Source organism: Mobula birostris, chromosome 2, assembly GCF_030028105.1.
Source record: "Mobula birostris isolate sMobBir1 chromosome 2, sMobBir1.hap1, whole genome shotgun sequence".
Lineage (NCBI taxonomy): Eukaryota > Metazoa > Chordata > Chondrichthyes > Myliobatiformes > Myliobatidae > Mobula > Mobula birostris.
This window is the reverse complement of record NC_092371.1, coordinates 33,446,541-33,500,087: the sequence shown is the minus strand read 5'-3', so window position 1 is coordinate 33,500,087 and position 53,547 is coordinate 33,446,541. Positions and strand designations below refer to the sequence as shown.

General features: G+C 40.7%; 1 protein-coding gene across 1 annotated transcript; it reads left to right on the top strand.

Annotated features, from left to right (window-relative positions):
- Nucleotides 1-3,476: 3,476 nt before the first annotated feature.
- Nucleotides 3,477-52,909, top strand: ccndbp1 (cyclin D-type binding-protein 1). Its single transcript, XM_072239732.1, has 11 exons — nt 3,477-3,631; nt 13,644-13,700; nt 14,567-14,646; nt 14,733-14,814; nt 16,144-16,240; nt 33,491-33,564; nt 34,432-34,508; nt 39,356-39,612; nt 48,775-48,835; nt 51,666-51,712; nt 52,700-52,909. Exons 1-11 carry the CDS (start codon nt 3,520-3,522, stop codon nt 52,806-52,808), a joined length of 1,053 nt encoding a protein of 350 aa, XP_072095833.1. The 5' UTR covers nt 3,477-3,519; the 3' UTR covers nt 52,809-52,909.
- The last annotated feature ends 638 nt before the right edge of the window (nt 52,910-53,547 follow it).

The window sequence follows — 53,547 nt, the reverse complement described above, 5'->3', positions numbered from 1 at the left end:
TGTTGTGTTTCTATAAGATCTCCTCTCATTCTTCTGAATTCCAGTGAGTACAGTCCCAGGCGACTCAATCTCTCCTCATAGTCTAACCCCCTCATCTCTGGAATCAACCTGGTGAACCTCCTCTGCACTGCCTCTAATGCCAGTATATCCTTCCTCAGGTAAGGAGACCAGAACTGCACACAGTACTCCAGGTGTGGCCTCACCAGTAGCCTGTATAGTTGCAGCATAACCTCCCTGCTCTTAAATGCTATCACTCTAGCAATGAAGGCCAACATCCCATTTGCCTTCTTGACCTTTTGTGATTCATGCACAAGCAGTTCCAAGTCCTTCTGCACAGCAGCACGCTGCAATTTTTTTACCATTTAAATAATAATCTGCTCTTCCATATTTCCTTCCAAAGTGGATGACATTGCTTTTACCAGCATTGTATTCCAAATACCAGACCCTTGCCCATTCACTTAACCTATCTATATCTCTGCAGACTCTCTGTATCTTCTGCATAATTTGCTTTTCCACTCAATTTAGTGTCATCAGCAAACTTAGATGCACTACACTCGATACCCTCTTCTAGACAGTTAATATATATGGTGAACAGTTGCGGGCCCAGCTCTGACCCCTGCAGCACACCGCTCACTACTGATTGCCAACCAGAGTAACAACTTGTATCCCAACTCTCTGCTTTCTATTAGTTAACCAATCCTCTATCGATGCTAATACAACACCCCCAACTCTATACAGCCTTATCTTATGGATAAGTCTTTTATGCGGCACGTTGTTGAATGCCTTCAGGAAATCCAAATGAATAACATCCATCTGTTCCCCTCTATCCACTGAGCTGGTTATATCATCGTAGAGCTCCAGTAAGTTTGTCAAACAGGACCTGCCTTTGCTGAATCCATGCTGCGTCTGCCTGATGGATCCATTTCCTTCCAGATGCCTCGCTAATTCTTCTTTAATGATAGCTTCAAGCATTTTCCCAACTACAGTTACCTCCTTTTGCCTACATCCTTTTTTTGAACAGTGGCGTGACATTTGCCATCTTTCAGTCTGCTGGGATCTGCCCGGAATCCGGGAAATTTTGGTAAATTATCACCAAAACCTCCACTATAACCTCTGCCATTTTCTTTTCAGTACCCTGGGATGCAGTCCATCAGGACCAAGACAGTTATCTATCTTCAGGCCCACAAGTTCATTCAGCACTACCTCTTTAGTGATAGCTATTGTATTGAGCTCCTCACCTCTCATTGCATCCATAACATCTCTCTGTGGCATGTTAGACGTGTCATCCACTGTGAAGACCGACACAAAATAGTCATGCAAAGCCTTGGCCATTTCCTCATTACCCAATTCAATTCCCCCTTCTCATCCTCCAAGGAACCTACACTCACTTTAGCCATTATTTTCTGCTTAATTATAAAAACTTTTACTATCTGTTTTTATATTTTGTGCTAATTTATTTTCATAATCTATCTTCCCTTTCTTGATTGCTAGCCTAGTGGTTCTTTGTTACTTTTTAAAGTTTTTCCAATCTTCCATTTTCCCACTATTCTTGGTGACTTAGTATGCACAAACTTTTAGTTTGATGCCTTCTTTTAGTTCCTTAGTAATCCAAGGCTGGCTCTCCCCACTCTTACTGTCCTTGCTTTTAACTGGAATATACTTCTGTTGAGCACTGTGAAAAATCTCTTTGAAAGTCTTCCATTGTTCCTCAACGGTCCCACCAGATAGCCTGTGTTTCCAGTCTACACTAGACAAATCCTTCCTCATCCCATTGTAGTCTCTATTGTTTAGGTATAATAAACTGGTTTTCAATCAAACTACTGCACCCTCTATTTGTATGAGAAACTTGATCATATTGTGATCACTCTTTCCAATAGTATCCCTAACTGCAAGATCACTAATTTTACCTGTCTCATTGCACAGGACCAGATCTAACACAGCACGTTCCCATGTGGGTTCAATAGCTGCTGTTCAAGACAGCTATCATGGATGCATCCCACAGGATAATCACTAGTGGAGTAAAAACAGAAAATGCTGGAAACCCTCTGCAGGTCGTGCAGTATTTTTGGAAGGAGAAATGATTAACATTTCAAATTTTTACTGTTTTTAAGCTTTTCAAGATCCGCAGATTTTGGTTCTTAATTTTCATTTACTCTCCAGTAAAAATGCTAATTGAAAGGAAACTCAAGATATGTTTTAATCTTGTTTTACCCTGTCTGGAAGCAAAAGTGAAAAAAAAACAAAAGAGAATGTGCCACAAAAGCAAAGGATGAAAGTTTAATACGTTTCTATTACATAATTCATGTATTATGATTCCCAATGGGTTGGACATTGAGGAAATAGAAGAAGTCAATGGCTTCAGTCACAACCTTCTAAAAATTGCAGAGAAATTCAAAAAGTATATTTAGGCCTCTTGTTTCTAGAGTATAATATCTGGGACAATAGCAAAGAAGTTAAATCAAGTTTATTGTCACGTGCATAAGTAGAGTAAGGTACAAGTACGATGAAAAATTTGCTTACAGCAGCGTCTCAGGCACATGGATTCAGATAACGTATCAACTATAAATTATATCACAGCTAAAATATGCAAAAGCAAGAGAGCACAAAACAAAAAGACACAATCGAAGTCAAGACCATACTAGTGCAAGAGGTTGTCTGTAGCGTCCCACGGCTGAGGTAGGGTTAGGGTTTAACCCAACTGGTGTTTGCACCTGAACTTGGTGGTGTGGTACTTCAGTTTGCTGTACCTCTTGCAGGGAGAAGATGGCATGACTGTGAGAAGACCATCAGTTTGAATGTTTCTGGAATGAATCTGACAACTGCTTAGGCTGGACTAACATATAAGGCTTCTGACAAGAGACAAATAGGATAACATCACCCAGTCCTGATGCTTCCTTTCTATCATCAGCAAAGTGATGGAAAGTGTCATTGACAATACTGTAAAACAACATTTATGGGCCATGAACCTACTCACAATGCTGGGGCTGAATTGCACCAGATCACTTAGATCTCATCAAGGATCAGAGCTGAATTTCAGGAATGAGACAAAAGTAACCACCCTTGATGTCAAGGCAGCATTTGAACCAGTGTGGGAAATTGAAGTTAATAGGCACCAAAATGAAAACAGTTACACAGAAGAAAGCAGTTGTTATTGTCACAGGTAGAGAACATTCAAGTACAGCAGACCATGTTGGAAGAGAGAGGTGATGGGCAGGTAAGGAGATAAGGAGATGTAGTCCTGACGAAGGGTCTCGGCCTGAAACGTCGACTGTACCTCTTCCTAGAGATGCTGCCTGGCCTGCTGCATTCACCAGCAACTTTGATATGTGTCGCTTGAATTTCCAGCATCTGCAGAATTCCAGTTGTTTAGGAGATAAGGTTGCTCCGCCTTCATTATTCCGTTTCCCTTGTTACTCCGCCCCATTCGTAGCCCCGCCCATCGCCGCCTCACCGTCATTGGCCCTTCCGTAACCCCGCCTCCTCAGGAAACAGTGCTCAGCGGCCGTTTGTAAATTGGAGATGGAGGAAGGAATAGAGCCCGAGGCCGAGGCCTTGCGGTGTGGTGGTGATCTGCGGCTGCCGCTGCGGAATCTGGTGCAGGGCCTGCGGGAAGTAGTGTCGCAGCTTCGAGGTTAGTGTGGGCATTTACTGCTGGGCGAGTCGGGTGGCAGCTCTCGGTCATCAGTCAGCTAGTCGGCCAGCAGCCCGGAGCCGCTGCTTGGACTCTTGCTGGGCTCGGTTGGTTGAGGGTTGGTAGGGGGCATTTGTTTGCATTGTGTCTGATGCCAGGCATCGTGTGAGGGTGAAGGACTCAGTGGGTACCGATAGTGCTGGGTGAAGGCACGTTACTTCCCTTGTTGGTCCATTGTCTCCCGGAGCCTGAATGAATTAAAGCACAATAGCCGGGATTATCCCCGTGATGGGTTTCTAGATTGAGATGTGAAGGCTGTCAGTTGATTGTGTAAAACACCTCACTTCATTTGTTGCAGCCAGTCTATGTAATACCTAAGATTTTCTGGATAGCCTGACACCTTTCATCCCAACATCACATGGTACAGACCCTTCAGCCTGTAATGGTGTGCTGAATTAACCAATGGCTCAGCTAAACTAATACCCTCTGTATACAATATTTCCACTTCCTGTACATTCATGTGCCTATTTAAGAACTACTTAAACACATTTATCATCTTTGCCTTTACCACCTGGCAATATTTTCCAGGCACCTATCACTGTTTTAAAAAAAAGCTTGGTCCACGTGCCTCCTTTGAACTTGCTTCCTCTCACCTTAAATACATGTCCTCTTATATTAGATATTTCAGTCCTGGGCAAGTGATACTGGTTTATGTCTCTCATAAACCTCAATCGGATCTCCTCTCCTCAGCCTCAACACTCTGGAGAAAACAACCTAAGTTTGTCCACCCACTTATAGCACACGTCCTCTAATTCAAGGACCGTCCTGGTAAACCACTAGAAATGGCCCAAGTGCAACATAACGGGGAGTCTTGAACTCCATTCTTTGACTAATATAGGCAAGCATGCCAGATTAAACTCCCATCTGCCATTTCCTCATACACACCTGCAACAGATCTACATTCTGCTGTATCTTATGCCAGTCTTCTATGCTGCCCACACCACTACTAATCTTTGTATCATAAGAACATGAGCAGAATTATGTAATTTGATACTCTTAATCCCATTCCCCTGCCTTCTCCTCATAAACTTTGACACCCTTACTAATCGAGAACCTATCAACCTCTGGTTTAAATGTACCTAATAACTCAGCCACCACAGCTGTCTGTAGCATTGAATTCCACCGATTCACCACTCTGTGGATAAAGAAATTCATCCTGGTCTTTGTTGTAAAGGAACTTACTTGTATTCTGAGGCTGTGCCTTCTGTATTCTGAAACTGGGTCCTAGACACTCCTGCTATTGGAAACAATGATTTCTCCAAGATCATTCTATCTAGGCCTTTCAATATTCAATAGGTTTCAGTGAGACCACCCCCTCCCCCCTTCTAAGCTCCAACTAATATAGGCCCGGAGCCATCAAATGCTCCTCACACATTTACCCTTTAATTCTTGGGATCATTCTCATGAAACTCCTTCAGACATTTGCCAATGCCACCTCGTCCTTAGATAATGGGCCAAAAATGGCTTGCAATACTCCCAAGTGCAGTCTGAGCGATACCTTATAAAAGCCTCAGCATCACATCCTTATATATTGTAGTCCTCTCGATATGAATGCCAACATTGCATTTATCTTCCTCAGCACAGATTCCACCTGCAAGTTAACCTTTAGGGAATCCCACACGAGGACTCCCAAATCCCTTTGCACCTCTGAGTTTTGAATATTCTCCACATTTAGAAAATAGTCCACACCTTTATTCCTTCTACCAAAGTGAAAGATCATATACTTCCCTACACTGTGTTCCATCTGCCACTTCTTTGTCCATTCTCCTAAGCTGTTTAGATCATTTTGAATGGCAAGTCAGCCATGAAGGTTGGGTGCCAACACTTTATGTTAATTTGTGATCTGTAGTACCTTACCAGTAATTATCAATGGGAGAAGATCTTGTCGTTCAGTTTTCTATATTTCAAATAATTTCCTATTCAGGTTGATGTACTTACTGCTGCTTTTTAACGAAGCACTCAAAATGATGGAGGAACTCAGCAGGTCCAGCAGCATCTATAGAAATGAATGAACAGTCGAAATGTTGGGCTGAGACCCTTCTTCAGGACTAAGAAGGAAGGGGGAAGATGCCAGAATAAAACAGTTGGGGGAGGGGAAAGAGGCTAGTTGGAAGGTGATAGGTGAAGCTGGGTGGGTGGAAAGGTCAAGGGTTGGAGAACAAAGAATCTGATAGAAGAGCGTGGACCATAGAAGAAAGAGAAGGAGGAGGGGACCCAGGAGGAAATAGAAACATAGAAACATAGAAAATAGGTGCAGGAGTAGGCCATTCAGCCCTTCGAGCCTGCACCGCCATTTATTATGATCATGGCTGATCATCCAACTCAGAACCCCGCCCCAGCCTTCCCTCCATACCCCCTGACCCCCGTAACCACAAGGGCCATATCTAACTCCCTCTTAAATATAGCCAATGAACTGGCCTCAACTGCTTCCTGTGGCAGAGAATTCCACAGATTCACCACTCTCTGTGTGAAGAAGTTTTTCCTAATCTCGGTCCTAAAAGGCTTCCCCTCTATCCTCAAACTGTGGCCCCTCATTCTGGACTTCCCCCAAAATTGAGAACAATCTTCCTGCATCTAGCCTGTCCAATCCCTTTAGGATCTTATACGTTTCAATCAGATCCCCCCTCAATCTTCTAAATTCCAACGAGTACAAGCCCAGTTCATCCAGTCTTTCTTCATATGAAAGTCCTGCCATCCCAGGAATCAATCTGGTGAACCTTCTTTGTACTCCCTCTATGGCAAGGATGTCTTTCCTCAGATTAGGGGACCAAAACTGCACACAATACTCCAGGTGTGGTCTCACCAAGGCCTTGTACAACTGCAGTAGTACCTCCCTGCTCCTGTACTCAAATCCTCTCGCCATAAATGCCAGCATACCATTCGCCTTTTTCACCACCTGCTGTACCTGCATGCCCACTTTCAATGACTGGTGTATAATGACACCCAGGTCTCGTTGCACCTCCCCTTTTCCTAATCGGCCACCATTCAGATAATCTGTTTTCCTATTTTTGCCACCAAAGTGGATAACTTCACATTTATCCACATTAAATTGCATCTGCCATGAATTTGCCCACTCACCCAACCTATCCAAGTCACCCTGCATCCTCTTAGCATCCTCCTCACAGCTAACACTGCCCCCCAGCTTCGTGTCATCTGCAAACTTGGAGATGCTGCATTTAATTCCCTCATCCAAGTCATTAATATATATTGTAAACAACTGGGGTCCCAGCACTGAGCCTTGCGGTACCCCACTAGTCACCGCCTGCCACTCTGAAAAGGTCCCGTTTATTCCCACTCTTTGCTTCCTGTCTGCTAACCAACTCTCCACCCACACCAATACCTTACCCCCAATACCATGTGCTTTAAGTTTGCACACTAATCTCCTGTGTGGGACCTTGTCAAAAGCCTTCTGAAAATCCAAATATACCACATCCACAGGTTCTCCCCTATCCACTCTACTAGTTACATACTCAAAAAATTCTATGAGATTCGTCAGACATGATTTTCCTTTCACAAATCCATGCTGCCTTTGTCCGATCATTTCACCGCTTTCCAAATGTGCTGTTATCACATCCTTGATAACTGACTCCAGCAGTTTCCCCACCACCGACGTTAGGCTAACCAGTCTATAATTCCCCGGTTTCTCTCTCCCTCCTTTTTTAAAAAGTGGAGTTACATTAGCCACCCTCCAATCCTCAGGAACTAGTCCAGAATCTAACGAGTTTTGAAAAATTATCACTAATGCATCCACTATTTCTTGGGCTACTTCCTTAAGCACCCTGGGATGCAGACCATCTGGCCCTGGGGATTTATCTGCCTTCAATCCCTTCAATTTACCTAACACCACTTCCCTACTAACATGTATTTCGCTCAGTTCCTCCATCTCACTGGACCCTCTGTCCCCTACTATTTCTGGAAGATTATTCATGTCCTCCTTAGTGAAGACAGAACCAAAGTAATTATTCAATTGGTCTGCCATGTCCTTGCTCCCCATAATCAATTCACCTGTTTCTGTCTGCAGGGGACCTACATTTGTCTTTACCAGTCTTTTCCTTTTTACATATCTATAAAAGCTTTTACAGTCCATTTTTATGTTCCCTGCCAGTTTTCTCTCATAATCTTTTTTCCCCTTCCTAATTAAGCCCTTTGTCCTCCTCTGCTGAACTCTGAATTTCTCCCAGTCCTCAGGTGATCCACTTTCTCTGGCTAATTTGTATGCTGCTTCTTTGGAATTGATACTATCCCTAATTTCTCTTGTCAGCCACGGGTGCACTACCTTCCTTGATTTATTCTTTTGCCAAACTGGGATGAACAATTGTTGTAGTTCATCCATGCAACCTTTAAATGCTTGCCATTGCATATCCACCGTCAATCCTTTAAGTGTCATTTGCCAGTCTATCTTAGCTAATTCACGTCTCATACCTTCAAAGTTACCCCTCTTTAAGTTCAGAACCTTTGTTTCTGAATTAACTCTGTCACTCTCCATCTTAATGAAGAATTCCACCATATTATGGTCACTCTTACCCAAGGGGCCTCTCACGACAAGATTGCTAATTAACCCTTCCTCATTGCTCAAAACCCAGTCCAGAATAGCCTGCTCTCTAGTTGGTTCCTCGACATGTTGGTTCAAAAAACCATCCCGCATACATTCCAAGAAATCCTCTTCCTCAGCACCTTTACCAATTTGGTTCACCCAATCTACATGTAGATTGAAGTCACCCATTATAACTGCTGTTCCTTTATTGCACACATTTCTAATTTCCTGTTTAATACCATCTCCGACCTCACTACTACTGTTAGGTGGCCTGTACACAACCTCCACCAGCTGATGGGTAGGTGAGAAGATCAGAGTGGTGAATAGAGGGGGGGAGGAGTGGAATTTATTTACTGGAAAGAGAAATCGATATTCTTGCCATCAGGTTGCAGGATACCCTGATGGAATATAAGGTGTTGCTCCTCCACCTGGAGGGTGGCCTCATCTCAGCACAAAAGGAGGCCATGGACCGACACATTGTAACAGGAATGGGAATCAGAATTAAAATGTTTGGCCACTGGGAAGTCCTGCTTGTGGTGGATGGTGTGGAGGTGCTCGACAAAGTGGCAGACCAATTTACGACAGGTCTCACCAGTGTAAAGGAGGCTGCATTGGGAATATCGGGCACAATAGACAACTCCAGCAGATTTACAGGTGAAATGTTGCCGTACCTGAAAGGACTGTTTGGGGTCCTGAACGGAGGTGAATTTGGCAGGTGTAGCACTTAGGCCATTTGTAGAGATAAGTGCTGGGGAGGGATGAATGGTCAAGGGAATCACTGAGGGAGTGATCGCTACGGAAAGTGGAGTGGGGGGGAGAGATAACGATATGTTTAGTAGTAGGATTCCTTTGGAGATAGTGGAAGATGTGGACGATAATGAGTTAAAGTGCAGCCTGATGGGGTCACGGGTAAGAACTAGAGGGACTGTATCACTATTAAGCTGGAAGGAAGATAGGGTGTGCGCAGATGTATGGGAAATGAAGGAGATGTGGATGTGGGCAACATCAATAGCAGAGTGAGGGAAACCCCATGCTTTAAAGGAGGAGGGCACTTCTGATATCCTGGAATGGAAGGCCATGTCCTGGGAACAGATGCTGCGGAGGTGGAGACACTGTTGAAAAAGGAATGGCATTTTTACAGGAGATAGAGTGGGTAGAGTTGAGATAACTCTGGGAATTAGTAGGTTTATGAAAGATGTCGGCTGATAGTTTGTCTTCAGAGGTGGAGACAGATCGAGAAAGGGAGGGAGGTGTCAGAGATTGACCAAGTGAATTTAAGGGCAGGGTGGAAGTTAGAGGTGAAATTGATGAGCTCAGCATGGGTGCATGAAGCAGCGCTAATGCAGTTGTCAATGTGGCCAAGGAAGAATTGAGTATGATCGGGAAAGGTTTCGAGCATAGACTATTCTACATTGCAAATGTTTTTAATGAGGCACTTTATCAAACTTACAATACTTAATCATAATTTATAGTTTCTATTATGTATTGCACTACTGCTGCCACAAAACAAAAATATTCATGCTGTATGCCGGTGATATTAAGCCTGATTCTGATTCATCCTAAATGTGTTTTAAGGATTTTGCTGACCACTAGTGTCGCATTAACAGATTTATAGTTCCTTGCTTTACTCATGATACTCCTGTTGACCATTCGTCAGTGGAGCTAGGTTAGGAAACTCACTATGCAACTCGTAATTAATCGAAGCTTGCACTTTCTTGTCTCTGCACAGACAATGTAACTATGTTGACCCTGGGCCAACAACTTAGAACATGAATTCTACTGTTCACTTTGTACTGATACTCACTCAAGATAATTTATAACACTGAAATAGGGGATATTTGTTTGCCAGACAATCAAGCTTTTCTTCTCTGGTGTGAGGATTTTTCCTCACGATGGTGATTCTCCAGAGTTATCACTGATAGCACAATCGAAGTGTCTACTTTTATATTCATCCCTTATTGCAAAGTTCCAATATCATTAGATACACATCACCTGGTTGATCCTTAACACTTTTTTATTGCCTCTGGTTCAGGGCTACAACCCACATTATTCTATGGTTTTGCCTCCCAACCTTGTGTATACAGTATGTTCCTTTAAACTCTGATCCTAACCAGTCAAACCAGGCACTGAGTCTAACGAGATTACAGATTGTTTCTTTGGTAGGTCTGACACTTTATGTAATAAATCGCTACTCGCCTGAGAGTGGTCTCAGGTTTAACAAGTCATTACCTGAAGCTCCTGTGTCCACGATCAACACACACAAAATGCTGGAGGAACTCTGCAGGCCAGGCAGCATCTATGGAAAGGAGTATAGTCGACGTTTCAGGCTGAGACCCTTCCTCAGGCTCTACATTCAGTTGCTCTTAGTAGAGTATCCCAGAACTACAATCAGCTCAGAGTTCACAAAATGGGGAGGGGGGGTGGGAGGAGAACAAGTTCAGCTGTTTTTTCCTAATTCTTCTGAAATTGATTCATCTGAATCCACTAATTCTGGCCAACACTCCTACTCACGTTTTTTTTAAATACTAGTATCACATTTGCTACATTCTGATCAGTTGGCGCTATCAGAGGGGAATTGGTGAATTTTGTTTCTTTGGGCTCGGTATTAGTTTTTGCCCAAAGTCACAGCTATAGAGTTAGGGATGTTGCGGTTAGAGGGTTGGGATATTTTATATATTCATAATAATGAATAAATGCAAATATCCAAATGTTGAAGTTCTACTTTGTATGAAAATGAATTAAAATTGTACATTTGATTTTGAATTTCTGGCTGAACTGGTTCCCATGAACTGGATTTGCCTCAGCGTCTTCTTTGGGAATGGCATGGAATCAAGCATAGAATATGTCAATCAGTTGCATCTAGTGAGATGAGGATTGGACTCGGTTTGTGTGCTAAAGTTAACCCTGTGATTAATATTTGTGGCAGAAGTTCTGGGTTGGACCCAGAAGATGGTCAGTGTAAGCCACATTAATGTAAAACATCAACTTCAGGCGAAAAAGATGGTGCTAAATTATTCACTTTGAACTCGTGTTTTTGCTTAGTTTATATATGTGTAAAAGAAGGGAATGGCATTCTGAGAATTAGCAAAGAGGGTAATTTATTCCTAGCCTTCTCAATCAGAATCGGGTTTAATATCAATGGTATATGTAGTGAAACTCATTGTTTCATGGCAGCAGTAGGTTGCAATATATAATAAAAACTGTAAGTTGCAATATGTATATATTAAAAAAATTAAATGAAAAAGATGGAAAATACTGAGATATTCATGGGTTCATCATCCATTAAGAAACTCGATGGTGGAGGGGAAGAAGCTGTTCCTGATGTGTTGAGTATGTGTCTTCTGGCTCCTGTACCACCTTGATGGTAGCAATAAAAAGAGGGCATGAACTGAGTGATGGGGATCCTTAATAATGGGTGCTGGTCTTCTGAGGCATCGCCTCTTGAAAACTCCTCGGTGATGCGGAGGCTAGTGCCCATGATGGAGGTGGCAGAATTTACAGATTTCTGCAGTTTTTTCTGCAGTGGCCCCTCCAGTCCAGATGGTGATGCAACCAGTTAGAATGTCCTCCACGGTACATCTGTAGAAATTTGCTAGTGTCTTTGGTCACATACCAATTTTCCTTAGACTAATAAAGTATAGCCTCTGTTGTGCTTTCTGTGTAATCAACTTAATATGTTGGGCCCAAGAAAGATCCTCAGAGTTGTTGACACCTAGGAACTTGAAACTCTTCAGCCTTTCCACTGCTGATCCCTCAGTGTGGACTGGTGTGTCTTCCTTCGTCTTCCCCTTCCTGAAGTCCACAATCAATTTCTTGGTCGAGTTAATTTTAAATATTTCGCACCTTTGCCCCAGAGGAACACTGTCTTGTTCAGCTATACCTGTGCATGGCTTGAATGATAATCAAACTTGATTTGATTTTGATTGATCTCACTGATGTTGAGTGCAAGATTGTTGTTGTGACACCACTCAACCCCAGCTGATCTATCTCACTTCTGCATGCCTCCTCATGACTCTCTGAAATTCTTCCAACAACAGTTGTGTCATCAGCAAATTTATAGATGGTGTTTGTGCTGTGCCTAGCCACACAGTCATGGGTGTAGAGAGAGTAAAGCAGTGGATTAAGCACCGATCCTTGAGGTGCCTCAGCATTGATTGTCAGTGAGGAGGAGATGTGTTTTCCTGACCTGCCCTGACTCTGGTCTCCTGATGAGGAAGTCAAGGATCCAGTTGCAGAGGAAGGTACAGAAGCCCAGGTTTTGGAGCTTGATGATTAGCACTGAGGGTATGATTCTGTTGAATGCTGAGCTGCGATTAATTAACAGCAGCCTGACATTGGTATTGCTATTTTCCAGGTGATTGGAGGGCCAGTGAGATTGCAGTGAGTCATGATGAATTGCTGTAAGCATTCTATCACTGTAGATGCGAGTGCAATTGGGCAATACTTGATGAGGTAGCAAACCCTGCTCTACTTGGGTATTAGCATCTTTTGAAAGAGGTGGTAACCCCCAAATACAGCAGTGAGGGATTGAAGATGTTCTTGAACACTCCCATCCATCAGTTGGTTGGCAAAAGGTATACCATCAGGCCTGATGCTTGGTGAGGGCTCATGCTCTTGAAAGATGTTCTGACTCTGGCCTCTGAGACAGAGATCACAGGATCACCAGATGCTGCAGGGATTCACACAAGTGTAGTTTTACTCTTCCTTTCACAGCATAAATAAAAGGTGTTGAACTCATCTGGGAGTGAAGCTTCATAGCCATTCATGATGTTTGGTTTTGTTTTGCAGGAAGTAATGGCCTCAAACCCTGCCAGAGTTGATGTGCATCCAATTCCATCTGTAGCCTCAATCGGAATTGTTTTGTTGCCCATACGTCATAACTGGAGTTCTTGCATGTTTCTGGATCACTGGTCTTGAATGCCACTGATCCTGCCGTCCTTGGACTATAAACCTCTTGGTTCATACACAGTTTTTGATTTGATCCTAGATCAGTTAGTGGCAATGTTCTGATAGTAGTATCCCAGAACTTTACTGTTGTCATCCTTCATACTACTCTGCTGTTTTCTAAGCATTAACCAGTTGAATCTAATAGTCAGTTCTTGCAACCAGCATTTTGCTGAACCTCAGTCAAACTTTTCATCAACTTCTCATCATTTTGTGCTCTAAATATGGAAACAGATTGTTCATGTATCACAAAATGCTAATGTGGAATATAAGAGTAAGATGAGGAAGAGTTCATGAAGCTCTTGTAAGATGATATAGATTCACATGTGTGCTGTTCTAGCAGGGGCTGGTAGAGAGAACTTCCTTGCAATGAATTTGTTAACCTTTTTTATAAATGGCTTTTAATGTGTTACGTTATTGTTTCTACTGTGTGAATCCAAAGTGGCATGTTAATATGAACTTTTCTCTTTACAGAAGGAGAATCGTGGAAATTGGAGAATTTTGACATGGAATTTTTCTGGAAAACTCTAGGTTTGGTATTTAATGTCAATGTTACAAAAGGAGATTGTGAATGATGTACAGAGTTATCCATTAGTATGACATCTTCAATATAGTGGAGAATAAGTGTTCAAGTTACCAATTACACCAAAAGGGAGTTTGAGTATCTCTGACTTTTACATATTTTATATACACACACACACACACACACACACACACACACACACACACACACACACACACACACACACACACACACACACTGCCAGTACAGTAACTTGTGTTATTTTCATAACTTTAGTTATTTGTCCCTAATATAAATGACTAGATTTTCAACATTTTAGATATACATGCTTCGGCTATCACTATTGTTATTTTATAATTTTGTTGCACTAGAATATTTAGATAGCTTTCTATTCTCAGCATTTGTGGTAAGGTCAATTGACTGTGATTAAATTGTGTAGTAAATCCATTGGTACACTTACCATACCTGTTTAGAACCTGAACATTTCATAACATTGTAATGGTGTTATGAGTTTAATTTTAACTTCAAGTGGTATAAATTTTGAGAAAAAATAATAGCTTTCAATGGATAGAAAGTGAATTGTTATTGAATTCGAGTGCTGATTCACAAAATCTTTTGGTGATGTTTTAGCATTGTCTCCCACTGTTTAACTTTACAACTTTGTTAACACTACTATAACTTAGGAGTGGAGATGTGTGGTTGTTGATGCTGGTGTGTACAAGGAGATACAGTGGGAATTAATCACAGTTCTACTTCATTAATATATCAAAGTGTAAATATTTGGACAATTACGTACCTTTTCATTAGCCTGTACTTGTACAACTATGTAATTTAATGGAAAATTGTATAACCCTTAGTTTTATTTTTCTTCTAGGTGAGTGTGTCAAAGCAGTATCTCAAGAAGCAACAAAACTCAGTCTGGCCTTTTCAAAGCCTCCTTTGCCATCTGAGCAAGTAAGTGTAAAGGTTGAACTTCAGATTATGAATTTTGCAATTGATGAGGTGTAATCAAATTCTACTGACTGATGTTTTCTGTATAGGACTGTCAGAAGCTCACTAGTGAAATTCAGAAGAGCATCCTTAATTTATCCAGTGTGTATTACTGGTTGCCAAAGAATCAAGGCAAGTGGTACTGAAAAGCTGACAAATTTATCCATTTGGACGTTTCCAGAACTGTAGTGAGTACATCCACGAGCAGAAGCGTGACTGTTTTTAATAGTTATAATTTTTATTTGGTGTGCAAAAAATAATTAAAGATTATGAAATGTGGCATGTGCATCAACTACCAACACAGTCCCAAGATGTGCTGGGGGCAGCCCGCAGGTACGCCAGCATAGCAGGCCTACAGCTTACTAATCAACCTGTACACCTTTCGAATGTGGAATAAAACTGGAACATTGAGGAAACCCCTAGTCGGGGAGAATGTTCAAACTCCTTACAGACAACGGCAGGAATTGAAACGCAACTTTCTGATCTCTGGTGCTCTGGTACTCTACTGTACTGTGTCTGTTCCTTGCTGAAGCTGTCAATGCTCAATTAAAATAGGGAGGTACTTTGATAAATGAAAAATGTATACAGGCTGTATAGTGTCCTTGAATATAGTATATCGATTAGGTGTTTCTCTACATCTGTCCTATACAAAACTACATTTTGCATTCTAATTTTGTTCCAAGTACAATTTCCTTTCAAGAATGAATGAATGTGACAAATTAGTGCTCTTTTGTCATTGTCTCTGAAATACACAATAAGTAATTTGCTTGGGTTTCGAAACCTCCATTTCAGATAACAAATGCTTCAGAAGTCCAGAGTTCCTGCTTGTTGGACGATAATGATAAGGATGGTTCAAGTGTTATCAAAGCACTGCAGTTATACATTCAATTGGATCCTCGCAGCTCACGAGTACTAAACAGCGTAAATTTGCTAAATAAGTTAGTTCAAATCTGCAATTGCCTATTCAGCTTCAGATCTTTACTGCTTGAATGCCTTAGTTAATGCTCGCCTCTTTATTACTCTCCGAATATCTTATCATGGTGTCCATTTGTTGGAACCTTGAGTATGTTGTTTCATTTGAGCACAGTTTAGTTCCGATATTTGTAGAAGCGAAATAAGATCAAGAAGTCTGGTGTAGTAGAGAGAAACTTTATTGCACTGTCTATTCCATATTTTCACACTTTTAGCCTTTGAAGAGCCACATGCAGGATCTGAGCAATTATGTGTTTAAATACGTAATAGAAGATTTGATTAATTAAAATGCATTAGTGTTTTCTAAATAAGCCCATGTCCTTTTAAAAGTTGCTTTGGATGAATTACCTTAAAAGTATTTGATCATCTAGTTGAAATCCTTAGTGTGACCTTTACTGTTTGGCTAAAAGTACAAAAATATGTAGAAAATAAGTGATCATGAGCAGGTGTGGCTGTTAGGTGTTTAATAAGAGGTTTCTTTTGCCTCAGGCTTGACTTTACGACGATTAGTTCGAGATGCCACAATGGACATAGTGGAGGGAGTTATTCAACTATTGAACGTGATACTGAACACACCACTTCAAAGGTGCCAATCTTTAAATTTATACAATTGTGTTGAAAATTTAAGGTGTGATTAACAAACTTTAATATTTAAAATTATAGAGGCATTTTTTTCTGAATCTCCACTGTTTTGTAGTGTAAACAGAAAATGTTGGAAACACTTCAGTCAGGAGCATTCATGTTTCTCTTTGAAGGCCCTTTGAATTGAGAATAAGAGTTTTAAATTGCAGCAAGAACGGGACAAAAGATAGATGGGCAAAAGTAATAACTGATGGTCAATACACTAATGGTGACAGTTATTCTCCACTAATGGTGGAGAATGATAACATGACAATGTTTTGTGAAATGCTGTGAAGTGCTGGGTTGTGGAAAATGTCGGTGAAAGGAAGCTGTGCTAATCAAGAGAGAAAAGCTTGAACTAGTATCAGACAAATGACTTGCTAAGGAAATGGTGAGATGTGACATACAGAAGGTGAGTTACTATAAATGATATAATTAAATGTTGAGTCCAGAAGACTGCATCATTCCTAAATAGATGATGGCATGCTGTTGCTCGAGTTTTCATTGGACCTCATAACTGTGCAAGCGACTAAATGTGAGAGTGGGATGGAGAAATAAAGTGAGAGACAACATGAAGCTCCGAATTTCCTTTCCAGCTTTTTAATTGTCTCCCATATCTTGTGCTCGCATGGTGTTACAGAGTATTCTGGAGTTATGTTAATATAGCAGATATTAATTCAAACAAGAACAAGTCTTCAGTTCTTAATGTAAGTTGTAATTTGCAAGCAGTAAACCAAAGTTAAAAGCACATCTTTGCAAATAATACTGACTGTGGAGCACAGGCTGGCTGCTCAAGAGATGCAATGTTAAGACCATAAAACATAGAAGCAGAGTTAGGCCATTTTACCCATTGAGTCTGCTCCACTGTTCAATCATGGCTGATCCCCTTTTTCTCCCCCCCTCCTCAGCCCCACTCCCTGGCCCTCTCCGTAATTTGATGCCATAGCCAAACAAGAACCTATCAATCTCCGCCTTAAATACATCCAACGACCTGACCTCCACAGCTGCCTGTGGTAACATTCCACAAATTCACCACCCTCCGGCTAAAGCAATTTCTCGGCATCTTTGTGTTTTAAATGGATGCCCCTCTACCCTGAGGCTATGCCCTCTTGTCCTAGACTCCTCCACCATGGGAAGCATCCTTCCCACATCTACCCTGTCCAAGCTTTTCAACATTCAAAAGGTTTCAATGAGATTCCACCACCGCCCCCCCATCCCATCCTAAATTCCAGTGAGTACAGACCCAGAGCCATCAAAAGTTCCTCGTATGATAACACTCATTTCCGGAATCATCCTTGTGAACCTCCTCTGAATCCTGTCCAATGCCAGCACATCTTTCCTTGGATAAGGAGCCCAAAACTGTTCACAGTACTCAAGGTGAGGTTTTATAAAACCTCAACAATACATCCCTGCTCTTATATTCTAGACCTCTTGAAATGAATGCTAACATTGCATTTGCTTTCCTCAATACTGACTCAACCAGCAAGTTAACCTTTAGGGTGTTCTGCACAAGGACCCCCACAGCCCTGAGCACCTAAGATTTTTGGATTTTCTTCCCATTTAGCAAATAGTCTGCACATTTAGTTCTTCTACCAAAGTGCATGCCCATGCATTTTCCAACATTATATTTCATTAACAAGAGAAAATCTGCAGATGCTGGAAATCCAAGCAACACACGCAAAATGTTGGAGGAACTCAGCAGGCTAGGCAGCATCTGTAGAAAATGTACAGTTGATTGACGTTTCAGCCTGAGAGCCTTCGGCAGGACTGGGGAAAAAAAGATACGGAGTAGATTTAAAAGGTGGGAGGGGGAGGGATGAAGTAAAGAGCTGGGAAGTTGATTGGTGAAAGTGATACAGGACTGGAGAAGGGGGAATCCGATAGGAGAGAACAGAAGGCCATGGAAGAAAGAAAAGAGGAAGGAGCACCAGAGGGAAGCGATGATCAGGCAAGGAGATAAGGTGAGAGAAATCAATGTTCATGCCATCAGGTTGGAGGCTACCCAGATGGAATATAACTTGTTGTTCCTCCAACCTGAGTGTGGTCTCATAGCGACAGTAGAAGAGGCCATGGATTGACATATCGGAATGCAAATGGAAAATGGAATGAAATTGTGCTTCTTCCAGCAGATGGAGAGTAGGTGCTTGGTGAAATAGTCTTCCAACCTATGCTGGGTCTCACTGGTATACAGGGGGCTGCTCCGGGCACAGTATGTGACCCCAACAGACTCACAGGTGAAGTGTCACCTCACCTGGAAGGACTGTTTGTGGCACTGAATGGTAGTGAGGGAGGAGATGCAGGGGCATGTGTAACACTTGTTCCGCTTCCAAGGGTAAGTGCCAGGAAGGAGATCAGTGAGGAGGGACGAATGGACCAGGGGGTTGCATAAGGAGCGACCCTCCAGAAAGCAGAAAGTGGGGGGGCCGGGCAAAAATGGTGGTAGGATCCCGTTGAAGATGGCGGAAGTTCCAGGGGATTACGTGCTGGACATGGAGACTGATGGGGTGGTAGGTGAGGACAAGAAGAACCCTATCCCTGGCAGGGTGGCGTGAGGATGGGTAAGAGCAGATGTGTGTGAAATGGAAGAGGTGCAGCGTTGATAGTGAAGGAAGGAAAACCCCTTCCTTTGAAGAAGGTGGACATCTCTGTTCTAAACTGAAAAGCCTCATCCTGACAGCAGATGCAGCAGAGATGGTGGAATTGAGAGAAGGGGATGTTGTTTTATTTCATTTCATTTGCCACTTTTTTGCCCATTCTGCTCATCTATCTCAATCCTTCTGCAGCCTTCCTGTTTCCTCAACACTACCTGCTCCTCCACCAGTCTTCGTATCATCTGCAAACTTGGCAACAAAGCCATCTATGCCATCATCTAAATCATTGATATACAGTATAAAAAGGATTGGTCCCAACACCAACCCCAACCCCTGCGGAACACCAGTAGTCACTGGCAGCCAACCAGAAAAGGATCCTTTTATTCCCACACACAGCCTCCTACCAATCAGCCAATGCTCTAAGCATGCCAGTAAGTTTCCTGTAATACCTTGGGCTCTTAACTTGGTTAGCAGCCTCCTGTGTGGCACCATGTCAAAGTCCTTATGAAAATCAAAATAGGCAACATCCACTTCATCGCCTTTATCTATCCTACTTGTAATATCCTCAAAGAATTCCAACAGGTACATCAGGCAAGATTTTCCCTTACGGAAACCATGCTGACTATGTCCAGTTTTGTCCTGTGTCACCAAATACTCCATAACCTCATCCTTAACAATTGAATCCAACATCTTCCCAACCACCAAGGCCAGGCTAACTGGTCTCTAATTTCCTTTCTGCTGCCTCCCTCCTTTCTGAAAGGGTGGAGTGACATTTGCAATTTTCCAGTCCTCCAGAACCATCACAGAATCCAATGATTCTTTAAGGATCATTACTAATGCCTCTACAGTCTCTACTGCTACCTCTTGCAGAACTCTTGGGTGCAATTCATCTGATCTGGGTGACTTATGTACCTTTGGGTCTTTCAGCTTTTTGAGCACCTTCTCCCTTGTAATAATAACTGTGCTCACTTATTTTCCCTCACGTCCTTCAACACCTGGCACACTGTTAGTGTCTTACACAGTGAAAACTGATGCAAAATACTCATTTAATTCATCTGCCATCTCCTTGTCTGCCATTACTATTTCTCTGGCTGCCTTTTCTCAGGGTCCTATATCCACTCTCATCGTTCTTTTGTTTTTTTATATACATGTAAAAACTTTTTCTATCCACCTTGATGTTGTTTGCTAGCTTGTGTTTATATTTCATCTTTTCCCTCCTAATGATTCTTTTAGTTGCTTTTTGTAGATTCTTAAAAGCATTCCAATACTCTATCGGCCTGTTAACTTTTGCTTTGTTGTATACCCTCTCTTTTGCTTTTACATTAACTTTGACTTCCCTTGTCAGCCATGGTTGTACTATTTTGCCATTTGAGTATTTCTTTGTTTTTGGAATACATCTATCCTGCATCTTCTTCTTTTTTTCCCAGAAGCTCAAGCCACTGCTGCCCTGCTGGTACCTCTGCCAGTATCTCCTTCCAATTTACTTTGGCCAACTTCTCTCTCATGCAACTAAGTTTGTGTACTCCACTGAAATACTGCTGTATCAGACTTTACTTTCCCCCTCTCAAAATTCAAGTTGAACTCAGTCATATTGTGATCACTGGCTTCTAAGGGTTCCTTTACCTTAAGATCCCCAATCACCTCCAGTTCATTACAGTAAGACCCAATTCAGTATAGCTGATCCCATAGTAGGCTCAATGACAAACTGCTTGTTTATGTTAAAATTGGATTATGTTAATGGTAACTGCATGAAACTAGGCAACATGACTAAGTTATTTGCACCATTGTAAGCAAGTTCAAGCTGGCAGACCAGGCTGATGTTGTCACCTAGCATATCAAACATGGTCAGAAGTATAGTTACAATCAATATTCAGCATACTTGTGTATTCAGAGTCAGCCCTGACAGCATTAATTGTGGGTGCCTGGAATCTCTGTTCTCACAAGCTGCTAGACCAGCAAAAGTGATTGAGCATTCAGAGGTGTTCCCCAGAATATTGTCAATGCAAAATATTGAAGGCAGTGATGATGTTGTAACTATGGAAATTGTACGAATCACCTACTGTTACCTGTGATTTTAAGGGTGTAAAAATATGAAGTACTTTTAATTTTGCAGTAGTCTACTGTGAGGGTCTCCAGAAGAATACTTGCTTGTCGTGATGAAAAAGACTTTTATCACCAGCTTCGGTTTCTCTCTGGTGACTGATCGTAATCATAGTACATAGTATCAACATTCCTTGTTGGAGACTGGTCTACTGTAAAGTCTAATTGCATTGTTACTTTGCTGTGTAATACGAATTGTGTATTTAAATCCTTAGTTCTTAGCAGGCTGTAGATGTGAAAAAAGTTTCAAGTAATCAGGATGAAATTCTTTTCTTTCTTTTTTAAATCTTTTTATTGAATAAGTATACAAAGGGTAAACCATAAAGGCACTAATACACTGTTAGAAATTACAGGAGATATTAATACAGAAGAAAAAATTGATACAAACAGTGCAATTTAAACATAAAATAATATGGTAAAATAATAGTATACTAATTTTTATATATATATATTTTTTATTTATATATATCAATAAAGAAAAGGAAAAAAAAACCCAAAAAAAGAACCCACCGTGCAACTAAACTAAAAGCAAAGCAAAGCAATGGGCTAACTTGGAAACAGGTAGAGTTAAAGAACTTAAAATCACGTCCTCAAACCCGACCTCCATTAAAAACAGTTTTTAAAAAAAGGCAAGAAGGGAATATAAATATGGAACAAAAGAGAAAAAAAATTACATTAAATGAAAATATTGAATAAAAGATCTCCAGGTCTGTTCAAATTTAAGTGAGGAATCATAAAGATTACTTCTAATTTTCTCCAAATTTAAGCATAATATCGTCTGGGAAACCTAAAAAAAGGTAGTTGGAGCATTAGGCTCTTTCCAATGTTGTAAGATACATCTTTTCGCCATTAAAGTAAGAAATGCAATCATTCTACGGGCTGAAGGAGAAAGATTACTGGAAATTTTAGGTAATCCAAAGATAGCAGTAATAGGATGAGGAGAGATATCTATATTCAATACCTTTGAGATAATATTAAAAATGTCTCTCCAAAAAGTTTCCAGAGTAGGACAAGACCAAAACATATGAGTTAAAGAGGCTATCTGCCCCGGACATCTATCACAAAAAGGATTAATATGAGAATAGAAACGAGCTAATTTATCTTTGGACATATGTGCTCTATGAACAACTTTAAATTGAGTTAGGGAATGTTTTGCACAGATAGAGGAAGTATTGACTAATTGTAAAATCTGCCCCCAGTCATCCACGGAAATAATAGAACCCAATTCTTGTTCCCAATCTGACCTAATCTTATCAAATGGAGCTTTCCTAAGTTTCATAATAATATTATAAATAATAGCCATTACACCTTTTTGACATGGATTAAGGTTAATTATAGTATCTAAAATATATGCAGGAGGTAGCGTCGGAAAGGAAGAGAGTATAGTACTTAGGAAATTTCTAACTTGGAGATATCTAAAAAAATGTATTCTTGGTAAATTATATTTATTAGATAATTGTTCAAAAGACATAAGGGAACCATCTAAAAATAAATCCAAAAACCGCGAAATACCCTTAGTCTTCCAAATTTGAAACGCACGATCCGTGAAAGAGGGAGGAAAAAATACGTTACCTAAAATAGGGATCGCTAGCCCAAATTGGTTGAGATCAAAAAATTTTCTGAATTGAAACCAAATACGCAAGGTATATTTAACTATCGGGTTAGAGACCAGTTTGAGGCGTTTCAAATCAAAAGGAAGAGAGGAACCAAAAATAGAGCCAAGTGCATAGCCCTGAGCAGATTGTAATTCCAATACTACCCATTTAGGAATGGATAGTGTATCTTGGTCAAGTAACCAAAATTTCATATGTCGAATGTTAATTGCCCAATAATAGAATCTAAAGTTAGGTAATGCTAGACCTCCATCTCTCTTGGCTTTCTGTAAGTGTATTTTACCCAATCTCGGGTTTTTATTTTGCCAAATAAATGAAGAAATTTTAGAGTCAACTTTATCAAAAAAAGATTTTGGAACAAAAATCGGTAATGCCTGAAATATATATAAAAATTTTGGCAGAATAAACATCTTAACTGCATTAATACGACCAATCAAAGTTAAATATAATGGAAGCCATTTAGATGAAAGTTGAGTAATATGATCAATTAAGGGTAAAAAAAAATTAGTCTTAAATAAATCTTTGTATTTACAAGTAATTTTAATCCCAAGATATGAGAAATAATTATTAATCAATTTAAACTGAAAGTTATGATACAAGGGAAGTTGTTTCTTAATCGGAAAAAGTTCACTCTTACTAAGGTTTAATTTATAACCTGAAAAAAGACTAAATTGTGCTAATAAATCTAAAGCAGCAGGGATAGATTTTTGAGGATTAGAAATATATAAAAGTAAGTCATCAGCATAGAGTCATATTTTATGGGACTTTAAGCCCCGAGTTATCCCAGTAATATTTGGAGATTCTGGAATGGCAATTGCAAGAGGTTCTAATGCAATATCAAATAATAAAGGACTAAGAGGACAACCTTGTCGAGTACCTCGAAAAAGAGGGAAAAAAGGTGAGCTTAAAGAGTTAGTATGGACTGAGGCCATAGGAGAATGATATAACAGTTTAATCCAGGATATAAATTTCGAGCTAAAATTAAACATTTCAAGCACCTTAAATAAGTAAGGCTATTCTACTCTATCAAAAGCTTTTTCAGCATCTAAAGAGATGACACACTCAGGAACATTTTGTGAGGGGGTATAAACAATATTTAACAGTGTGCGAATGTTATAGAAAGAGTAATGACCTTTAATAAAACCCGTTTGGTCTTCCGAAATAATAAAAGGGAGTACTTTTTCTAATCTGTTTGCTAATAATTTAGAAAAAATTTTAGAATCAACATTTAATAAAGATATTGGTCTATAAGATGCACATTGAGCTGGATCTTTATCCTTCTTTAATATTAGAGAGATTGACACTCTATAAAAGGGTTCGGGAAGTTTACCAAGTTTTAATGAAGCCTCCAAAACCCTACAGAACCAAGGGATTAATGAAGGTGCAAAAAACTTATAAAATTCCACGGTAAACCCATCAGGGCCAGGAGCTTTCCCCAGGTTCATAGAGGAAATAACATTCTTAATCTCATCAGTAGTAATGGGAGTATCAAGCATAGAAGACATATCCTGTGAAATCTCATGGAAATCTAGGTTATCTAAAAAGTCATTCATATATTTAGAGTCTCGTAAAGACTCAGATTGATATAAGGAAGAATAAAAATCAAAGAAGGTTTGATTGATCTCCGCATGATCAAATATCAGTCGATCATTTTGATTATAAATCTGATTAATTTGAGATTTAGTATAATTAGACTTCAGTTGGTTAGCCAACAGTTTACCAACTTTTTCACTGTGTACATAAAATTCACTTCTTGTTTTCTTTGGTTTACAATCGAGGACGAAAGTAATAAGCTGTGCTCCATTTGAAGTTCAGTTCTTTGTTTATACAGCTCCTCAGAGGGAGCTGTAATATATCTCTTATCAATTTCCTTAATCTTGTCCACAATTACCAACTCCTCCTGCTTCAACTTCTGCCTCAAAGCAGCAGAATACGAGATAATCTGACCACGAATATAAGCTTTAAAAGTATCCCAAAGAATGTTCACAGAAATATCCTCTGTGTAGTTGATTGTAAAAAAGAAATCAATCTGTTCATTCATAAAGTTAACAAAATCCGAGTCCTGAAGCAGCAACGAATTAAAACGCCATTGTCTATTATTTTGTGTATTGACCTGAATTTTAATAGAAAGCTTCAGTGGAGCATGATCCGAAATGGTTATAGAGTCATAATCACATTTAATCACTGAAGAGATAAGCCGAGAGTCAATAAAAAAATAATCAATTCTTGAATAGGAATGGTGAACATGTGGAAAAAAAAGAAAAATCTTTTTCCTGAGGATGCAAAAAACGCCAAATGTCCGTCGACCCAGAATCAGAGAGGAATGAGTTAATCAAAGTTGCAGATTTATTGGGTAAAGTCCGTAGAGGAGCCGAATGGTCCAAAACTGGAGATAAGCAAGTATTAAGATCTCCGCCCCAGATCAATGAAAACTCATTCAAATTCGGGAACCGATTAAATAATGATTTATAAAATTCCAGACAGTCCATACTGGGAGCATAAACGTTAACCAAAACTACCTTTTTATTGAATAGTAGACCACTAACCAGTAGAAATCTACCATTCGGATCAGAGATAATATCATGTTGTACAAGAGTAACTGAGGAGTCTATAAAAATAGAGACGCCTCGAATCTTAGCTTTAGAATTCGAATGAAACTGTTGTTCCTTCCAGAATTTAAAAAAACATTGTCTGTCCCCCCTCCGCACATGGGCCTCTTGTAAAAATAGAACATGTGCTTTAAGTCTCCGGAATACTTTAAAAACTTTTTTCCTTTTAATAGGATGATTAAGACCATTAGTATTCCAGGAGACAAAAATTAATAATAGACTCCATAAACCCTAAAGTCAACCCACAAAAAAGAGGATTGATGATAGGTTCGACCCACGAACCGGGAAAGGGAACAGAACAAACCAGAGATAACGGGTAGGAGAACGCAACCAATGCTTCAGTAATGTAAATAGCCCAAGAAGAAAAAAACTAAAACGAGAAGCCCCTCCCACCACCCCCACCCCATGACCCCAAGGCTAAATCTAAAGCAGACCCGCCAGAAAGAAGCAAGCACTAGAACTACCCCCATGACTTCCGATAGATGCTCACTAAAAAAAGTGTAAATATAAAAAAGATCAGCTAGTTATAAAACAGTAAAAGAATAAAAAAAGTAGAACAGTTAAGACAAACACGATATAAAACAGAGAAAAAGCCAGAAAATATAAAGAAAACCGTAACAGACCACAGACCCTATGATAACCAAAAAAAAAAGAAACAAAATTATTAATATAAACTAGTTAGGGAAACCTACAGAAAAAAGTACATTTAAAGACTACAAAATTAAAGGCCTCAAAGGAAATACACAAAATGATGCTGAGGGAATAACCACCCAGAATCCCCAAGGAAAAAGAAAGGAATGACGCAGTTAGAAAGAAAGTTTGGCAACCATATTAATTAATCAAAAATAAAGTTTACTGCCCATATAAAGCAACCAAAAATTAAACCCGACAGATTCACAATCTCCGATCAAACGGAGATAATTAAAAATTACGATTAAGATGTTGAAGGTGAAAATTGATCCAGATAACTCTGGGCATCCGATGGAGATTCAAAAAAACGAAGGGCTCCGTCAGGCGTATGAATCCTTAAACGCGCAGGGTAAAGCAGCGCTGGTTTTAAATCCATCTTGTAGAGTTCCGACATCACAGATCTGTAACGAACCCGTTGATCCCGAATCTGTTTGCTGAATTCCTCCACGAATCGGAACTGAAGATCCAAAAAGTCAATATAACCTTTAGATCGAACAAATCGAAGCAGTTTCTCCTTGTCTTGAAAGTAATGAAAACGTAAAATGACATGTCGCGGTTTATCTGACTTCGATGAATATGATGGAACTCTGTGAGCCCGATCCAATAATGGTGGTTGGTCAGAAAATACGGTAGGAAATGCATCTTTTAAAAGTTGAGAAAAAAACTTTATAGGGTTGTCAGATTCAACAGCTTCACGAACACCAATAATTCGAATATTCTGCCGTCACATTCTGGATTCTAAGTCAGAGTTTTTAAAAGTCAGAAAGTCCAGTTTTTTCTTCATTGAAGTAATTGTTTCTTCAATTTTCTCCATCTTGAGTTCATTTTGTTGCGTGGATTTTTGAAGATTAGATATAGCCGACTGATGTTCCATGATAGGTGTTTGCATTTTATTGATTGAATCCGCAATTTTCTGGAAATTAATTGAAATTTCCGCATGAATCAGCTCCGTTATAGAGGTTGAAATTTCCCTTTGAATTAGATCCGCTATAGCTTTTGGAGTCAACGGTGGTTCAGTTGGAGGGAGATCAGTACTTTTCGGTCTAACTGGAGGTTTGCCGTCTTTCCCATTTTTTCCGTTCTTGGACATAGCAGACCTTAAAAGCATCCGAATATCAAAAAGCCCAATTTGTTTCAGATTATTGTAAAAGTCGATGCCTTAATGGTTAGTTAAATATAGCTGATCATAAGAAAAAAAACTCAGAGGTAATGGAGCGAGTCAAGAGCACGGCTTCACTCCATGAGTTCTACCGGAAGTCTCCAGGGTGAAATTCTAATAGGGTTTTATATAAATTGATCATATGAACCCTGGTATAATGTGATAAATTTTAATTTGTTACGTAGTAGTGTGACATGAGGTAATGTTCACATTAGCTATGTTGGTGGTCAAAGGATAGGAATTAGATTGTGATGAGGCTGGGGCAGGGATGCAAATAAAGTAAATAAAATTTGTCCCACACTTTGAAACTACGCTACATTGAAGTTGCTGATACCCTTACACTCAATCTTAGCTTTCAAGGTCACAGTCCTCCAGGAATATAGTATTTTTGACACAAGATTCTGGTGTTACGTACCCCGTAACTGCGTTGCCAAACCAGCAGAAATGGACCACTTAGTTGGAGTCTGGATTACTGGAACTAAGAAAGTTTTATTAAAGAAATAAGCAACACAGTACTACAAAAGGATAATAAATGCAACAGTTCAGCAATGATAAACACACATGTACACAGAACTAGGATAATAGGATCAATCAAGCTCTATCGCCGTCTAGGGGTAAATGACCAGTTTCAAGTGACGCAAAGTTCAGTTCAATTGAGTTCAGTTCAGTTCACAGTAATCACTGTTGTGCCGTTGGGGGCGGGGGTGGCGGGGGTGGAGAGAGAGAACGAATTAATATTCAAATCGGATTCCAAACAGACCTTCGATATTCCTCGCAGTCAGCTTTCGGGCGAGCCCTGTAATGTCTTCTGAGGTCACCGACTGTGAGCCCTCCATTCCAGATATGATCGTTCTTCTGCGGTGAACCCGGCACCCGGGCAAGGGTGGACACACACACCAGGTTCCTGCCGATCTGTACCTTTCTACCCTGTGCGTCTATGGCTGGTCCCGCGATCAGACCTCCAAAAACTCCCACCAAGTAGTGGGGGGGCACACTGCTCTCAGGGTCTCGTTACCTCGTGGAGTCGTGTGTCTCTTGCCTTAGCGAACCTGTCCCTTTTTATCCCCCTGCTGGGGTATCGCCTGTCCATCAAACTTCAAACAGTTCAGTGTTCAAAGCCCCTGGCCTCTGACAATACTCGGAACTGTCTCCTTTCCGTTAATCCCTCTTGTCTCTCATTAACATCTCTGAAGGTTCCCCCATTGTCCTCTTATCAGCATCAATCTTCTGATAACTGGCTTTTTTTGTGTGTCACACCCCTACACTTCAAAGGATTTTTGCCGGGGTAAAAATATAGTCATGAATACACTATCAGATACACACCAATATACATGTTTATCAGCTATTCGGCTAATACAGAGACTTTTAAGTTGTCAACACCTGACAGACAGTCAGCAATCACATTTTCTGTTCCTTTTATATGTGTTATTTTAATAATCCTCTAAACCAGGCTCCAACTTAGCAAACTTCATAGTGGCTGAAAACACTAATGAATTGTGATCAGTATAACGTCTCAGTGGTTTTCGCCCTGGACACAGATAACAAGGGTCGTCCCATACCAACTTAGCATTCTTTGGCAAGGGCTTAGTAAGAGGGTGGGTACCATCTGCAAAGTTGTTTTTCTTTCTGCAAAACTTCCGATAGTACCCCACCATCTTTAAGAACCTTCTCAGGGGTCTCTTGCCTGTCGGGGTGGGGACTTCAGAGATAGCCTGCACCTTAGCTTGCATCGGAGCCAGCTGCCCGTCCTACCACTAATCCCGGATAAGTGACCTTCGCGCGGCCGAACTCACTTTTTGCGAGGTTCACTGTCAGGCTGGCTTCAGCCATTTAAACAGCTCCTCTACCGCCATAATGTGTTCCTCCCACGTGTCACTCCAGACTACTACATCGCCAATATACACTTCTGTGCTCTTTAGCCCTTTTGACACTGAATTAATCATTCTATAGGGGTGTTGCTCACTAGGCTGACCTGACATAACAACCACCCCATGTACCGTGACGTTCGGACATCCGTGTGCGTGCCGTTTAACTAGCTCGCTTTGTTCAGGGATTAAGGGAGAGACCTTATCAGCCAAGCTGGCTAAAACGATAGACTTCTCCCATCTGGTCGGCACCACACTTATCTTTTCAAAATGGGCCCTCCCCTTATCAGGTGGCACCCTAGCCTCATTAATTTTCATGATATCACCAGCTAGATCTGTTTTCTGATCGTGGTGAGCTTTTAACATGTTAATAGCCTCTAACTGTGTTAACTCACATCTACAATAGTCAATAACATCCTTCCTCCTGTGCAGCCAGTAAAACTCTTTCATGATTCCACCGACTGTTTTCCTCCCCCCCAAAATGTCCACCGAGGGGTATCTTGTGGGCCAGGTTAAGAATCTCATCCCCATAAATTTTTGGTACCATCCCCCATTCCTCATCTGCGGGCACGGTACTTGGTCTCCCTGTCTTCCTTAGCACTCCCTCCTCCACACAATAGCCTACTGGCTCTCCCCTCAACTCTGCTTCAGAGAGAGCTGTCCCTGCTGAAACCATCAGCTCCTCGTCTCGCTCCTGCGCCTGCACAAATTCCCTCCTTTCCAATGATAAATCTACCTTAATTTCCTCACTCCCTCCTGTTTCACTTTCTACCCCCTCCTGGTACAAGGCTGGTAGAAACGTCTCAGCTAGAGTTATTTCGGCAGTCTTTCTGGACATACGCCGAGTCACTGCGCAAACAGGATAAACCTGTGAGTCCATGGGTGGAGCCTCAATGCTGGCAGGCGGGCCTGTCAATTTTACTGCCGGATACACTTCCCCGCCGGCGAGGTCATTACCGAGCAAGATCTCCACGCCTTTCATCGGTAGTTCGAGCCTCACCCCTATCGTGACCGGTCCAGAGACCAAGTCGCTTTTTAGGTGTATCTGGTGCAAAGGCACTGCCTCAGTCCCTTGCCCAATTCCTTTGACCTTGACCTCCCCAGTCTGGGTCTCTGAACTAAGCTCTAACACACTCTTTACTATCAATGACTGACACGCTCCCGTGTCTCTCCAGATCCGCACTGGAACTGAGTTTAACCCCTCCTTCACCGACACCAATCCGGTCGAGATAAACCTCTCGCGCCCTTCCTGAACTTTGTTAGCCCTCTCCTCTCCTAGCGGTTGGTTTACCAGCTCAATACAGCCAGTCGGAAACGCCGCCTTTCCCTTTCCCGTCTCCTTCTTTGGGGCAAAGCACCTGGACGCAAAGTGTCCGGCTTTCCCACAATTATAACATACGACCCTAGGGGACTTCCTACCAGACTGCTCCCAATCTACCTTATCCTTCTCACTAGTCCCCAGTTTACTTTCTGACTTTTCCGGCGGACTCTCCCCGCCGTCCTAACTACCCTTCTGGTAGCCTTTACTCTGGGCAAACTTCGTTTTATGTGTCAACGCGTACTCATCCGCTAACTTAGCAGTTGCGGCTAAAGTGTCTGCCTCTTTCTCATCTAGGTAGGGTCTCATACCATCAGGGACACAACCTTTAAACTGCTCAATCAGGATCAGCTGTAGCAGTCTGTCATAATCCCCATTTACCCCCTTCGAGGCGCACCAACGCTCACAATATGTCTGCATCTCACGGGCAAACTCTAAATACGTGTGGTCCCACTGCTTCCTCGCATTCCGGAACCTCTGCCGGTATGCCTCCGGGACCAACTCATAAATCCTGAGGATGGCCTCTTCCACCACCTCATACCTCTGGGCATCTTCCGCGGACAAAGCAGAGTAAGCTTGTTGGGCTTTCCCTTTCAGTACACTCTGAAGTGAAACAGCCCACTTATCCCTCGGCCAGTCCTGACTTGCGGCAACTTTTTCGAAATGGAGAAAGTACCGATCCACATCGGTATTGTCAAATGGGGGAACCAGCCTAACCTCCTGGGTCACCCTGAACTCTCCACCTTGGTTCGGCATGGGCTCCTGGTCTGCCCTTATCTTTAACCTCTCCAGCTCGAATTCCCTTTCCCTCTGTTTCTCTTCTCGCTCCAACTGTTTGTGTCTCTCTCTCTCTTGCCGTTCTAACTGTCTCTCTCTCTCTTGCCGTTCTAACTGTTTTTCTTCGTGTTCTAGCTGCCTTACCCGGAACTCATGCTCGAGTCTCAGTTTTTCAATCTACACCTGTACTGCGTCTCCACCAGATTTTCCCATAGATACCACCTCCAGCTCCCCTTGGGGAAACACACCTTTAGATACATAGTGCTCTACGATAGCTCTATCTCCTCTCTCCTCATTGTCGACTTCCCCTTAACAAGATTCAACCGTTTGGCCACAGCTGCCAATTCCGCTTTCCTGGCATCCTCTAATGCCTCCAAGGTCGGCGCCTTTAGAAATTCCTCAATCTCCATTTCTGCTGTTTGCCTTTTCTTTCTTTCGGGAATTTTAACCCAATCAATTTACCCCGTCCCAAATTTAGCGTTCGAAATCGCGGACGAGAACCCCACTTATGTTATGTACCCCATAACTGGGTTGCCAAACCAGCAGAAATGGACCACTTAGTTGGAGTCTGGATTACTGGAACTAAGCAAGTTTTATTAAAGAAATAAGCAACACAGTACTCTAAACAAAAGGATAATAAATGCAATAGTTCAGCAATGATAAACACACATGTACACAGAACTAGGATAATAGGATCAATCAAGCTCTATCGCCGTCTAGGGGTAAATGACCAGTTTCAAGTGACGCAAAGTTCAGTTCAATTGAGTTCAGTTCAGTTCACAGTAATCACTATTGTGCCGTTGGGGGCGGGGGGGGGGAGAGAGAGAACAAATGAATATTCAAATCGGATTCCAAACAGACCTTCGATATTTCTTGCAGTCAGCTTTCGGGCAAGCCCTTTGTAATGTCTTCTGAGGTCACCGACTGTGAGCCCTCCATTCCAGATACGATCGTTCTGCGGTGAACCCGGCACCCGGGCAAGGGTGGACACACACACCAGGTTCCTGCTGATCCGTACCTTTCTACTCTGTGCGTCTATGGTTGGTCCGGCGACCAGACCTCCAAAAACCCACCAACTAGTGGGGGGGCACACCGCTTTCAGGGTCTCGTTACCTCGTGGAGTCGTGTGTCTCTTGCCTTAGCGAACCTGTCCCTTTTTATCCCCCTGCTGGGGTATCGCCTGTCCATCACACTTCAAACAGTTCAGGGTTCAAAGCCCCCGGTCTCTGACAATACTCGGAACTGTGTCTCCTTTCCGTTAATCCCTCTCATCTCTCATTAACATCTCTGAAGGGTCTCCATTGTCCTCTTATCGGCATCAATCTTCTGATAACTGGCTTTTTTTTGTCACACTGGAGATGCTGGAAATCTTGAGCCACAAATTCCTCCAGAATTTTGTACGTCGCACATAATTATTGACATTGAAGCACCTGCTTAACTGGAGAAGAAACTATTTGCCTCTGGCGTCTTGAGTATTGCTGGGAGTGTGAAACTGTTCTATGTCTTTAACGTAAGTTCTCTAACTAAGCAAATATTTTGTATATAAAATGAATATGGAAAGGATTTTATTAAGTTCTGAGACCATAAGACATAGGAGAAGATTTAAGCCATTCAGCCATTCTCTTTTGTTATCCTTCTCAACTGTGTACAGCTGCTTTCACCCCATAACCTTTGAGGCCCTTGCTAATCAAGAACATATCAACTTCTGCTTTAATTACACCTGATGATTTGGCTTCCACAGCTATCTGTGGTGATGAATTCTGCAGAATTTGGCTGAGGAAATTCCTCCTCATCTCCGATCTGAAGGGATGTCCTTGTATTCTGAGACTGCCCTCTGTTCGTAGACTCCCACTATTAGAAGCATCCTCTTTACTTCCACTTTATCTAGACTTTTCAATATTTGATAAGTTTCAATGAGATTTCCCCCCCCCCCCATCCATTCTTCTAAACACTAATTAATGCAGGTTCTGAGCCATTAAATGCTCTTCGTACATTAACCATTCATTCCCAGGACCATTCTTATAAACCTCCTCTGGACTCTCCCTAACGACAGCACATCCGTTCTTAGATAAGGGGCCCAAAACTGCTCTCAGTATTCCAAATGCAGTCTGGCCAGTGCCTTGAAGCCTCAGCATTACATCTTTGCTTTTACATTAAAGTCCTCTCCAATGAATGCTAACATCTATGCACAAAATTATTTAATTTTCTCAAAATGATTGTAGTAAAAAGGAATGCTATAGGTTTAAACTTGATTCACTAGTCAAACAATTTAACTGTTTTGTTCCCAAACTGCTGCAATGGGGGCTTGTTTTATTACAATGCATTCAATTTAATAATTGGATGCAGTATTTACATAATGTGTACACGAGGAGATCTCCTTGCGAAATAGACTAATAGATTGATACTGATTTGGGAACAGTGATGTTTCCAATGGTGTTCTACCCCAAACTATTGTTTTCCTTGGCTTATGAGTGAAATTGGTTTTTGTTTTAGTTTGTCACAGGACCAACTGATATCCACAGGTGGAGTCTGGGAAGCTTGTGACCGATTTGTCAAGATACCAAAAGGTAATACATGCTTCAAATTACAATCTGAAGTGCTCTTTTGAAAACCAATTTTCCCCCTGAGATCAATAAAGTATGACTATGACTATTTTCCACCTCTCCCAGATAGTCTGCATATGAAAAAAAATGAAATTCAAAGTGCTAGTCAAGAAAGTAAGATGAACAACAATTCATTACATTAGTTTCAAGTAAACTTTGGACAAAGCTCGACATTTAACTCCTTCATATAAATCATGTTCATATGTAACATTTCCCAGTTATCCATGTCTCTGCAAAGAGAGACAGCTGACACAGTTCGTGTTGATATTTTCTCAAAGCTGCCAACAATTTGAATGGAAATTTGTTTAAAGGATAAGCTAAAATTGCTTGATCTTTTAGTATTCGTCAACAAATTTGACACTAATCCACTGGATACTGTTCTATGCCACATTAGCTATATTTTTAGCAGTTAAGTTTTTAACTGACTATGGTAGCTTTGTGAGTAGTTATCAAATCTATCCATACTATCCTTTGGCCTTAACAGTCACATGTGGGTAGTATAGATAGAGTTAAGTTTTTACTCTTATGCTTGTACTCTGCTCTTACTAGTGTTTATTTAAAAACCCTTGTGTATTGTATTCGTAAACATTACACAACATAAATTAGTGTCATTTGCTTGCACAGTTACTTTAGGTTTTAAGAAGGTAGGCACAGGTTCTACTAAAATGTAATTTTGACCATTGGTTATAAAAATGTATATATTTCTTCATGAGACTGTTATATGCATGTTTTTGTAGTAATACCGTCTTATTTTGAGTACAATATTTTTCAGTTTTGCCTAGCTCAATTGAACCAAGGGTGTCATACCAATCTCTTTGTACTTCTCTGCAGATAACCATGCAGCTGTTCTATCACTGATGTCTTCTTACTTGGTAATTGTAGAAGATGCTTTGGAGGAAATGAAACAGGTGCAGAGTCAAAAAATATATAAAAATACATTAATATATATAATTTTCCATTTCTGAGTCTGCATTTCTTCAGGATGTTGAAGATATAAAAGGATTATGCAGATTTGCAGTCAGGAATGCTGACTCATGATAAAATTGAATTATTTGCGTTTTCATTAGAGCATTCTATGCTATAGAAAGTATACTATTACAAAATGGTGAACCGTGCATGAGTTCAGGAGCATCTCTGAAGGAAAAAACTTCGGAGTGGACTTGAGACTATGAAGTATACAGTGGATTCTGGTTAATTGAAACACATCAGGACCAGTACATTTTATCTTATTTAAGTGGCTGCTCCAGTTAGCTTAAGTTTCATGGAAATAGTTATAAAGAAGATCATAGGTGGGAGCTTAAAATTCAAGGATACATGTTATATCGAAATGCCAGACAGGTAGGCTGAGGGGGCGGTATGGTTCTGTTGGTAAAATATGAAATCAGATCCTTACCAAGAGGTGATATAGGATTGGAAGATGTAGGATCCTTGTTGATAGAGTGTAAGATAATGCAAGGGTGAAAAAAAATCCCTGATGGGAGTTATATAAAAGCCTCTGAACAGTAGCCAGGATGTGGGAGATTGGTGTATAAAAAAGGGGAAGATAGTCATGGGGGTTTCAATATGCAGGTAGATCGGGAGAATCAGAATGGTGCTGGATCCCAAGAGAGGAAATTTGTAAAATGCTTATGAGATGGCTTTTTCGAGCAGCTTGTGGTTAAGCCCGCAAAGGGAAAGGCAATTCTGGATTTGGTGTTGTGTGATGAACCAGAGTTGATTAGAGAACTTAAGGTAAAGGAGCCCTTGGGAGACGGTAATCATAATAGAGAATACACTCTGCAGTTTGAGAGGGAGAAGCTAAAATCAAATGTAACAGTATTAATGTAGAGTAAAGGGAACTACTGAAGTATGAGAGAGGAATTGCCAAAGTTAATTGGAAGGGGACACTAGCAGAAATGACAGCAGAACAGCAATGGCTGCAGTTTCTAGGTGAATTCTGAAGGCACAAGATAGATCATGCCAAGGATGAAGAAGTATTCGAAAGGAAGGATGAGGCAATCATGACAAGAGAAATCAAAGACTGCATAAAAGCAAAAGAGAGGGCATATAATATAACAAATATTTGAAGGAAGTTGGAGGATTGGGGAGCTCTTAAAAAACCAACAGAAGGTAACTAAAAACTAGAAGATTGGTTGGCTGGCAGGAGGTGCAGTGGAGAATAAAGTGGACTTTTCTGGTTGGCTGCCAGTGACTAGAGGTATTCTACAGTGGTCAGTATTGGAACCGTTTCTTTTCGCATTATATATCAGTGATTTGAATGATGGAACTGATGGCTTTCTGGCTAAGTCTGTGGAAGATACGAAGATAAGTGGAGGGACAGGTAGTGTTGAGGAAGCAGGAAGTCTGTAAAGGAACTTGGACAGATTGGGAGAATGGGCAAACAATTGGCAAATGGAATACAGTATGGGGAAGTGTATGGTCATGCATGAATAAAAGCGTACAATATTTTCTGAGTGGGGAGAACATTCAAAAATCTGAAGTGCAAAAGGACTTGGGAGTCCTTGTACAGGATTTCCTAAAGGTTAACTTGAATGTTCATTTGGTGGTAAGAAAGATAAATGCAATGTTAGCATTCATTTTGAGGGGACTGGAATATAAGAGCAAGGATGTAATGGCTTTAGAAGACATTAGTCAGTCCGCACTTGGAATATTGTGAGCATTTCCTTATCCAAGAAAAGATTTCTATGAAAAATGTGCTGGCATTAGAGAAGGTCCAGAGGAGGTCACAAAAAAGGTTCGTGGAATAAAGGGTTAACTTGTTAGGAGTGGTGCTGATTCTGTCCTGTACTCACTGGTGTTTTGAAGAATGGGGGAGGGAAATCTCATTAAAACCTATTGAATATTGAAAGACCTAGGTGGAGTGGATGTGTCAAGGATATTTCCAAGAGTGAATGCATCCAGGACCAAAGGGCACAGCCTAAGAATAGAGGGATATCCATTTAGAACAAAGATGAGGAGAAACTTCTTTAGCCAAAGGGTTGTGAATCTTTAGAATTCATTGCCTTAGACTGCTGTGGAGGCCCAGTCATTGCATATATTTAAAGCGGAGGTTGATAGTTTCTTGATCAGTCAGATCATCAAAGATTACAGGGAAAAGGCAGGAGAATGGAATGGAGAGAGATAATGGGTCAGCCACGTTGGAACTGCGGAGCAGATTCGATAGGCCGAGTGGCCTAATTCTGTCCTTTGTCTTATAATTGTTGAATACCGGCACTCACTGTCTTATTTTTGTAGCTATTTTTTATCGAATTACTTCCACCATCACTTAAGACAATGCATTAAAACACTGTAATTGATTATTATACCCAATGTTTATAAATCTAGGATTATCTTAAATTTGAATTTGTGTTACTGAGCCTTCTGCCACAGGAAGTAGATTCTCCTCATGTAATTCATCAAACAATTCCACTTTGGAAGTGTTTAATTTTCATCTAAAATTGAAACTCCATTTTCTTTTAATTCAATTACTTGTCCAGATACTTTTAGCTCTGGCCTTTGAAACTTCTTTGCAACTTCTGTCCACCTTTTGTCCACCTTTGCAACTTCTGAAGTGGAGCTAATTAGTTGCTTCAGTTTTCATCAATAACTTGTGGTATACAAATCAAATGCTGTATTTATTTGAATAATTTTCTGTATACTGTCATCCCATTGAGGAAGAATTATGGGCAGTAAATCTCTGAGCTTTCTATTTTGAACACTGGGGGGCAGCAAGAATTGCTCTTTTGGAGCTGGCGTGGCACATAAAAAGTAGGAGCCAGCAAAGATTGTTCTGCTGGTTAGCGCAATCTTGGTCTTTTCTAGTTCAGCATCATTTTCAAGCATTATTCTAGTAAAGCTTAGTTTTACAGATATTAAAGGAAATTGTAAGTCTATGTTTTAAGTGAACATGACAGATTTTACCCCCACCTCCCAGTAGAGAATTTGAAAGGTTTTGTTGGTGTCTATGTGACGAAATTTCAGCACATCTTAGTCCTTAGTACCCTACCCATTATTCTCAAACTGTGACCCTGAAGTTCTCAGCCTGGGTAAATGTCTTCCTTGCATATAGCCTGTCAAATATATTTCAAAGAAAATCTGTTTCAGTGAGATCTCCTCTCGTTCTTTAAAACTTTGGAAAATTCACATCTATTCAATTCCCAGACCGCAAATCTATCATCCTTGGAGCTAGTGAGCATCACTGAACTCCCTATCGCAAGTTGTTCTTGGGTAAAGAGACCAAAGCTGTACAGAGTACCCCAGGATTTTTTTTGCCTTGGCCCTATACAGTTGCTGTAAGATGTCCTTACTCCTGTATTCAGATACCAACATAATAAAGGCTACGGGTGGCTGCTAGCTGTTAGTGCAACTGCTTTACTTCGCCAGTGATCAGAGTTCAATTCTTGCCACTGTCTGCAAGGAGTTTGTGCATTCTCCCCGTGATTGTGTGGGTTTCCTCAGTCTTCCACATTCCAAAGATCATAGGGTTAGGGTCAGTAAGCTGTGCGTATGCTATGTTGTTTCTGGAAGTATAGTAACACTTATGGGCTGCCCACAGCGCAATCCTTGCTGACTTGATGACACATGATTACACATTTTGCTGTATGTTTTGATATGCATTGAGCAAATTAAGCTGATCTTTATTTACCCTAAGACATAGGAGTAAAGTTAGGCCACTCAACATGTGGCTAATTTATTTTTCTTCTCAACCCTATTCTCCATGAATTTCACGGATTCACTGCCCTCTGGCTAAATAAATAATTCCTTATCTATGTTCTAAATGTATGTCTAATTCTGAGGCTATATCATCTGGTCCTGCACTCTCCCACTATTGCAAATATTCTCTTCATATCCATTCTATACAGGCCTTTTAATATTCAGTAGGTTTCAGTGAGATTCTTCTCATTCTTCTAAACTGCATTGAGTATAGGCCCAGAGTCATCCATCACTCCCCATAGGTTAAACATTTCATTCTCGGAATAATTTTTGATAGCTTCCTCTGGACACTCCAATGCCAGCACATCCATAACATGGTCAAAAGAGCACTAAAGTACAGAAACAGGCCTTTCTGCCCATCTAGTCTGTGCCAAACTTATTCTGCCTAGACCCGTTGAACTGCACCCCTCTCATCCAAACTTTTCTTGAATGTGGCAATTGAACCCTCATCAGCACTTCCATTGGCAGATTATTCCACACTCGCAATGCCCTATGAGTGAAGAATTTCCCCCTTTCACTCTTAACCTATGACCTCTAGTTCTAGCTTCACCGCACCTCTGTGGAAAGAGCCTACTGGCATTAGCCATATGAATACTCTTCAATTTTACATACCTCTGTCAAATCTCCCCTCATTCTCCTAATATACAACCAAAATGGGGTTCGTCAGTTCCCACAGCATGCATCTGCACCACATGACCTATCTGAAGCTCGTGTTGTACCTGATCTTGCATTCTTACTGTAATTAGTTGTAATTTGTGTCTTTATTAATTCTCATGTAGATAGTAATCTCACTTGCGTCTCAACTATAAGCCTACTCAGCAAATAGTTCATCTGGGTAGTTTAAAGAGTAAAAGTTAAATGTCCTAGCCAGTAAGCAAATCAAAAAGACTTGCTGCTTTAATTCCTTCCTGCACCTGCACTCGCTCCTGTAAACTCACCAGCAGCAAAACTTGCTTCTTCAACTCCTTCCCATTCTCTTCCTGTCTTATTCTTATCTACACAGAATTCAAGATAATTTGAACCTATTTGTGCTGTTGAAGTTAATGGATATGTGTATTGACAGGCTCAACACACAGAAAATGCAGATCCATTCAGTGATATATTTGAAGATGATGAATCACACTTGCGAGAAAACCGGGATACTTACTGGTCAGAAGAGGACAAACAGGTCATGGCCCCCTGCTTTGGGCTATTGAAAGCAGCCAAAGCATGTTTGAGGAAAGTCTCTGGAGCCATTAAAAATCATGGAAAAGTAGACACGTTGCAAAACATAACTCAGTTGGATGATCTGGGTGATGTCGCAAGTGAAATTAGCCCCAGGTAAGTTTTAAATTGCTGAATGCAAAATTCCTGCAAGTGATGTTTTCTGCTTTTGTTGACAACAAGTGGCAAAAAGAATTAAATACAATTCAATATGATTGAAGCGTAACAGAACTTGATTTATATATCTGGTTCAGGTAGGCTTTGACAATAAAATGTTTGAAATTTGGTTGGCACATTGTGCAGACTTGCTGCAGTGCTCAGTACTTGACCCTGCTTAGAGTAATTTGTATCCTGTTACCATGTGTCCAGTCTGTTGATCACTAACAAACAAGAAAAAATCTGCAGGTGCTGGAAACCTAAGAAACGCACACCAAATGCTGGAAGAACTCAGCAGGCCAGGCGGTATCTATGGAAAAGAGTACAGTTGACATTCTGGGCCGAGACCCTTCATCAGGACTGGAGAAAGCACCTCATCTTTTTTTTTTGTCCAGTCCTGATGAACAGTCTAACAAGCTGTCCCGTTGGACCTTTGCGAGGCTAGTGCAGAAATTGCAGGGGCCTTAGGAACAGTATTTAAAATGCCCTTAGCCATGGATGAGGTGTCAGAGGTTTGGAGTATAGCTGATGTTGTTCTGTTTAAGAAATAACATCGATAAATTTGCTGATGATACAACCATTGTCGGTAGAATCACAGATGGAGATGAGGGGGCATACAGGAGTGAGATATGCCGACTAGTGGAGTGGTGCCACAGCAACAACCTTGCACTCAACATCAGTAAGACAACAGAGCTGATTGTGGACTTCAGGAAGGGTAAGACAAATGAACACATAACAATCCTCAGAGGGATCAGAAGTGGAGAGAGTGAGCATTTTCAAGTTCCTGGGTGTCAAGATCTCTGAGGACCTAACCTGGTCCTAACGTATCATTGCAGCTACAAAGAAGGCAGGACAGCGTTTGTACTTCATTAGGAGTTTGAAGGGATTTGCTGTGTCAACACAAACACTAAAAAACCTCTGTAGATGTACCATAGAGAATATTCTGACAGGCTGCATCACTGTCTGGTATAGGGGCAGGGGGTGTTACTGCAAAGGACCAAAAGAAGCTGCAGAGGGTCATATATTTAATTGGCTCCAATTTGGGTACTAACCTACAAAGTACCCAGGACATTGTCAAGGAGCAGTGTCTCAGAAAGGCAGCGTTCATTATTAAGGACCCCCAGCACTCAGAGCATGCCCTTTTCTCACTGTTACCATCAGGTAGGAGGTACAGAAGCCTGAAGGCACACACTGAGTGATTCAGGAACAGCTTCTTCCTCTCTGACATCCGATTCTTAAATAGGCATTGATCCCATGAACACTACTTCATTTTTAAAATATATATTATTTGTTTTTGTGCGATTTTTAATCTATTCATTATATGTATACTGTAATTGATTTACTTAATTATTTTTTCTTCTATATTATGTATTGCATTGAACTGCTGCTGCTAAGTTAACAAATTTCGCGACACATGCCAATGATAATAATTTTGATTCTGATTCTTAAAACCTTTTAACGAGTTTACCAGAAAAGTTGATGAAGGAAAGACAGTGGATATTGTCTACATGGATTTCAGCAAAGCCTTTGACAAGCTCCTGTATGGCAAGCTGGTCGAGAAGGTTCAGCTGCTTGACATTCAAGGTCAGGTCGCAAATTGGATTAGACATAGGCTTTGTGGGGGAAGCTGGCGAGTGGTAGTTTCTGGTTGTCTCTCCGACTGAAGGTCTGTGAATAGTTGTGTGCTGCAGGGATTGGTGTTGGGTCTATTGTATCAACAATCTGGATGATAATGTGGTTAAACTGGATCAGCGCGTTTGTGGATGACACTAAATTTGGGGGTGGGGGGAGTTATGTGGACAGCAAGGAAAGCTATCAAAGTTTGCTGTAGGATCCGGACCAGCTGGGAAAATGGGTTGAAAACGGGCACATGCAATTGAATGCAGACAAGTGTGAAGAGGACAAACTAGAGTAAGATTTAGGCAGTGAACAGTAGGGTACTGAGGAGAGTGATAGAACCGAGGAATCTAGGAATATACATCCATATTTCTTTGAAATGGAGTCACAGGTAGATAGGGTTGTAAGGATAGCTTTTGGCACATTGACCTTCATAAGTTAATGTATTGAGATTGGAATGTTATGGTAATGTAAAAAAAAATGCCCATGAGGCCTAATTTGGGGTATTGTGTGCAGATTTGGTCACCTACCTACAGGAAAGATGCAAATTATATTGAAAGAGTACAGAGAATACCTACAAGGACGTTGCCAGGACTGGAGGACTTGAGTTATAAGGAAAAACAATAGGTTAGAACTTTATTCCTTGGACGTAGAAAATCGAGGGGAGATTTGATCCAGTTAAACAAAATTATGAAGAGTATAAGTATGGTAATTGCAAGCAGGCTTTTTCCACTGAGGTCCAGTGAGTCCAGAACTGGAGGTTGTGTTAAAAGTGAAATGCGTAAGGGGTTTATGAGAGAGAGAACTTCTTCAACCAGAGGGTGCTAGAAGTGTGGAACAAGTTGCCTTTGGAAGTGGTGGGTGTGGGTTCAATTTAAACAATTAAGGGAAGTTTAGGTAAGTACATGGATGGGAGGAGTATGATGTGTTTGGTGTAGGTGCAGGTTGATAGGACGGGTCAGAATAATGGTTTGGTATGGACTAGATGAGCTGAAGGACCAGTTTCTGTGCTGTAGTGCTCTGTGACTGACTCATTGGGACTTAACGTCTCAGTTATGTTTATTCTGGTTTTCATAGAATTATAGACATAAAGGCACAGAAGAAAATTGTTATACCCGACTAATCTACATTGGCTCCCAGTAAAGCAGTATAATCAATCCTTTTTTTCCCCTGTTATTCTGCAAATTATTCTCCCTAAGTGCCTCTTCATTTCCTCTTTAAAATATTTAGTTTTGTTTCCACCATGCCATCATATGGTGGTTTGCAGATCATAAATCAATTTCCTCACAGCTCCTGCAATCGAGGGTCATTTGTGATCTATGACGCTTCTCTTCATGGAATTTTTATTGTCGGCTTGTGGCTGAGTAGATTTGCCAAACTTGCTTCTGTTTCCTTTCATGTCCTAACAGCTTGCAGTTTGGTAGGTTAACTGATCAATGAAAACTGGCCCTTGTGTGTAAATAGGCGGCAAAATTTAGGGTGAGCTATTGATTAGGACATAGCATGAAATGTGATTTGTGTAAATTGTCTTTCATAATCATTGCAGGTTCTGTGAGTGGAAGATCTTATTCTGGCGATTAAAACTATAACTAGCAGTTAATTTAAAACAAACTAAAATCACTCAGACTAGGCATGGGGTGGGGGGGGGATATTGGGGGAGGGCGTGGAGGTGTTGACACTGTATATGTTTCACAAATAACAAAGTTCTAAGTCGAAGAAAGAACGTCCAATCCTTTATTAAGAAACCAGCAAGGATGAACACTATTGTGATTTAAAAAAAATTGATGAAACTAAAACTAGCGATATGACAAAATAAGCAGTCTAAGTATACTCATTCGTAGTTAAGCGTTCGCAAATTCAAACGTACTAAGCCAAGAGTTCTTAAATGGTCAACAAAGAAATATTATTTCCCACAACTTACTCCCTACTCTAACCAAACTAAAACTGACGACTTTACTTTATTGTCGCCAAACAATTGATACTAGAGCGTACAATCGTTACAGCGACATTTGATTCTGCACTTCACGCTACCTAAAGACCAAGCATGAATTAACTGTACTCTTCAATTTTACCATGTCCCAACCCACATGACAAGTTACCCATAATAACCGTGCAACACAAAATATAATACAGTCCGATACGTGGATCCTACATTCCAGCCCCTTAGTTGTTACATATAATAATTACAACTGCATACTACTTAAAAAAAAAAAAGACATGAAATCTTAACATTCTTTCAAATGCCCTCTTCTTCTTCCAGATAAGTCATGCGTCAGTCATTTAGGCCAGAGGAAAGACTTAAATGACTGTTCCCATAATCCTTGAGTTTCAGGACATTATCTATAGGCACAATATCTCTTTGGAGGAAATTGCATTTTCTACCTGACCATTTTTGACTTTGCTGTTGTGGTAAATGGTCCTTGACCCAACATTTCCCAAACAAGTTTGACACGTATTGGATTTGCTTCCACCTACGACAAGCATAAGCATCTTCCTTTTGCAACATTTTTGGTGGTAAGGATGGTGGGTTCTTCAGAACCAACAAATGGTTGGGTGTTCTTACTTCCAAATCATTAGGATCGAATGATAATTTAATAATCGGATGACCATTGATAATAGCCTCTACTTCACAAAGAGTTGTGTGGAAACCCTCTTCATCAAGATTCTGTACCTTCTTGGTAGAATTGATGACCTTTCTTGCAGACCTGATCAGTTTCTCCCATGTTCCTCCACGATGTGAGCTAGCTGTGGTTTAAAAATCCACTTAATTTCTTTCTGAAGAAGGGCATCACCGATCCGTGAATGATTCCACTTCTCATTGGCCTCTCTCAACTCACACTCAGTTGCAACAAAATTTGTGGCATTATCAGAGCACAGTTCACAAACCTGTCCTCATCTTACTATAAGGCATCCAAGTGCATTAATAAAGGAATCTGTGTCTAAAGAGGATGCTACTTCAATATAAACAGCTTGTATAGCTAGACAGGTAAATTACCCCATTCCCTCTTCATTGTACTCCTGCTTTTCATCTCAAAAAGTCTAAAGCAGTCCACTCCTACACTTTCTTAAGTTCTCTCTCCAAAGAATTCCCTTGTTCTTCATCCAAATCAGACTGAGCAAGGGCAACATTCAATTGCTGCCTCTTCTGACTAAGAAACAAGAGCAAATTCTTAAATTTAAGAATCGGTCTTCCCTAAACGGGTCCAAGACGAGAAGTAACGGACTATACATATTGCAGTGTCCAACTCCTCTTCAATCTGCATGACATTCATTGTAACAATTCCCTTGATTTCTAAATCATACAGCTGAAGTTCTCCGGAACAATCAGGATTCACAAGCCATTTCCTTTCAGGCTGAAGAAGCTACTGGGGCCCTGACACCCATGTCTTATTCTTCAGGAAAGCTGTCACCTTCAGTCCTCTAGAGGTCACATCTGAGTTACTTGAAGTGTTTACATACTTCCATTGAGATGCTTGTGAAACCTTAAGAATTTCTGAAAATGTTAGCAACAAAGATTTGGAATCTGGGAGTTTCAGTCTTGACATATTTCAGCATAGAAGTACCATCAGTCTAAATAACCGAGTTCTGAAGCTGCTTGTGCAAGTCCTTTCTCCATGTTGTGTCCACACAGCTTGCCATCGTAGCAGCGATGAGCTCCATACAAGGGATGCAAACCAACTTCAACGGAGCCCTAGATTTTCCCATGATAAAAATACTATACATGTGAGAACATGTGTCATGCTACAGTAGGTAGGTCACTGCTTCTTAGCCATCTTCAGTTGCATCTGTGAAGTGATGTAACTATGCAGCAGTGATGTCTCCACAATCCAAGGGGTTCAAACATCTAACAACCGTTAAGTCTTCCATCTGGCAGAGTTCTTCCACCCAGCTTGTCCATGAGCAACTGATGTTGGTATAGTGTCATCCCAGCAAAGCACTTTCTTACGTAGCTCTTGTAGGATGCTCTAGCAGATAGCACCACCAGACTCAAGATTCCTAAAGGATTGTAGATGGAGTTAGTTATGGAGAGGATCCCCCTTCTGGTGAGTGGTCTATCTTGGATTATGATTTTAAACCTGAAAGTATCAACTGAACGCACCATTCATTGCACACCCAGTACTCTCTCCACCGAAGGAATATCTTGATCCAGATCCAAACCCTTCATGTCTTTTGCTCATTCCTCTTTTAGTGTCACAGATAGTACACTATGTCTGTTGCTTATCCACTTTAGCACAGCTGTATACAAGGTCTTGATCGAGAGAGACTTTCTTTCTCAGAAGACTTTGACACAAGGCAGTCATCAACATAGAAGGAATGCAAAACCTTATCCACTGTCTCGCAGCTGAACTGTTCTTCATTGTTTACACCTTTGCTTATTGCCAGTGATGCAGCATCCTGTATATTCCCAAGCACTGGGTGTGTAGCAATCTTTACTTGCCTTTCAGTAAAATCAACAATGTTGGCAAAAGTCAGCTTACAGCTGTGCCTTTCTTGCAGTTCACAGGCCACCATTCTCCATTTATCCCTAAGCATATAGGGCAGTCTTTTTATAACAATTGCCATATTGGCAGGCATGTCCAGTTCACACATGTACTGCTCTTCTCCCATGGCATGGCAACAGCCTCTAAGAAAAAGATGGTAGTTTAGGAGAGCTGTCGGATCTATAGATTTGATAGGTGCCCAGTAAAGAGCCTTTCACATGTAGTCTCATTCAAATATCTGTTCATTGCCAAAATGTTCCTGTAGTAAAGCCTTGGTCTCTAGATACCTTTCCTTTGGGTCAACATGCTGGCGCTTTTGACAAGCTTTCTAGGACAACCTCCAGTGTACTGTGCAAGGAAATAGAGGCGGTCACATAGTTGTCAATCTTGCCTTCAACACTATTCTTAAAAGCCCTCATGGATGCATGATACTGCAAAGGATTGCCATTGAAGATTTGAATCTCTCTTTTACACAAAGATGCAGTATGTTGTTGTTGTACCAATAGGTTGTTATTTCATTTTGTGTCCTTTTGGCCTCCATAGTACTATTCAGACCTCTATCATTTAAAACAAGTGTTTCTATGCTGTAAGTTAATGTCCTTATGAGCATCTTGAGCTGTAAGATATGAAATAGGTTCGGAGTGCCCCCTTAATGAATGCTCTGCACTACCTCTTGGGGCCATAACTCATGTTTCACAGACATTTGAGGAACAAGTGAATCAACGTTGACATTGAGTGTGTTGGCCTTATCAATATAGGAACTCACACCATAGGACTGTCCGGCTGGAGCACTTACACACCTACCTCACTTGCAGCCCTTGGCACATTAACTTTGGCCATTTGTGTTGCAGTTTCTTCCTGCAACTTAAGCTGCTCCTTCCTTCTTTAAAGCTGTTCATTTCATTTCTGTACTCGCTGTTCCATCTGCTCCTCCTGCTTTCCTAACACATTTTTTTCTTCAATAGTTGTTGTTGTCTGATTAACGCAGCTAAATTAGCCACCATTTTAACAGTACAACGGAGTTACCAGGTGCAGAAAATTCTCTACTTGCAGCAGAACTTGAAGCATAGACATTTGACGCATCGTTGCTCGGGTATACATCATCCTGTGAATCCTCAGCTTTGTGCATAGTCAAAACATGCTTGCTATCTGCTGCTCTGGCTGCGCAGTGTTGAGATTCCAACTTCGCCAACAGGACCGAGGCAACCCTTAGCTGTAGGCTGATGTTTATTTGCTATAATTATTTTTTTGTTCACAAAATGTAGCAGTTACTTTAAAACAAATCAAAACTGCTCAGAGACAAGGCACGGGATGGGGTTGTTGACTCTATGGCGTGCTCCACAAATACTGAAGTTCTAAGTCAAAGAAAGTACGTTCAATCCTTTACTAAAAAACAGCAAAGACAAAACACTATTGTAGCAATTCCAAAAAAATTAATGAAACTAAAACTAACAATATCACAAAATAAGTGTATTGAAATATACTTAAACATTAATGAACTTAAAAGTACTAGGCTGGATGTTCTTAATGGTCGACAAAAAATATTGTTCCCCTGACTTACTCCCTACTCTGACCAGAGTAAAACTGACTAAAGACAAAGCATGAATACGTAATTATTCACTTCTACCAGGCCCCAACCCACGTGACAAATTACCCATAATAAACATTCAGCACAAAATACGATACAGTCAGACAGAAAATAGATACATGGCTCCCAACAATGACTATTTTTTAAAAATGACATACTATTTTTTTCCTGTCGTCATCTTTTTACCTTTTGATCAAAATTTAAAATCTGCGTGCAGACATGCAGTGACTTTTCCTCTATTTAACTTACCCAAGCTAGCATCACAATCAAATCTTGTGTAGGCCCTTAGCTTCTGCAGTTTAATCTTTCAAATGACATCGCTTATCCTTGGAATTGTTTCTTCACCTTCCGGGGAATTCATGTCCTTCCTGAAGTTAAGCTAATCAGAATTAGATTCAGTTTTGTTTTGTTGTCTTTTGTCCTGGAGCACTATACAAAGATAGGTGCAATCTTGTATCACTTTTTGTATTACTTCATGGCCCAGAACGTCGGAATTTATGATTACCATCTACTTTAAGATGGGTATCATCTTTGATATTTCATTTAGGAGCTAGATACAAGTTATGCAAACTTCTTGCATTCAGTCTTTATCTCGGTAATAGCACTTATTAGTTCTGAAAGTGCGGGGAGCACATGACCTGTGCTACTATGAAAGATGTTATCATTTCATAAGTCATGAAGTGTCTCGTCCCAAAATGTCAACACTTTATTTGCCCCCATAGATTCTGCCTGACCTACTGAGTTCCTATAGCATTTTGCCTGTGTGTCTTATGAGTCATTATATTTGAGGTTCTGTCTCCCTACTCAGAGGATGAAAAACAGCAGTTGACAATATTTGAAGAACAAATACCCAAGTTAATATTTATCTGTAAACTAAGATGGCAAAAACGGATTATCTGGCCGTCAGGTTAATGGCCTTATTTACTTGATTTGCTTGACATCATTACAGTGAACATACATAATCGCTTTATTACTATTACATATAATCACGTATTACTTTGGAAGTTGTTAAAAAGTAAACTTTAATCCATTGTTGATAAAGTTTATACATTTTTATCACAAGAATGTAAGGTTCAGCATAGAAGTGCATGCTTTACAAGTGATTCTGCATAATGGCCATTTGGGTAATGGAAATTTGCCCTTATAGAATCACTATCTGAAGATTTAAGAATGAGAATGAAATTTATCCTCATAGAATTTATGTGGGGAGGAGAGTGAAGCAATATGATTTTGCAATTCTCATTTCTTGATGAATGCACAGATGCTGTGGTTTTGCATCACAGGGAATCGCAGAATAGCCTGTTGTTTTTAAAGGATGCAAATCTCTCCCACCATGTGGTCACCTGTATTATTTTTTTTGTGCTGAAGCACTATACTAGCTTGTTGAGTTGTTGTATATTTGAAGCTACTATTGTTACACTTTTTTTCTTTTTATAGTGTTGATGAATTGGTGTTGAGTCTTTATCCGCCAATGAACTATATCACTGTGCAAATGAACGTGAGTATCAAGTCTCCATCTTCCAATAAGCAATTGCTAGCATTAGACATTTACACAAAAACAAACTACTCCACCTGCTGGATTTGTTGAATATTTCCATAATCTGTAGTTGTTTAATATTAGGGTCATTGTGTATAAATTGATTTTGTAAGTATGTACATCTTTAGAGGAATAAATCAATAAAATGGGCTTCATATTATTGACTTGGATGTGATCCCATATTCCTTAACAGGGTGCATCTGTGGACTTCTTGTTGTAGCTGTTTGTTTTCTCTGCAATGCATCTCAATGACTGTGTACCTGTTAATAGATATACAAGGTGGTTGAGTATGGGGAGGTGTATTAGTCCAAGTGAACTAATACACACATGCTTTTTAAGCTTTCTTTTTCCTTTTATGGGTTCTGGGTGATTTAGGAATTGGGTCAAAATCTGGTTAAATATGGCACTGAGCTGCAATGTCCTTGGGTCATGGCTCTCTCAGACTTAGTTGTTTTTTAGGTTCATAAGTTTTGAGGACAGAGCGGGGAGTTAGCAGTCAAGTTAGGGTTTAGAGACTGGAATTAGGCTGGTAACCCCTAGGTCAATGAGGCCAGAGTTCAGGGTCGTGTCCACAGTGAGTCCTGAGGTCGATACTGAAGAACAAAACCTAAAGGTCAAAAACTGAAGTTGGCGAGCCCGGAATTTGAAGCACAATGGCTGAACCCCTGAGTCTGTGAGTCCACTAGGGAAGTTGGAGGCCCAATGTCTGAGTCCATGAATCTGTTGGCAGCTTGTCCTGCGGTTGGAAGACTGTCTGTGTGTATGTGTGATTGGGTGGGCGGAAAGGAACTTATTTTGCTGCTGCTGTTTTGTTTGTTGTGTGATGTTGTTCAAAGATTTAAAGTACATTAATTATCAAAGTATATATGCTGTATACAACCATGACATTTTTTGTCCCACAGACAGCCACGCAACAAAGAAAACCATGGAACTCATCCAAAGAAAATATCAACACCCAATAGGCAGAAAGAAAGAACAAATCTCACTAACAGCAAAAAAAACAAGCGAAAAGCACAGAATATAAAACATCAAACCATAGTTGTTAAAACAGTCTAGGAATGGTCAGTTCAGTTCAATTCAGCACTGTGTCATTCATTGGTTGAAGGCCGCAGAGCCAGTCCATCCCGATCAAAAGCACATAAAATATCAATAAAAAAGATCCAGAAACACTTATAACATGAACTATAGAGTACAATCCACAAATCATGTTGATTAAACCTTGCCCAGGAGTCAAGACTCTGGCGGCAGCAAATGAGAGGGAGAGAGAGACCGGTCAAATGCAGGCAGGCAGCGCCTTCCCCTCTCATTCTTGTTGATTTCAATCTTGCTTGATGCTTCAGTCGGCAAGATTGGTGATCATATGCTCGTGTCCCGTCTCCAGGCTTGTTGGCCTCCAGGCTGCACACTCTGCTCAAAGCAACACTCACAACATGCTGGAGGAACTCAGCAGGTCGGGCAGCATCCATGGAAGAGATCGGTGGACGTTTCGGGCCGGAACTCTTCGTCAGTACTGTAGGGGGAAGGGGCAGAGGCCCTATAAAGGAGGTGGAGGGAGGGTGGGAAGGAGAAGGCTGGTAGGTTCCAGATGAAAAACCAGTAAGGGGAAAGATACAGGGGTGAGGGAATCCTCCAACTTCTGGTAATTCCCTCCCCCTCCCTTCCCCTATCCCTATGTCACTCTGCCCCCTCCCCCAGCTGCCTATCACCTCCCTCATGGTTCCGCCTCCTTCTACCCATTGTGTTTTCCCCTATTCTCTCTTCACCTTTCCTGCCTATCACCTCCCTGTCTCCCCTCCCCTACCCCATTATCTTTCCCCTTACTGGTTTTTCACCTGAAACCTACCAGCCTTCTCCTTCCCACCCTCCCCCCATCTTCTTTACAGGGCCTCTGCCCCTTCCCTCTACAGTCCTGACAAAGGGTTCTGGCCCGAAACGTCGACCGATCTTTTCCACAGATGCTGCCCGACCTGCTGAGTTCCTCCAGCGTGTTGTGAGTGTTGCTTTGACCCCAGCGTCTGCAGATTATTTTGTGTTTACACTGTGCTTAAAACCTTACCGAGCTCCCTCGGAGACAGCAAAGCACGAGGTTGCTCAATTACACCATCAAAATGTAAACCACTGGTTTCAATCACATATCAAAGCTTAGTAGCAGAATCATATTTGAAAGAAAAGGAAGTAAAAGGAGTAGTTTTGTGAACGGTCTGAAAGACGATGCCTTTAGTCGCACTGATCGCTGGTGCCATCTTGTTGCTTATGGTGTTCATGCTAAGTTGTGCTCATACTGAATTGATGGCAGAATATTTGGTGACACTTGTGGTCTGCTCACTGTGCACACTCGGTGCTGTGGGCAGACTGATTGTTAACGCTAACAATGTATTTTACTATGATTAAATTTATCTGAACCAACTGATTGGATATTAGAGCCAGATCTCGAGACTCACTGGTTCTGTACACTACATCCAAACGTATTTTATGAAAAAATACTAAACCTGCTTCTTTTAAACTCTGCACACAAATAATTTTTCTCTAAAAGTGCAATTTCTGATTTTTAAAATATTATGATCGGCAAAGTGGATTAAATGATATTCAACACACCCAGAATTACATTTCTACAATTTAGTCATGTCCTACGTCTTCTAGAGGTCAACGTATGAACTGTCTTGTACTCTAGGAACCGTTGCATTTAATATGATGGCCTTGGTTGACTAATGGGAATCTTGTAAGTTTTATATTAAGTTATTGGAAAATATATTTTAACTGGATTGTTTTCAGATATTTTTTGTTATTTCAGGCTGCAAAGGTTGCTTCTGTCTTAAACAAAGCTCTGGAAATAACCAAGTGAGTTCAATATTTTACCGGGGTATTATACCTTAAGTATTTTCCTTTTCAGCTCATATTTTTTTCAAGTGATAAGATGTTACTAATTTGGGTCTTTAAGTAACCTGTTGAATAGTTGAGGTCTCAGCAGAATGCTGTGTGGGATAATACCTGGTCACTAACTTCAAGAGATCAAAGGTTGTGGAAATCTGTGGACAGTCTGAAGAAGATTCAAAGGAGCCACAATTAAAGTACTCTGTCTTTGAAAACAAAACTCAGCAAGTTGGCTGGAAGAATGGTTGGGTATTATTGGTAAACATTGAGGAATGAGAAGGGGAGTGTGTTAGTAGGAAGACAAGGCTGGAGGCAATGTAAGTTGATTACCTGAACAGAGGTGTGGATAAGACAGTATGCCTTTCTAGATGAATTATAGAATTATAGATCAAACTAAGTGGAAATTGTCAGCTGTGAAACAGCAAAGCATAAATTAGGATTTGAGAGGGAAGTGGTGGAGGCATTGGAGTGAAGATGCAATGTGCAGTTGCGGAAAAATGTGATGCTAGTGATAAGTTGTGGGATGTTGTGTTTTCCCTTGTTAGATTGCATCAACCTTTATTCTGTTGCAAGATGTGCTTGAACTCACAGCAACCATTCACACCTGCATTTGTGAGAAGATGTTGCACCTGTTATTCTGATTAATAATGCTGCCCACAGTCTTTTCGTATCTATTTTAAAAAAATAGCCTTTATTGTGCAATGATAGAATTTGCTGAAGGTGACAGTGGAGATTATAAATCAGCTGTTTTGATTTGGTAAACAAGGTTGGAATGTGATTATTAATCATTAAGGCTTCATTTGGCATTGCCAGTGATGTGTTGAAGTAACATTCATCTGATTTATTAATTTTTTAAATTCAGAATGTGTGGTCAATTTATATATAATGGATGTTTTTCTGTTTGGTGTTGTGTTATATTTTAATGAACAAATTCTCTATTTTTTTCTGGCACAGATCCAGTCACGTGTGTCCTGAATCGGAAAACAACTGGTTGCATTTTCTCAGTGGAGCAGTTGATCACAATATGGACAAAGTGAAGAATTTAACACAAAACTGTTCTTAGCATGTGAAAAGAGATTACTGTAACAATGACGAATAGATTGGAAAAGTGTGTGTTCTGTTCAAGAACCCAACCAGTAAATAAAAATTGTGCTCAATGTTTCAGTTGTGTTTGTACAAGAGCCAGTGATTTCCTTGATAATTTATGTGCCTTAATTTCTAAAATTATCCATGAATACTCATTTCTTAAAAATAGTTAATCTAATATTATTACATATTAGCATGGATAGAAGCTTTCATAAGTATCAAGGGTGCCTTTTGACCTTCGAAAAATGCAGTAAAATTTTAACATCAAATTTGAGTTCCTTTTAGGCATACTGCTATGGTATAGATATTTTTCCCATCAGAAAGATTATACAAAGGTCTTCTATGCGCACTTAAGAGTTTCCATGCAGTGTTTAAGCTTGAATTAGCCTAGTGTGCTTTGAATACTTGGGGAAATTGTGGACTGGCCTCCGGGATTATCTTTCAGGCAGAAGGATAATATTTGAGATTTCTGGAAAGTGTGCTGTGAAATTAAGTCTTCCATGTTGAAAATGTACTGTAAACTTGAGAAATTTTGAAGATGCTGGAAATCCAAAGCAACACGCACAAAATGCTGGAGGAACTCAGCAGGTCAACAGCATTCATGGGAATGAACAAACAGTCGTGTTTCGGGCTGAGTGTTCTGAAGAAGTGTCAACCTGAAACATCGATTCTTCATTTCCATTGATGCTGCCTGACCTGCTGTGTTCCTCCAGCAT

Bases quoted from the DNA above. Each gene is read 5' to 3' on its own strand.
- ccndbp1 (XM_072239732.1), top strand. From the start codon at position 3,520: ATGGAGGAAGGAATAGAGCCCGAGGCCGAGGCCTTGCGGTGTGGTGGT. The intron at 3,632-13,643 runs GTTAGTGTGGGC...TTCTCTTTACAG, and splicing joins AGTAGTGTCGCAGCTTCGAG to AAGGAGAATCGTGGAAATTG. The intron at 33,565-34,431 runs GTAATACATGCT...ACTTCTCTGCAG, and splicing joins ATTTGTCAAGATACCAAAAG to ATAACCATGCAGCTGTTCTA.